We start from the raw sequence: 60,753 nt of genomic DNA on the forward strand, positions 1-60,753 counted from the left end.
AATGTAACAATGATTGCTACATCTTTGAAGTCAGTTGATTGCTTGCCTTTCATTGCTTTAACCAAGGCATTTTTAAGAACAGGACCAGTGAGCCTTGTGTCCTTTTGGAATCTTCTCCTTAGGAATGTAGATTTTGACTTTTTAGAGTATCTTAATGACATGGCTCATTTACCTCCTTGCAAACCAAAAATCAAGGTCATGTCATTGGTTATAAAGGTCAAGTTCTTTTTACCAATTGTGAATACTTTTGTTTTTTCATTGTAACATTGGATTATTGCAACTACATCATCATCAGATTTACTTGGATCTATCCTTCTAGTGGTTAGAGCTTGGATCAAATACCAGAATGGGGTCTTTTGAAGCTCTACAAGTTGGTTTGAATTGAATTGAAGTGTTTGAAAAAAGGAAACAACAGATGAGAGGTTGGAGTTGAATGCTGTAGTGAGCTCTCTTTCTTTGGAGTTTAACAGGTTTTTTCCCCCTTGAGCTTGAGCTTGAGCTTGTTGCAGTTGGTGTACTTATCTTGATGCTAGTTGCTTCATCACCGTGGACTTGTGTGTTTTGGCAAGGAGTTTGTGGTGTTTTACTGCTGGTTTTTTTATCTTAGATCATAAGAAGGCCGAGAGAGTTTCTGTTTCTTGGTTGGCGTTTCCGGTGTTTTGCTGTTGGTTTTTGATCTTAGAACATAAGAAGATTGAGAGAGTTTCTGTTTCTTGCTTGGCGTTTCCGGTGTTTTGTTACTGGTTTTTGATCTTAGATCATAAGAAGACTGAGAGAGTTTCTATTTCTTACTTGGTGTTTCCGGTGTTTTGCTATTTTTACATTTTGCCATTTCTAGACAATGATGAAAACATAAAGATGTCAACATTAAATCCCAGATAAAATTAAACATGCCAAAGAAAATTGGACATGCTAGAGAAAATTACACATAAGGGAGAAAACTAAGGTGGCTAGGAAAAATTATAAATGTTAGACAAAATCAGACACTAAAAATTAATTGTCAGAGTACTAATTGTTTTCCTGTGGAATACATCTAGCCACAGAAAAATTTCCATTGCCAGAGAAAATCAACAAAGCATCGTAAACATGGTAGAGAAATTTTCAATAATTGTTAAAATTACATATAGAAGTAAAATATAGCCAGAGAAAATTGAAAAAAGAAACATATATCTAACATGCACAGAAAATGAATGACAGAGAAGAGTAAACATGGCAAGTCAAAGAAAATTTCCATTCCACAATTAGCAAGATAAAATAAACAAAGTAATGTAAACATGCCACTGAAAATTATACCACATTGAAACCAAGAATTGAACAAAATAAACGTACCAGAGAAAATTACACATTCCGAAGAAAATTACACATTCTTGAGAAAATTTTCATTCCAGAGAAATTTTGAAGTCCATAATATTAAAATGCCAGAAAAATTTACATATACAACCAGAGAAAATTAAACATGATAGAGACACACAAGGGAGAAAAGTGATGTGGTCAGAGAAAATTATAACTTAGACACAGACAAGAGAGTAATAGACATTCCAGAGAAAAATACGTATTCCAGAGAAATTTACAAAGCAGAGAAATTTATAGACAAAATCACAGAAACATGTTCAAGAATAAGACCAAAACACAGAGAAATAATTTTTTTTCAAAATAAACATGTCAGAGAAAATTCAAAGAAGAAACATACATTCTAGGCCATAATATTAAAATGCCAAAGAAATTTATATACACAACCAGAGAAAATTAAACATGATAGAGACACACAAGGGAGGAAAGTGATGTAGTCAGAGAAAATTATAAATGCCAGAGAAACTTAGACAGAGACCAGAGAGTAATAGACATTCCAGAGAAAGATAGACATTTCAATTAAAAATACATATTACAGAGAAATTTACAGAGCAGAGAAATTTATAGATAAAATCACAGAAACATGTTCAAGGAAAAACACAGAGAAATAGTATTTTTCAAAATAAACATGCCAGAGAAATTTGAAAGAAGAAACATACATCAAGCAAAAATCAGAGAAATTCAAATGTCAGAGAAATTTACAGATAAAATCACACCAACATGTTCATAAATAAGTTCAAAACACACAGAAATAAATTTTTTCAAATTCATGTAGCTTTTTATTACGAAATTGAAACCCTAATTTATAGAAGGTTAATATAAAATGTAATTAATTGTATTTTCAGAGAAAATCTAGTTGTGTTGCAGAAAAACTTACCAGAGTTAGGATAAAACTTTAATGACGAGCTGATATGTCCTGAGATGAAAATGCGACGTGACGAAGATGAACTGAGATGACGATGAACAGTGAAAACGGGGTCATAGAAATTTGTGAGGAAGGAATGGGTATGATTTTTGCAGAAGATAACGAAGTTCTAATGTCGATGGTGAAGATGATATTGAAACCCTAGTTCTGTTGTTCTCTTGTTCGTGAAGATGGTCGGATGCTTGGAATGGAACTCAGTCGTCGGAATCAGTTTCGTCTCTGTGTTGATTTTGTGAAGGGTATTTTGGTCCATGAAATAATTAAAAATGCGCGTCATGTTGTTCAGGGACCTAATGCATCACTTTTTTTTTTTTGTGTGTCATTTATCCTCTAAATTACTATCATTAGGGACCTTAAAAAAAATTCCCCTTGAATATGCTATTGTTCAATTTTAAGGACAAAATTGTCAATTTGATAAAAGATAAACTAACTTGACAAAAATAAATGTCAAAAAAATATTATTTGAACTTTTAAAAATAATTTCTACCCACCAAAAATAAAATTATATAAAATTGATAAATTTTTAGACATTTATTTATTTTATTTTATTACCAAATTAATATTTATTATGTGTTTACATAATGATCATGTAATTTGCCCTTAAAAATTCCTAAGTTATAGAAACCGTTAGTATAATTTACCTTTAAAAATATGTAATGAACTGAAGTGTAGGCTTCATTTGGGAAGTGGGTTGATTTTTTAGCTTTTTAGTTTTTTTGGCTATTTTAGCCTACAGCTAAAAAGCCTGGTTTGAGAAAAACTTTCGGCTTTTTTATGAGATAAAGAATGTAATGATTATACATTAGATGTGATGTTTTGTCTTATTAAATTAAAAAGCTTATTTTATTTTTTGTGACTATCTTAATCAAAAAAATCACAAAACCTTCTCCCCAAACATAGGCTTGTAATTTTCTCGAATTGATTCATGATTCAGGAAGGTTAAGAATGCAGATACCAAATACAAATATTCAGAAAGGGTAAATTTTAGAATCCACCCCTTATGAGATATCGGTGTTGCATTTTGTGTTTGACGTACATGCACATTGTCTTATTGCTCGGGATTAGATCAATGAAAATATGGAAAAGGAAAAAGAACAAATCAAAATGAAAAATGTTAGGAACCACCTTTATGGAGATTGAAAATATGAAAAAGGAAAAAGAACAAATCCAAATGAAGAATATATTTGTGTAGTGAATATTGAATTGATGAAATGTGGAGTTCACATATGAAATGAATTTGAGCCATTAATTTCTTTTTTTAAATAAATTCTGAATTGATAAAGGTGAATTTGTAATATTATTGAATCAAAATTTATTAACCATATCCAAATTGTCATCAAACACCACTTATTATATTTTTAATCTATGGTGTTTACATACATAAATTTCTTATGAGATTTAATAAAAAAAAAATACAATTACTTTCATATTTTTACCTTAATTATATTAATTTTTTTAGTAAAATTAAATGGGTTAAATTAACACAAATAGTGAGTAGATATTAAAATATATAAAAATAAACTTACATTTTAGTTTAAAAAAAGATGATAATATTTTTTTTTATTCATACAACTAATAAATTATAGATTAAAAAAATTTAATTATTATGTAAATTAAAATTTCAAAGGATATTAATATAATATAATTATATCGACTAACTATTTTTTTTTTTTTTTTTTATCAAATTTGGAATGGTGTGTGTAATTTTATCTAAAAGAAATTACCAATTATAATATTTTCAACGAAATTATAAAAAAAAAGTAGCTAAAAATATTTACATAAATAAATAAAAAATATATCAAGATAAAATACAATTTCATCAATCATTTGATTATATCATTTAGGTAGGGTTGAGAATTTGGCACGGAACTCAAATACACGTAATTAAAGCATTATGATTGATCCTTTTTGACACAAATTTGATTATGACACAACACAATAATACGAATAGTAAATGGATTGTGTTAAGATTGAACACACATAACTCAAATATAATATGTTCAACCCGTATAATAATTTATGTCAACATGTTGATATGAACCCACTATTAATCCGAAAATAACCCAAATACTACTTTAATCTAGTAGTCAATGGTTTATGCTTAGCCATTAAATTAAATTTCGGTATTTCAAAAAAACACTTGCTTTGTTTTTAAAGATTTGTTGAATATTTGGATATTAATGTTCAGAATTCATATTAGGGTTAAGAATGATGGATTTGGGTGTCAACAGTTGACTCACATTCAGAAGCAAACTCTTCAATCTAGTCATGGCTCCAACTTAAGCCATAAATTCCCCACACAGGTTTGTAGCCAGCTCTTATGGGGTTTTCATTTTAGGTTTAAGTGTTGATTACTAACTAACCAACCACTCCAAGTAGGCAAGTAATGCAATAGTTATATCATTCACTCAAAAGACTCCCCACAGCATATTACTAGATTTCAATATTCAACCAAAGACACAATCTCATGATCAAGAGACAGGAAATTTATCAAACTCATATATTCATTGGTGTAGTAAAACTATACGCATCTTTAATATATTGCATTCATATGTTTCATCAACAAATAGTAATAATTTTATGTAGACCAGTAACGTAAAACCACAATAGTTTGCATTATAGTATCAACTTGTCATGTCGTAGTCGTCTTCCTGCAAATATGGATTGTAGCTCCCTGATGCTTCCATCTTTCCAATCAAGTGGTCGATTCCTGCAATCATTAATGAACAGGTAATTAAAAGTTATTTACCAAACTTGAGTTATTTGAAAACTTGTTTCTCACATTTATGTTGCTTTTAACTCATTTTCTAAGCCCATGTTACTTCTATTTTCAAAACACGGTTTTATGAAATAACTTAGGTTTGAGAAATAAGTTAAAACCACCTAGCATTAAAAAAATAAGATACCAAACCATATTTCTTAAACAATAGAAATAGTACCAAAAATAATAAGGTTCTCCATCATGCAAGATGATATCCTTGTTGTACTTGCACTCAATGTAACAAGAGTTACTGAAGGTCAAAAAAGTTAAATCAGAAGCATAATAAATCTCACGTTGTAAAGCAGCAAAAGGTGTGGATAAAAATATAGGTTGTGTTTAGTAGACTTTTAGAATTATGAATTGAGAATAGAGTTGTATTTTGAGTTTGTGAGTTTTGGAATTATGATTTGAATGTGGAAAATTTATTTGGTTATAAATTTTGAATAGAGTTTGAAATGAGTGATGTGACATATAATATTGAAAAGTGAGTGTTTTGAAAAGTAGATGTAGAATTAATTTTCCAAAGCTATAACCAAACAACACACTCAAACTAAATGAGTAGAATTAATCTTCAAAAACTCTACCAAACAGAGCCTAGAATCTCACTTTAGTCTATGATTTTCCAATTGAAATAGTCAACTAGCAATGTGGCCCTTCTGTCCATTTTCTGTTAAATAGGCTAACAGAATTTCCAATCTAAGGTTCACATAAGTAGCTTGAGGGCAAACATAGAATTTCAACGAGTGAGGGACATGAAATTTTCACAAGGCTGACAGAGAGAGGCCTACTCGTCTACCCTCACCCTATGGATAGCCCGCACCCATCTTCTCCCCCTTATCCCAGAAATTCAATCCCTTCCCTACTATCCACAGCCACACCAACATCCCTTTCTCCACCACCACGAACTTCCCACTTCCCCTCTGTCCCAATCCCAACCTAAGCCACCGCCATTGGCCCAGCTTCAATCTCACATTGCCCAAACCACTGACCAAAAAGAACCCCCGCACCATAGCCCAATGTTTTGATTTTCAGGCATGACAAGCAGGCCAATGATTATTGTTCGTTGTCAACACTAACGGGTTGCAATCGGCACCAACTACTCTGATTTCTGCCCCCCCCCCCCCCCCCCCCCCCCCCCCTAGCTCTACAGTTATGCCATTGGGGTCATTGATAAGCAATCCTAGACACTGAAGTAGTTCCTATTTTGTCCATCATAGAGGAGAGGAGGAGTAGAGAGGGGAAATGGTGGGATGGGTTGTTGGGGTGGATTGGGAGGTTCATATTAGGGAAATGGGGGTGGCATTGGGTGTGGAGTTGAATGAGACAGTGCGTTGGAATGCAAAAGGGATAAATTGTAACCATTTGTGAAATACAGAGACAAAATTACATTTTTACCCTTTAAAATGCACATGAGGGTCATGTGCCATTTTATGTCACACTATTTAATGGAAAAACGTACGGAAGGACTAAATTGCTAGTTAACCAGAAGTGAAAGAGATTGACTGTTTCAATTGAAAACCGAAATACTAAAGTGGGATCCAGTGTAAAGTGCAACGGTGCAAAGTGTAATTTACCAATGAAAGTAATATTGAAACGAGCAAAAAAGATTTTTAATTCTCCTACCGTTCTTTTCTGAACCTATCTAAAAGCTCTCTAAATATCTCCACATGGAAGTATTACAGAACTTTGTCAGCACATTTCAATTTATAGTTCTAGTAACTCTCCCATTAATGATCACATCAAATTGTGCTTCTATAGCCTAAAACCTTTCAAACAGTAAAAACTATACAAGCCGGGAGAGTACGTAATCTGAGTATGCAAAACAAACACATTTGACATGAACCTTTGGCATGTTAATATGTATGACAACAAATTAAATAAAAAGGGACAAATTCAATTTACGAGACAGGATATGAAGACGGAAAGATATATATAAATGAAAATTTGAGTAAAGAAGTGCTGCAGACAACAAACGTGCCACAGCCAGAACTAGATTTCATTCAAGAATAATGTGCTGCAATGATAAAACAAAAATAAATACATAAGAGAGAAACAAAGAACAAAAGAAGTGCATAGCCAGAAATAGTAATTGTGATATAGCTTGTTAAGTTGACTTGTAAAGAAAGTCAATGCAATTAGAATGTGTTGAGTGTCTGTGCATGTGTGTTAGTAAGTTAGTAACTGATCACAAGTAAAAAGGATGAATCAAAATTGAACAAACTGTAATATAATCACAAACATGGAACTTAAAAAAAAAAGAAACAGAAAAAAGAGTTAAAAAAGAACTTTGAACATGAATAAAACATTTTCTTAATTACTCCAACTACTATATGCATCAACTTATATAAATAACAGTTCAGAGCATGAGGTCCATCAGAATCAATCTGTGTTGCATGATTGGCCAGTAAAAAGAAATCAAATGCTCGAAGGATATACATACTTGGGTTCGATAACATGCTATCATAGAAAGAAATTTGTCCCAAACTCCTTTCTGGTTTTGAACTGCCATTTGATGGAAACATAGGCTCTCCTTTATTGGACTTCGAACCTAAAGAACGCATCCCAGAGCTTATTTCAGGGTTTTGGAAGCACAAATCCTCAGCCCTTGGAGCTGGGTTATGTTGAGACTCGAAATCCTCTGACTTTGTCTTCTTTTCATCAGGTGATTCAACCTCTGTCTCCACTTCTGATTCTGCATTGTTTGGTGCTGCAACATGCTGCTTCCTTTTTGATCTAGCACGCCTGTTCTGAAACCAATGATAGACATTTGACTCGGAAATTTGGCCGTGTTGAGACAAATCAGAGGTTATGTCTTTGATCTTCTGCTTGCTTGGTGTTCCATTACCTTGGTCAAATAAACGTTCAAGAATTTGAAGTTGTACAGGTGTTGGAGTCCACCGTTGTCTGCCACTAATCTTGTGGCCAACATATGTCATTAAGGGGTCACAATATAGATTCCCCAACCTGGCTCCTGAGAGAGCAAGAACAAGATTTTTATAGTAAGTTAAAAAAAATCTTAATATTTACCAAAAGAAAATCAGTCATATTATGAAAAAAGAGGAGAAAAAAACACCATGTTAAGAGTTTCCTCCCATCTTTAGGATCTTTATGTTAAGAATAATGTTAACAAACACAACTTCTATTCAAAATTTCTATACAAGATGTGTGACTCATTGTGGTCTTCCCATTTCAGATAAAAGACGCTTCATAATTTCAAAAATGCCACTGCCACTGCACATTATTTTGGATGGGATTTGTGTATGAAAATTCTGTTTGAGCACCATTTTCCTTACGGTAAGGGAGAAAAGCGGGAGGAAGGATCTATAGCATTTTCTTCATTTGGTAGAAAGGAAAGAAGGGAAAAAGCAATTTTCCTCCAGCCGTGATGAAGGTTAAGCCCCTCTCTTCCTCTTCTTCTTCTTTTTTTTTGATATACACGGGTTCTTTCTTTCTTTTTAATGTTTTTGACATTCAAACATCATTGTTCCTTTGATATGCACGGGTGCAAATAAATTAAACCTTTCTATCACCTTTGCTTTCCTTCCTAATCAATCAAACAAATAGAAGGAGATAAAGGCAACTTCCTTTCTCCAAGGATGCCTAGCTTTCCTCCCTTCCAATTTTTTAATCCCTTGTAATTGTAACAATCAAAGCATAAATACACAAATATCAACCAATTAACTTCTCTAACCAAAACCTAAAGAACAAATACAAGGTGAAATCAACTAAAATGAGTTTAAAAAAAATACAATAAACAATAATACCCACTAAGGATTATATAACCAAAATATATAGTTTTTTCAGAAAAAGAAAATCCAAATAATTGGCATGAGAAAACTAATATAAGCAATCGACAACAAATTAGCTTATCATCATTCAAATAATAAAAAATAAAAAATAAATAGAATATGTAGAAAATAACATGATACAAATTAAAAATACAAAAGATTTACAATGACCTTCCTGAGATTTGGAGAAAATACGCCAAACTCCATAATTTTGGTATAATTACATTGGATTTCCTTGATATTTTAATTCAAGGAACACTAAACTCATTTTTCATCAATAATTTGTTAGTTGTATGGATGAAAAAAATAGTGTTATCATCTCTATTACACTGAAATGTATATTTACTCTTATTGTCCTTGTGTCTTTCTTTGCACTATTTGCATTAATTTTGGATCATTTAGCATTACTAAAAAGGGTTGGTGTAATTTAGCATTACTCAGTGTAATTTACCCAATACAAAAAGTCCAACCCTAGTCATTCAAACCCAACCCAACCCACATGCAAAATCAAGTAATTGAAATTCAAATATTACTAGAGTTTTTAGGTTTTGACCCTTGTTCTTTGTACTTGTTTTGTGTTTGAATAAAATTATACCTTACCTTTAAAAAAAATAAACATAGTGGCTAAAAAAAACCTAAAATAATAAAAATTGTACAATACTTGACGGAGAGGGGAACAAAGAAGGCTTGAAACCCGCCAAGAGGAATCACTGGATACAAAATGGCCCAATCAAATAAATTCACAATATTTAACTATAATCACCAAAGGATTGTGAACAAAAAGAAGTAAGGCTTAATCAAACATAATTCCCAACACCATCACCAAAATCTCACTTTGATCCAAACAAATTTTCACCCCATTTTTTGCTAATTGTTTGAAGATGTGTATTATTAATCAACGATTGACATCATTCCAAACAAATTTCAAGAACTAGTGAAAACAATTGCGCAATAAAAAATAAATAAAAATATATGGAATTATTAGGAAATTATTAAAATGGAAAGGAAAGGAATGAAAAGAGGTAACTGACAGGAACAAATTAGGTAAGAATTCAAATTCTTTGACCAATAAAAAGATATATTTTAAAAAAATGAGAATATTTTATATTACATAATAAAAGAAAAGGTAAAAATTCCAAATAATTTATTCAATTCATAATTTTTTTTAATTATTGAAAAATAAAAGTAGGGTTATGTTATGTTGTTCATATTATTGTAGAGAAATGGAAAAGCAGGAGGAACACGAACAGCACAGAATTATAGTTATCCTTGAGACATTTTTAAGAGAGACACAGAGAGAGAGAGAGAGAGAGAGGTACCAGTGAGATCGGAGTGAGAAGAGAGGGATTTGTGCATTTGGACGAGCTGGTCACAAATGGCTGCGTAAGCAGCGATTTGCTTGCGGAGAATCTCCAATTGCTCGTCAGTCATCACCTTCACAAATACCCCATTGTTGTTGTTGGTGGTGGTGTTGCTGCTGCTATTGATCACTTCATCTTGACGTTGTTGTTGGTTTTGTTGCTTTTCCCAATCCATAATCTTGCTTTTTTGCTTCGTTTCACAGCTCTCTCTCTCTCTCTCTCTCTCTCTGTCTCTCTATCTGTGTGTGCGTGATAAGTAAACAGAGTCTGTCTCTCTGTCAGAGTACAAGAGTAACGAGAAAGTAAAGAAATGGAGACGGTAATAAAGACGCGGACAAAACCGGATCATAAATCACAATAATAATATCTTGGCCATAAAGCGCCGGTCCGTATGTGCCAAAAAAAAATGATGGGAAATGTTTGGGGTCTTTTGGAGATGGCTCCACACTCATAGGCTCCGTTAAACGGGATTTTTTTTGATTATTTTAATTATAAAAGACAAAATAAATTATTTTAGTCACAAAAAAATAAAATATCATATTTAATTCATAATCATTATATTTTTCTCTCACAAAAAAAGTTAAAAAAATTAAAAAGCCAAAAAATCCTTCCCAAATCAAACTTTTTAACCCAAATTAAAATAACTAAAAAAACTAAAAAGCTAAAAAGTCAACCCACTTCACAAACGGAGGCTTAAACTGATTTTAGCCTCTTAGGTATGTGTAAGACTCATTTATATGTATACGTGGAGCTCACATTAGGAGTAGTTTAACGAGGTTAAAAGTTTTTTTTATTTTTATTTTTTAAAAAATATATATAAAAAAATAGAGAGGTGATATGTTTTTAAAAAAATTAAATAGTTAGTTTTGGGATTTTTAATCTAATTGTCAAAATGACCCTTTTGGCCAGAATAAAGTTATACGCCTCTATTGACATATTAATTAATGTATTATTAGATGATATGGGATAATTTTAAAATTTTTGAATGTTTATAGTTTATACAATGTGTAAGGTCCATAGTTTTGAGTGATAATATCAAATAGTGCATGTACTATCACTGTTTTGGCAATTAGGAAAAAAAAGTCAATTTATTAGATTTTTTTTAAAAAAAAAATCGTATAAAAAAGTAGAGAGCTGATATGACTCAAATAATCCAATAAGTTGATTTTTTTTTTTTATAATTATCAAAACAGACCTTAATAAATAAATTTGATAACAGCAATGTTATATTTACTTAAATTCTTATTAGTAATAATTTTGTTAAAAATATACATGTTTAAATATCAGTAGACTTTAAATATCATTAGTTTAAGCTTCGTTTGAAACTTGATTATTTTAAGTAAATTTTTGACTTTTTAGAAAAATAATTATAAAAAATAAAGAGAATAGTTAGCTTTTAATATCTTTTTGATTATTTTTTCACTTTCCAAACAACCCCTAGCTCTCGTTTGGAATAAACTAATTTAGCATAAATTTTTTACTATTTTTGCTTGGCTAAAAAAATTGTGTTTTGAATAAATTTTGATTTTTTTTATAGTTAATTTGATGGATGTGAGAGAAAAAGTAAAATATTTATGGTTTAAATGTGATATTTTTATCTTATTGATAATTAGTTTGTTTGTCTTTTTTGACTAATTTAATCAAGATAGCTTATGTCAAAGCCAACTTCCCAAATGAGGTCTTAACTTTCGTTTGGCATTGACTAATATAGCTAATTTTTTTGTGTTGAGACTTTTTTAGCCTGGCTGTTTTAGCCTCGTTTGATTTGGATTTGTTGACTTTTATGAGAAAAAAAGTGTAATGATATGTGTTAGATGTGATATTTTATCTTATTAACTTATTTAACCTATTTTGTCATTTCATGTTTTTTTAGTCCCAAAATAATAAGTAAACCAGGACTTAGTATACATAGAATTATACCTTTAATATTTGAGTTAGAAATCTCAAAAATGAAAATTTTTAAAAAAAATATGTAGATAAAACTATTTATTTTATAGTAATTTGATAATTTTTAGGTAAATTATAAATATATTTGCTGAGATTTGTATAAAATACAAATTGTTTCCCATAGTTTTGAAAATTACAAATATTACCTTATCATAGTTTTTATTTAATATAATTAATAGAAAAAATAAATTTTCTAAATACTCTCTGTATAACAATAAAATTATCTAAATTTTTAATAAAAGTATATTTCTGATATCATTAAAAAAGTTAATTGATTTGATAATTTCTTAATAAAATAGACCATTTCTTATGTAATTAAAAATTTAAAGGGACGAAATATAATATCTAAAGCCACAACAGACAATTTATATTTTAAACAAACCTCAAGAAGTGTATTTATATTTTATTCTTTTTTTTTTTTTTTTAGATTCTTAGCTTTACTCATTTTATAATTAACCACCACTTATATTTTAAAGGGCAAATTACCTACACTTCCCCTGAGCTTTAACTAAATTACAAATTTTTCCTGAAATTTTAGAAATTACATGCCCTTTGAGGTTTATATTCGCATAACAATTTAAACCCTACCATTAACTAAACGTTAAGAATGGATAGGTGACATCACTAAAATATAAATTGATAGATGATATTGCCGCTGCTAAGATCCCTTTGATAAATCAACAAAATTTACAAAAGAATTACATTAGATGAAAAAAAAAAAATTAAGTTTTTGAAACCATGTTTGATTTATTGTTTAGAAAAAAAAAAATTCAGAATTTAAAAATAAAATAAAAAATAATTTAATAAAAATAAATATGAAAAAATATATTTAATTTGTAAAAGTTATATCTAACTAAAATTATATAAAAATAATATTTATTTCTTATTTCTTATTTCTTAACCAAATTAATTTTTATTTTTTAAAAAAAAATTAAAAATAAATTTCTAAAAAATCAAACCAAATATATTGTAAGAATTTTTTGACAAGTCATTTCTTGTGTTTTTAACTTATTTAATTATTTGTTAATTTTATAATATTTTTACCATCAAATACCACAACATATAAGAGTCTTAGAGACCAATTTTTTTTATCTCTAAAAGTGAAAATTTTGTTACAAAAGACATTTAGAGACTAATTTCTATTGTTATAAGGATGATAGCTAAAAAGTCGTCCTAAAAAGTCAAAAATAAGACTTTTAACGATAAAATTTTGAAAATTTCAATAATAAATAAACTTTTAGAAACAAAATAATTTGGTCTCAAAATGGTTTATTTTTTTAGATAAAAAATTTGGTACCAAAAAAATAATAATTAATCACTAATGTTGAATTTTCGTTATTAAAAATATAATAACGACACTTTTTGCAACAAAAATATTTGGTCCCCTAAAAATAATTTTTTTCCTAAATTTTGGTCTCTAAACCTTAATTTTTTGTAGTGTGATAAGTGTTTTTCTATTTAAATTTTGTATTTCTTAACTTATTTAAAAATGATAATTTACCTAAACCTTAGGGAGAATTTGTAATTTACCTAAACCTTAGGGAGAATTTGTAATTTAGCTAAACCTTAGGGAGGAATCTGTAATTTAGCTAAACCTTAAGGCGGTGTAGGTAATTTGCCCTTATTTGTCAAAATGGCATTTTAGTCAATTTATGATATCCATTAACGGCGTTAATTGTATTTTTTAAGACCTCATGGAGAATATATAATTGCGTTAAACCTCAAGAGAGGTGTAGGTAATTTGCCCTATTTTAAAATTATTAAATTTAAAAATAAGGGTCTGTTCTATTGTATTTTTTTTGTTTGTTTGTGTTTTTTAAAATAAAAATAAAAAATTTTGAACACACTTTTTTTTTAAGGGGTTTTTTTAAGGTCCCTAGTATTAACATTTTATAGCATAAAGGACACCAAATATTTTCATAATGTCTAAGGTCCCTCAAGTTGATTCAGAGAAAATTGGTCCAGAGAAAATTGGTCTAGAGAAAATTGATCTAGAGAAATTTCATCCAGAGAAATTCTGAATTTCTCTGGATTCAACCCAGAGAAAATTCAAATTTCTCTAGGTTCAGTTTGACCAATTTTCTCTATTTCTCTGACCTTCCAGAGAATTTTTCAGATAAAATTTATACAATGGTCAAAATCCCAAAGAATTTCTCTGGATAGAAATTTTTTGACAAACTAATTACTACCAAATCCGTGAAATGAAAAAATTCATTCTGCACTCTCCTTATGATAATTTATATATAAATGAGTCAAAAACATAAACAAAAAGTCACATTACCCATGATAATAGAGAACTCCCTTCAACCAAAACTGAATCTGAAAGCAAAATACTTGATCCAAATCTTCATATCATCTGATGCAACATAAGTCCTTGATTAGCCAGCACCAACAAGAGAAGATGGAATAGTTGCTGAAAAAATGTAGTCAAAACCAGAAGGAGAATAAAAATGTAGAACAAGGGATGAGAAAATCCTTCAATTGTGAATAGATATATAGATATATAACTATGACTGCCAATTAGGTGGAAGGGAAGAAAAGGGAAGGAAAGGGAGAAGGTATGGAGGAAGCTGCTGTGAGGAGGAAGGGAAAGAAAATGGAAGGAAATGGAGAAGATATGGAGGAAGCTGCTGTGAAAATTGAAAAGGAAAGGGAGAAGGTTGGTCTAGAGAAAATGAATGAAGAATTTCTCTAGATCACTCTAAGCCAGAGAAATTCTTTCAAAATCAATGAAATTCCTAAAGAAACATTTCCAGAGAAATTCTCTTTAACCCAGAGAAATTCCTTTCTAACTCAGAAAAATTCACAAAAACTCAAAAATTTTCAAAAAAATCACAAAAACCCAGAGAAATTTCCCTTGCATGATTTCCTCAAAAACTCACTTCAGATTGATGTCCATGGGATTTGAATGATGGATAGGCAGACAAAACACAGGTGTGAAAACTATGAACTGCAAGTCGGCACAGAGAAAATTCATATGTCCAGAGAAAATTCACAGTCCAGAGAAAATTCATCAACGTCCAAGGGGCATCACGATCTCAGAGAACACACTTCAAATTTGCAAAGCATAAATGTTACAGACAATTTCATCAATGTCCAAGGGGCATCACGATCTCAGAGAACTCAATTCCAAGAGTTGCATCTGAGTTATTCCCTGTGCCCATTGTGGCGATGTGAAAATCCATGTTGTTTAGTACTTCAACCTTACCTGTTTCGACACTAGTTTGAAGTTTCAAAGGCAACTCTAGGTTCCAGAGAACCTCACCCATAGTCGGCCTCTCTACACTATGTTTGGCTAAGCAATTCATGGCAATTCCCAAAAACTTCACAAATGACTCTTGATGTTGTTCCTTTCATACTTGTGTCTACAATCTGGTCCGCGGTACCATTATGGAGGTGAGATGATACCCACTCTACTAAGTTTACATCTTCCTCTTCTGCTACGGGATTCATTACCGACTTCGCAGAAAGCACTTCTAGCAGTACCACACCAAATGAGTAAACATCTGCCCTGTGATTCGAAAGTCTCTGTAGCACTTGGAGCACAAGTTCATCGTCGCCGCTGCGCCGAAGAAGCCACACCCATTGGCGTGAGATCACAAACAGCGCATTCGAACCATCTTCTATGATGGTGAAATGCGATCCTCGCCATGGCAAATACATGGCTTGTTGTCTGATGTACAGAGGCGATGTGGTGCCCAAAGACGTGAATGCTGCGGCGGCAACCATCTGAGGAAGATGTTACCTGCCAGAGCTCTATTGCCTAACGAAGAACAGCTCGATTACTCCATCGCGATTGAGTACGACACCCTCCTGTGCCCTACCAGGTCCCCAAGGTCGATCCATTGGACGTCGATTCCATCTCCATTTGCACCACTTCAATCGTTTCCGTTTCCGAATGCGTACCAGTTGTCCCTGTTGCTGTCCCGACCTTCGATAGTTTCGAGACAAAGAGTCAAATTTCTCTGATACATATTTAGGGACCTTAGACATCAAAAAATAATTCTGTGGATCTCTTCCATTACGAAAAGTAAGAGAGGGACCTTTGGCCAATTTTCCCTTTTTTTAATTGTGAAAATAGTTTTTTTCTTTTTTAAATTTGAAAATGACTTTTTGATATTTCTTAAAATGTGAGTTGTTTTTTTAATTTTTAAAAATGTATATAATTTTAGAAACAATTCACCAAATAAATTTTATATTTGGGTAAATTATACTAATCATCCGTAAATTCAACATAATTGTGTGAGGGTTCAAGAATGTTGTCGAAAAATTCGAAGGCTCGCCAGAAAATTCAAAAATCTTGGAAGATCACTGGAAAACTTGAATTCTCTAGAAATGGTGAGAGGTTTAGATTCTTTAACGATCGCAACTAGAAACACAATAGTAAAGAAATGATAGAGATAAGAGATTGGGTGAAAAATAAGGCAAAGTAATTAAAGAGAGAATAATGGTAAGGCTCACCTATGGATCTCCCATTTTCACTCTCAAGGTAGATAATGAAGAGGGAAAATTAGTTATCTCCCAAGAATTGTCTCTCCAAAAATTCATCCCTTGTAAAGTTATTGGTGGGTACTATTTATAGACACCTCATGATGTAGGATGGAGCTCATGTGCAAGGCACATAGGGAATATTTTCTCTAACTACCTAGTCTGAGGAGATGACCTCTCCGAGGATAAGGAAAACCCCGAAGAGGAGATCAATCTATCGGTGAGCCCTTCTTCTTAGCTACACCTAATCAATGATCTCCAATCATCCCAAAGGGTCAGGGGTAGTCCCAGAGGATGCCTTGCCATAGAAGGGTCGGGGGTAGTTCAAGATAACGCCTTACCGCAAATATTGTCGAGTCTCATAGACCTTCTAGATTGTGCCACCTCGACTCGAGTATAGGCTAGTTTAACTGAATAGTGAATTTATCTCCACTCACCGTCCTCAGGATCGAGTCCTTTGTTCGGACTCCATTACGTCTATGGTTCTGGTATGTAGATCCCGGAAAGCTCCGTGCCTACAAGTATTCTAAGACTTATTAATGTAGCAGCTTTTAGATTGCGACCGAATCCGTTTGAAGCAAGCACTTCAGATCGATATTTATATTTGTATATATCCGTTTGAAGCAAGCACTTCAGACCGAATCCGTTAGCAGCTTCAGACTTTTTTTAATATATTTGTAAATAATTTTTCAAATGACCACTTAATTGTAATTTCTCTTAAAATTATAATTTTCCCATGTTGTCATAAATCGATATTTATTTTGTTTAACCCTTTTTGGACTATCCTATGACCTGAACAACCACAAAAAAAAACAAAAAACAAAAAACAAAACAAAACAAAACAAAAAAAATAAAAATAAAAAAAAATAGAGTAACTTACATTAATTATACTCATTTTTTTAAAGAAAGATTAAAAAGACTCAATTAATACAGATAGTATAAAAATAAAAATATATACAAGATATAACATATATTTTATGTGAGAGATGATAATGTTATTTTTTTTATCTATATAAATAATGAATTCTTGATGAAAATAGCTTACGTGTTGTATGAATTAAAATTTTAAGAAAACCAAATATAATTATTTCAAACTTGTGAGACTTATTGTATTTTTATCTGACTTCAATTGAAGTGAGTGTAATTTACCCAAACAAACACGGTGGTTCACAATCTTCTACTGATCTGGGATTGTCCAGCAGACTGATCCAATAAATTGCCAAATTGATAAAAATAAAATAAAATAAAAATTAAGAAAATAGTTAATGTATCAAATAATAAACTCAATATACACTCAAAAGGAACCCCAAACCAACCCATATCCTATATCACAACCATCCCCAATGAAAAAAGATACGCCATATTTTGTTGACACTCACCTACAATAACTAACACTGCCTGTGAGGAAAGAGATCCCACATCGCGAGCTGAAATTTTCAGCACTTTCTGCACCCTCTACCATGGTCCCTCTGACCATCAGAATGGCCACAACACAGAAGAAGAGGCTTATCTATACACCGTTATGACTCTGCATATCCTTCACTATTTCTTCAATCAGATATCCAGTAATCTGGGATTCCATCTCTTTCCCTACAGCATCAATGTCATCGTTCATCAACCCTGACCATGTGGTGAACCCTAGATCTTCGGCCACCATATCATCAAGCCAGTAATGAAATTTATCTGTTGGAGGGTATAGATGTGCATGAACAATCTCCCATGCACGATCCAATAACTTCTGTCCACGTGGAGGACGTAGTGCAGGACCAATAGCCTTTCTGAATCTAGACATGGTCACAGGTGGTCCAAGTACAACTGAGAGTGCTTCATTTAACAAATCAAGCAACAACTTGTGATCTCTTCTGGACCCTTCATTATCCTTGGTCATTTTCTTGTAAGACTCTTCTACTGCTTCAAAGATGTCATTGGTTATAGGCTTTGCTAGTGGGTCCCATCTTGATAAAACGTTGTCAGATGAATCATCGTACAGACCTGAAGCAACAAGCAAGTCTTGGATGTAAGCTTCTGCTTCATCCTCTAACCCTGCCATTTCAGTTTCCAAGGGCTGCTCTTCGGTGACTGTCTCCTTGGGGCCATCAGCATCAAGTTCATTCAGTTGCCTCCGCAGCTCTGCATGATCATTAAGCATAAGATGTCACCAAATCTCTCAAAAGCAGCTGCAGTTTCGTAATTAAGTGCCACAAACAAAATTATCTTTGATAAACTCAAGATTTATTTCTCAGGACACCAAATAAAGTATCACGATAATTTCCAGGGTCAAAAACAGGAATGGAGGCACCATTCAAAACCATATTTTACTCCAACATAGGCCCAACCATATGTGATTATCTTCCTCCTTTTTCTTCTTCTTCTTCTTCTTTGAATTAACCCCTATTCAACCCCCAAACATCATAGTTCCTTAACCTTAGCACCCTAGCTTACAAAAAATATACATCACAAATCCAGTTACTGATCTCGAATACTGCTCAAAGCACTAGAAAAACCCATAAACAGTGCTAAAAATTATGTACTTTCATGCTTAAACCCTCACCTTTATTACCCCAATCAACCCCTTGAAGCCCCTATTATTATTTTACCAAGCTTTCAACCATGAAACCCAATTACAAAGCAGCCACAAAAGCCTACTTTTCTGCTGCATCATATCAGTTTTGGTCTCATTATCTATTCCAGGACAGGCTTAAGTTTTAAGAATGAGAACTGAATTTCTTTCACACTTGTGTATTATTCAAGTACAGTTCAGTTTAACATTGCCTTGCCATGTAGGTTGTACAAAACACTAGTTAAAAACATCATGAATATTCGGATGATCCATATGATAGGTGGTAATTTAAAGAAATATGCATTATGGCTTTGCAATATTCAAGTAAGCCTACACGCATGTGCCAAAGCCATCATTGGACAAATGAACAAAGTGCAATTGAAAATTAATAGTCAAGCAATAAAAATCAGCAATGCAGGACCAAAGTTCATAACCAGAAGACTATTCCAAACTTTTCATTAAAAAGCTACAGAAACATAATTTATTCGCATACCATTTAGATTAGAGCTGATCTCTCTGAAAACCTGAGGCAGCATGACATCTTCTAGCGGAGATAGATCTGATGTTGATGTTGAACTAAAATGATCTGCTGCCCTCCATAACTCCTCGTAAACACTGCTGCACACAGATGCAGGGCTTGGTGGAACCTCAGTAAAGTTCTCCTGAAACAACAAGATATAATGTGATTAAAGAATAACCACAGGTCAACAACCAATGAAACGCAGTCAATTCACAATTTTGTTATTGTCTCTATATAAAACAATCCTTACATGCCTCTCTCTAAAGTTCAACATAACTGTTGGTCCACTCATGATATCTTCCATGGGATCACATTCATACATATGTGGCTCCTCTGCTGATAGAATCTTTCTGCCAAACAGACTCCCTCTAAGAGAGAAATTGTATTTCAAGCTGGAAACTTTTTCTTTCAAATTGGACCTTTCCTTCTTCCTTTTTCTTACATCCACTGTTACTCTTTCAACAACTTCATGCTTCCTCCTGATTTGTGCCCCAGTTAAGATGTGGCGGTCCTCTAGAAGTAGCTTCCCAAATGATGTTCCTGATGATGCTGGGGCTGACATAGATCTAATGAGGCTCCTAGGAGACAAATCTCTATGATGCATTGCGTCACCATCGTTCCCTTGTCTAAAAGATCTGGTTTGCATTTCTGGTTCATCTTCTACAATGTCCCAGCAGTTCAACTTACCTCCAGCCTTCAAGTTACCTACCGATTGTTCCAGCCTGCCCCTTCTATTATCTAGCATGGAAGAGTTTGAGCTACCACAAGCAACTGTGGGAATATGCAGATTTGTTTCCCCCTTGAGAACGTTCCTCAGCCTCTCTGCTAAGAGTCTCCTAGTATCTTTGTTGATAAACTCAGGAGAACCTGGTCCATCATACTGAATCTCACTTCTGTAAGATCTTGTAGATTCTGATCTAGGCAAATTCATTCCAAGATCCCTAGTAACACTATCTCTGACCTGTTTCGCTATACATTGAGCTAATTGTTTTGGATCTGATGGGTTTTCACTATAAGGGTTCTCATTTCCACCTCTTCTAACCATGGTTCCCCTTTTAATTTCCCCTTGAAGCTCGCATTTTAGCCTTGCCTTTACCTCCTCAAGAAAATCTTCTATACCACCTCTCTCTTCTGAAATGCCTGAGGAACTAACCCACGACTCTTCATTGTCACTGATCTGCTCAGGGCCAGGCCTCAGGATCACTATCCTTGTTGGAGCAGAAGATATATCCAGCTTCTGGTCGGAATTAATCAGAGATGGCTGCTCAAAATCTCTAATTAGGGTTCGGTTCCTTGAAGAATATGATTCCTTCTGCTCAGATGGAAAAAGTTCCTTCCTAAATCCATGATGTTGCAACCCACTTTCACATGGGCTTGCTTTTACTGCATGACCCATAAAATCTATAGGCTTCTCACTTGCTGTAATTCTTCTTGAATTTGAATAGAGAGCAACCTTTTCCTTGTTGAGGGCTTCTTGAGCAAGCCACTGGCTAGGAATTCTGTCAAGTTCAACAACCTTTGAGCATTCCCTGATCCTTACTGCTTGACATGCTACAAATTCTTTCTTAAACTTCAGTAGTTCCTCCTCTTGAGGATGTTCTCGTGACCTTGGCTTTTTCAACTTCATGTGAACATGGTGACTATCAGGATCATTGTCCTTGTTATGTTGAAAGGAATTAAACTCCATCTGTCTAGAAGAATTTGAGTTACAATGGACATGGCCACCTGAGCCTTTTTTATTCTGATCCTTCTTATGCAAATTGGTTCCTGGCTTTTGATTCTTTTTTCCATCCTGCCGAGCTACAGATTTTGTATCTAATGATAACATATCCATTCCCATCAGACGGGCCACAACACTCGGTACATTTCGTCCGGTGTTTGGTCCTTTGGACATTTCTTCACTGATCAACATCTTCATTGAAGCCTCAGTTGGATAAGAGTTCTCGCACCACTCATGTTTGACTTCATAAGAGTACTGAAAAATTCATATATAGAAATAAGAATCAAGAAAGACACCTGCACAGAGAGAGAGAGAGAGAGAGAGAGACACACACACACACACACACACACACACACACAACACACACATGGAGAATGATAGAACAGAAAACATTGACTATTGGAACTTGGAACTGATATTAAGGAGCACTCCTATATCGTGCTACAAGGATGAGTAACGAGTACAAAGCATTTGTTCAGTGTAGAAAAAATAAAAAAAGCAAACAAGACAAAAGTTCAATAATAACAAAATATAACAAACTGTTTTATACAAAGATTTGGATTTAAATAATGTCGCTGACAAAAAATATATACATGGGAGAAGATTAAACGTATCAAAACAGAAAGAATTTGAGTTCATTGAGAAAAAGGTTTCTTAATCTACCAACCAAAATAGACAGCGACAACAGAAATTAACCTCTTCAAAGATGATAAATATCATCAAAATCGTGACAATTATTGATAGAAAAAAAAATTCCAAACCTGATGCGATCTATCCAGAGAGTACTATAAAAACTCAGGAATTGTTATTTTAGTATTTTTCTACTAATATAACAACATTCAATTTTACTTTAACAATAACCATTTTGGTTTGAACCCTTAATTTCTTGTTTGGAAATTTCATCCAAGTCCAATTTGCACTACACAATGGTAATTGTAAAAGTTTCAACCCCAAGTTTTATTTTATTTTATTTTTGGTGAGCCATCAAAGTGTTTGTAAAACCTCAAAACAAACTTCCTTCCAACAAGAGCTGTTGCCCAGTTCTTGTGAGCCTACACTAATAAGAATCAGGTCAAGCAATCTCCCAAAATGAACACCATGAGCTAGAGCAACAATAAATCCCTTCTTTCTGAAGAATGCAGAGAGTAAACTGCAGTTTGAACACTTCAAATACAGTTTACATCAAAAGCTAACATCCTATCCTCTCTTAGTCACAAAATAACGACAAGAAATAGTAAACCGTTCAAAGGTTCCATCCCATAAACATAGTATAAAGCTCATATAAAATAAGGTAAGTGATGATATTATTACCGGGATATTGTCTCCAACAGCGCAATAGCTTTGCGAAGTTTCTACTGGAAGCTCCAGGCTGTTTTGAGGAGCCTCTAAGCCTGTATAGTTGTATCAGCATCATTAATTTAAAAAGCACAAAAGAGATTCAAATGGAAAAATGTATTTCAACTTATTCTCTCTTGCCATAACCAGGTGAGATGAGGTTTTCTTGTGGTGGTAATCATTTTCTTATGAGTGCTTCAAAGTGCATCATCTAATATGACAATATTGTGAGTCAAATTAGTAGTTAAATCGTGGTTCTCCTCCCTGAGAAGCAAAGAGATTTGCACATCTTTTTTATTCGAAGAGTCTATAATCACCTTGATATGTCACAAGTGCCTTCCCTCATAAACTAATTGTAATTGGCATAGGTCAAACTCAAGCTGACATCATTCTGATACCTATAACACTTAACCAAGGTAAAACCATAACTATTGCTCTATAATCACTGTCAAAATCAATTAGCTACCTTTCATGGTTTCTAGAAATTCAGAATTGAGAAGTAGTCAATTGACTGAATTTATCAAAGTACATTAACAAAAGTTTTCAAGTGCCCACAATTGAACATGTAGCCAGCTTGAATTGAACCCACAGGTTCTTTCCTATCATACCCTTCTCTCTAATGCTGTAAAAAAATATAATACTTACCACCACCGTGTTTCTGTTGTGTGAGAACTTTCCTTGCCATGCAGCCCTGATTGAACTCAAAAAGGTGTGATACACTTCCCATGCACCCTGTGGGTCCACGGTTCACCCCAAAGCCACAATATCCTTAGTACTACATCTATATGTTTACCCCATGAAATCCAGAGTTACTGTTTGTCATCAAGTATGATAGCGCCACAAACTTGTTTTACAGCTGCAAACCACAAATAATTTTTTTTAGTAAATCCGCAAGTCATGCAATTCTCAAAGGGTGCGAGAGGTTTTACCATGGGTTTTCTCACACTACAAAACAATCAAATGTAATCCGAAAGGTCCAACAAATCATTACTTGACATCTTCTATATTACTGAGGGAAAGACAATTACAGATGGTTATATCAAACTGATTGATATAATCAGGATAACCAAGTAGGGTGAATTTCCTGAATCATATACTAATATTCCATCATTTAGTTCTCAAATAACATAAAGTCAAGTAATTAATACCAAATCGCTTAAAAATTATAGCTACTTAGAAAGAAAAAGAAGAGAGAGAAACATAAACAAAACAATCTAGTACCCCAACTTAATTGAACAAGTGAACATCTAATTTTATATCACTTACAAAAGAAATAGTATAAGTTGACTTCAACTGGACATCAAAAATGAAAAATAAATATTATGAAGAAGAAAGACCTACTCATACAGCAAATCAAATATTTTAATCAGAGACCAGTCCAGATGTGAATTTCCAAATAAACAACAGCCAAGCACATAGAAGAATAGAAGAGTTAAAATATTCATGCTTATATGTAACAGATATATGTCAAATTTCACATTCTAGATGAACAAGAATCACAGAATAACACAATTTGATTAACCATTTTCATATATCCAAAACCAAACACAAACGATTAAAACACTACTAATTTTATCTCTAAAAGTTTGAAACTAAGAAATTGACAAACTTAAATTCACCAAAAAAGAAAAACACACAACCTTTAGCCAATTGAAACTGTGTGTATCAATTTGGAAAGGCTTAAGCACCAAATTCACACAAAAGAATTCATCAACAGCAATCAAATCTCTGCCGACAAAATACAAAACATGAAAAAATTACCACATGAATTTGAACTTACCGTTGAAAAGTGCCACAACGTGACGAAATCGTAATCAATGAGAAAGGTCAAACACATCAACAATGGCTCATCATCAACCGCATTGAAGATGGAGTATTGAAAAATGGCATTCGAATTACATAAAAGTGGAAATTGAAATCTGGGTTTGAACCTTAGAAGAATAAATAACAACAACAACAACAATGGTAATGGTAATGGTGATTGATGAAGAAAAGTTGGGGTTTTGGAGAGAGAGTCCATGGCTAGAAATCACTCACAAACCAGAAAGCGAAAGGGTTGTTGCGCTTAGTTTAACCGTGAGAGAGGGACGGGTTGGGATCGAGTACTGCGTGGACCACTGGATGCTTGTAGATGTGGTTTTGGTTTTTTTTTTTTTTTTTTTTTGGTTTCAAGAAAATTCTTCCACTCATCCGCAGGTCCGGTGTGGTCTTCATCAATCAGCTTCACAGATATAATTGTGGAATTAATTCTTTTGACTTTTTACATGTTAAAGGGTTTTAATTGGCTGAGAGATGGTGGTCCATGTGCCTTTATAATTATGTATACTTTACAGCAAGTTTTGACAGGATAGGATGTTACTGATGAAATTGGGTTAGAAAATTGTTTAGGAGCTCTAGTAGCTCTAAAAATACTGTAGTCTCAACTGATGTAATGTTTTATTTTTTTGTTTTTGTTTTTTTTTTAATTTTCAGCACTGTCAGCTCATTAGAGCTGGCTTAGTGATTCTTTTTTAGTGGGATGTTGCACCACTGATTGGATTATGTTTGACAGTTCTGATACTGAGCACTAAAAGACCGGCTCTAAAAAGAGCTCTAAGCAGGTGGTATTTGGGGTTATTTGGGGTGTTTTAAATAAGTGTATTTTTTGTCTTTTTAGATTAAAAAATTAAATTAAAAATATGGATGTTTGGGTTAACTTTTTGACTTTTTATGAAAAAATATGTAATAAAAAATTATAAAAATTGACTTGTAAGGAAAAATTCAAATTGGAAATTGTGCAACCGTAATTGTTGACTTTTGATGAATAGTATTAATTTTTTGACTTTTTGAATAATTTTTTGACTTTTTAACTTTTTTATAAGTTTTCAACGTGTGAGAATGAAACACATTTGCATATATAGTGCGTGTGTTCACACACTGTTAAAAAAAAAAAAAAAAAAAATTCCCGCTCAAATGTAAAAGAGAAGCTTAGATCTAGATTATGTTCTAATTTGAGGCTGCATTCCAGCTCTAGATATCTCCTCCACCGTCCCTCGCCTCCACCGTCCGGCGTTTGCCCTCTCCTCCGCCGTCCCTCTTGTCAACCATCTGGCGTTTGTCCTTTCCTCCACCATTCGGCGTTTGCTGTTTCCTTCGGCATTTGCAGATCTGTCCGCCGTTCGTCTCCTCCACCGTCAGACGTCTTCTCCTTCCTCTATCGTCCGGCGTCTTCGTCGGACTTGGACTTCGACGTTCCTTCTGGTCAGTTTCTGTCTCTGTTTGTTGTCCTTCTCTCTCTATACTTATACTTACATATATATATATATATAATAGGATTTTAAGAATGATTTTTGTAGTTGTATTCTGTTTGAAGAGCTATTCTGTAATGAAATACATAGATTCAGTCACTAATTCACTTGGTCAAAAAAGAGTACTTTAATCATCCTTCACTCTTTATGACCTACAGTTATCTCCCTTGCACCTCAACCCGAAGGTATAATAAAAAAGAATGTTCAAATTAATGATCACAATCCTTAGAAGAAGGAAAAAAAAAAAAAAGAAGAGCATTTTGTGTAGTGGGTATTTCATTGTCTTTCACTATAATTTTTCTACAAGTTATAGTTTTCTGACTCTGAGCTTTAAATATTGATTCCATTAGTGTTTGTTTTATATTGCTCAGTTCCTTTCCATGATTTAAGACTTAAATGAAACTATCACCAAAATGCTGGTAGTGTTATCTATTGCTCAGTTCTGTTTTCTCGTTATATATATATATATATATATGTGTGTGTGTGTGTGTGTCTATTTAAATCCACATAACAGATTAACAACTGCATTATTTACAGATTAATTTTTGAACAAATTAATAACAGAGCAATAACTGATTATTGTATTAGTCTATTAATCTATTAAATCATTATTTACAGATTAATTTTTGAGCAAATTAATAACAGAGTAATAACAGATTATTGTACTAGTCTATTAATCTATTAAATTATTTGATTTTAGTTTAATTTATGAATGAGCAGAAATGGAGGTTGATTCAAATAGAGGGTACACATGCATCAAAACGACCTACACTAGCTTTGGAGATGATTTCAATGCAAAAAGTCTATGAGAACTCAGCAATCCATAAGTGAAATTTATGGAGCCGTACCGTCTTCTTTTGTTGACTTGAATGTACAAATAGACCGAAATCACTCTTGTTTTCGTTAGTTGGAAACATGTAATTTTAATGCATTTTATGTGATTTGGATCTAGACTTCATTTTGTACTGGGAGTAATTTAATGCATTTTTGTTTGTTAGTTGATGGAGCTTAATTTATGTAATTTTAATGCATTTTGGTGCTTTTCATTCTATTGTTTTTCATGGTACACTGGCTTTGTGTGTTACTAATGGTTAAGCAAAAGGACCTATGAAACTGTGAAGAAATTTGAAGAATTTTGGTGTTCAAAATTTGTTGACAGATTGTGTTCAAATTGTGTTAAAATTTGTTGAAGAAATTTGTGTTCAAAATTTGTGGGTTACCAATGGTATATATTGTTAACGGGGTGGTGGAAATTTGAAGAATTTTGTTTCAAAATTTGTTGACAGATTGTGTTCAAATTGTGTTCAAATCTGTTAACAGATTGTGCTCAACTTGTGTTCAAATCTGTTGAAGAAATCTGTCAACAAATTTGTGTTCAAAATCTGTCAACAACCTGTGTTCAAATAGACAAACAGAAACAGAATCTGTGTTCAAAATCTGTGAACAATCTGTGTTCAAATAGACAAACAGATAAACAGAATTGGTGTTCAAAATTTGTCAACAATCTGTTCCAATAAGATAACTTAGAAAGTTTCAATTAGATAACTATGTAAATTATGCCAATCAACTTCAAAAAGAAAAAAACAATCCACATGATTACATCTTCATACTTCTAAAAAAAACACTGCAATATATCATAAATGTTCATACATATCATCTATTTCTACTTCTAGCTTGCCTAAAAATTATTACATTTTCATAATTAATACAACACCAATTACAACCAACATGAAGATTCCATAAATACAACATTAACTACGATTTATGTCTGTTTGCAATTTTTGCATCTGCGCGTTCTGAAATTGAAGTTGTTCGCTTTGAAATCGAAGTTCGCTTATACTTCGAAGTTGTTCGGTGACAGTTGGTGTACGGGGAGGAAATAATTCTCCTCGTATAATCCTGTTGACCAAGTCCACGCTCCTCCGTACGACGTCGCTTTGTCACCTGAAAACACAAACGTGAGCTAGCCGGCGGGTGTGTGCCGGAAACCTCTCCGATGCCTAAGTCAGAAAACTTGACAAATAGACAAAGCTCTAAGTTCTCAGAAAGATTGTGTTCAATTACCTCCTCCAAGGTGATGCTTGTAGGCTTTTATAAGTTTCCCGTGGCACAATCCTGGTAGGACTTGTATTTCTCCATGCAGAGTCCTTCTAGGATTCATACTCCAAAGGATAATGCTTATCCTTTTACACCCTCCCCCACTGCTTAAACCAAGTGGGACGGTTTTCTCCATAGCCGAACTACCACACGACCGAAATAACACTGGCTATGCTGAGCCACAGAGAAGGCCGAACTATCCTTAGCTCGGTCTTCTCTTCTAACTCATTACTTCGGCTGCCCTTGTTCAACCTTGGTGCGTTTAGATCAAACTTCCAAGTAGCAAGTTCTGACTGACCTAACCAGAGTATGTCACGACCGGACTAACTTCGAAGCCGGTCTTCCCAGAACATATTGCGACCGGACTAACTCTGAGACCGGCCTAACTCCGAGTTGCCTCTGGACCGGAGTAGCTTTACTCCTCCTTGGGCCGAAGCAACTATCTTTTCTTGAGCCGGAATAAACTCACCTCCTTGGGCCGAAGTAACTTTGTCTCCCCAAGGCCGGAGTAACCTTGCCCTCTAGGCCGGAGTATTCAGTACGGCCTTTTTACCTAGTCCTCTGCGTTTTGGGCCTCAAAACCCAACTCGAAGCTCGGCCCAATTTTCCCAAAAATTACCCTCTCAATTGCCCCTTAATTCCATCTGTGCAACATGATTGGGATTACCAGCCTTTTGGCCGAGCTAGAGTTTGTTACGCTTTTTCAGCCGAGCTAAAAAACCCTTTTAGCCTTTCCAGCCGAACTAAGTTTACCTCGGGTATCACTATGTCCGGTCAAAACGTCTCTTCAATCACAGCGACTGTAACGCTCCCCATTCCAGTGACACGTGGCAAACTCTAATAAGCTGTGGCCAACTGTCATGCCGCCCTTCAGAATTTTTGTACTGTTCCCGCTTCTTTTTGCCGCCTTTTTCTCTCCCTTCTTTCACAAAACAACATTTTTACTCTTTCTCGAATTACTTCACCTTCCATTGTTCATTTTCTCTTCTCCTCTGTTTCCTGAGTTTTTTGAGCTTCATTACTGTGTTCGTGCTTCCGTTGCTGCTACTGCTCCATCTTCAGCTTCTTCTTCTCCAATCTGGTAAGCAAGCCTACCCTTCTCGCTTTTTTTATTTGTTTTTCCATCTGTTTTTGTTTTGTATGCTTTTTGCAAACATTTTTCTTCATTTGTCTGCTTTGCTTTCGTACTTTTATGAAGAAACCAGTATAACCCATGAGTATATGTCTTATACCCTAGAGAAAACTCGATTTTGATCCAGAATCACGTCCCAACCGAACTAGGATACTGTTTGTGTTATGTATGTAGATAGATTCAGAGAATGACCGAACTAGAACTTGTAGGAATATCAGTAGTTTCTTCTGAACCACTCTAGCCAGGCTAAGATCACCGAATAAACGAGCACATACCGAACTAGGTACTTCGGTCCATATCCGAGCTAAGCTTTTGGGGCCCAGCCGGCTTTCTTGGTTCTTAAACCGAACTCAGAAAGCCGCCCCTAGGGACTCAACCGAAGTAACTTTCCTCATACTGCAACCGACTTAGGCCTTGGGGCTGAACCAGCTCTCTTAGTCTTTTAGACCGAACTCAGAAAGCTGCCCCTAGACGTTAAACCGATCTACCGAGCAAACTGCTCAAGCCGAGGTGCCAAACCCTTAGATGAACCGAAATAGAACCAGCCAATTGAGGCCGAAGTAGGGTTCTTATACCTTGCTTTTAAATTGTAGCACGGTCCACTGATCAGTGCTTTAACCCCCTGTTTTTTACTTTGCAGACTTAGGTTGCCCAGGCACTCCTGCGTGTGCTCAACCGAGCTTCTGAGCACGATTTTTGCGCCGAGATAACTTATTCATAACTTATACAACAAATGGGTAAGTATAGGTATTTAGTTGAGACCCCTGGTAGGATGGCCGAATTCAGGAAGGATTATAACATTCCGGATGACGTCCATTTGATTTTGGCCGAAAAAGACATCACACCCTGGGATAACGAAGGCTTCGTCCCCTTTACTCTTCAATCCATAATAGAAACCGGACTACGGTTTCCCGTACAACCGTTGATCTGCGAATTCCTTAGGCAAACTAGGTTATGCCCCACCCAACTGTCCACCAATACATACCGAATCATTATGGGAATAGCCGCACTAAACCACCAAACCGGTTTAAACCTCGGCCTTGCCGAAATATTCCATCAATATTCCATCGGCTCGAAAGATGCTGGATGGGTCTATTACCTTAGGATCCGCCGCCGCCGAGAGAAGATTGTCAAGTACACACCGGACAAAGACCTTAATGATGATGACTTCTTCTGGGTCTCTGGGAATTTTGAGGATTTTCAAGCCCAAATTCCTGGCCGACCTATAAATTGGAAAATGGGAGAGCCTGGTAATTTAACTTCGGTCTTGTTCTTTGTTTGTTATCTCGATTTTCTAATCTATTGACCGAACTAACACTTCTTCTTTTTTGCAGATTTCGCCCACCTGCATTCTCTATACAGCTATCCCAACCTTGCGGTTTTGCGAGCCGCACTACGGATTAAAGAACGAGGTTGGGCCAAGCTTCTGAATTTTGAACCGACCTACCGGTATAGTGGTCGCCGAAAAGCAAGAGTGACTGACTTCCTTCTTGAAGAAGCACCTGAACCGGACCCATCCTTGCCCGAGATAAGACTTGTTCCACTAACCGCAGAAGAAGAGATGGCGAAAAGGAGCAGAGTTAGGGCCCTTCTCACCGAAACAACTAGGCCCGAAGTAACCCCTCCCAGTCAATCGCAGCCTGCTGTTGTGGCCCTCCCTTCTCAGCAGCCATCCTCCTCCCGCCGAACCAAACGTGCCCGAACTTCCGAAACCGAACAGGTTTTGGTCGATGAAGAACCTGCTATTCAGCCGAGCTTACCACCAAGCCCCCAACCGGTGTCTTCCGACCGAACCATCGACTGCTGGGCACCGAAACTAACTTTCAACGACCGAGAAATTCTAGACACAGACTCGGTTGTTGCTGAGAAAGACCACCTGTTGGCCATCAATCTGGCCAAGAGCGTGTGTCTGCCCAAAGATATGGAGCATCACCAAAAACAGTTGACCACCGAGCTGAAGTCCATCCGGTCTGCTACTAAATCTATGATTCTGGTTAGTAACTTCGGTCGCTTTTCTGTTTATTTTTCTTTTTCTTTTCAACTTTTTCTTCGGCTTAAAGGGAAGTTGTTGCTTTGTCAGGCCATTCAGAAAAACCAAATCACCCACAGGAAAGTGCTAGAGCTGAGGAAAGTGACTAGGCAAGCAGCGGCAGAAGCAGAGGCGAAGTCGGCCGAACTGGAAGAGGCCAGAAAGGAAATGGCCGAACTCCGAGGCGAGGTCGGCCGACTGACCGGAATGGTTAGTTCGGCCGAAGCTGAAAAACAAAAGACTGCCATTGCTCTGAAGGACAAGTACTTGCGTGAGCTGGTGAAGCTCGAAAGAAAGAAGGATGCCGAAATAAAGGAGAAGGTGAAGGAGGCTGACAAACAAGGCTTCAAGAGGGCAGAGGATGCTTACGCCAAACAATGCGATGCTGCCAAGGAGCTGTTCTTCAAGTGCGGCTGGAGGGGGGCCGTTGAGACGCTCGGTCATGATCCTCAGACCGAGGTTTTCAACCCTCCAGCCTACTTTATACCGAACTCCCTGATGGAGTATGCCAAGGCCATGCAACAGCAGTTCCTTGAGGGCTCTGACGATGAAGATTCTGATGAAGACACTGCCCCTGAGGATACTTCGGTTGTGAATGCAGGTCAGGTAGTTCGGTTGGAGCCCATGGTGGAAGATCTAACTATTGATCAACCAAGTGAAACCGTGGCTCCGGCCGAAACCATTCTACCTTCAGAAAACGTCCCTGCGCCAGCAACCGGTCTTCAGGTTGACGCCGATGCTGCCTTTGACGCCGAGATTGAAGATCTTTTTTCTTGACTCTGTACTTTTTCTTTTGTTATTTCGTCTTTGTAACCGGGCTATGCCCCTCTTGTACTTACCTTTTTAATGAATGGAAATTTGGCGCAACTCTTACTCCGGTCTTTGTGTGTATGCTTGCATTTGTAATGTCTTCTATTACACTAATTTCTACTTCGGTTTTGGCTTTTAAACTACGCTTACCAGCCAACCACTCCTTAGCCGATACGCTTACTTCGGCTGAGGAGTACAAGAGTTGGTTTATTCCAGCCAACCATTCTTCAGCCATACACTTACTTCGGCTGAAGAGTAACAAGAGTTGGTTTATTCCAGCCAACCACTCTTCAGCCTTGCACTTACTTCGGCTGAAGAGTAACAAGAGTTGGTTTATTCCAGCCAACCACACTTCAGCCTTGCACTTACTTCGGCTGAAGAGTATCAAGAATTGGTTTATTCCAGCCAACCACTCTTCAGCCATACACTTACTTCGGCTGAAGAGTAACAAGAGTTGGTTTATTCCAGCCAACCACTCTTCAGCCGTACACTTACTTCGGCTGAAGAGTAACAAGAGTTGGTTTATTCCAGCCAACCACTCTTCAGCCATACACTTACTTCGGCTGAAGAGTAACAAGAGTTGGTTTATTCCAGCCAACCACTCTTCAGCCATACACTTACTTCGGCTGAAGAGTAACAAGAGTTGGTTTATTCCAGCCAACCACTCTTCAGCCATACCCTTACTTCGGCTGAAGAGTAACAAGTGTTGGTTTATTCCAGCCAACTATTGAAGTTAGTTTTTCCAGCTAACTTCTAGTATTTGGTTATTCCGACCAAATGTCCTGCAGCCTGGATCCTTATCCTGGGCTTAGGAAGGGTGTTGGTTTAATCCAGCCAACCTCTAAGTTAGTTTTTCCAACTAACTTAGAATAAAGTTTGGTTATTCCGACCAAACGTCCTGCAGCCTGGATCCTTTATCCTGGGCTTAGGAGGGGTGTTGGTTTATTCCAGCCAACCTCTAAGTTAGTTTTTCCAGCTAACTTAGAGTAAAATGCTTGCTATGTACCTAATCTTCACTAAAGCTAACTTTTACAGAGAACAACTCATGCTGAAAAGAATCGCTTGTTTTATTGAAGAAAGAAAAAATTACACGTGCTAGAAAGAAAAAAACTAAAAGTAAAATAACTTGAGGTTGGCCGTGTTCCATGGCCTAGGGATTGCTTTGTCGTCCTCGTCTTGGCGGTATGCCCCTTTGTCTGTTAACCAAACCACTTTGTGAGGACCTTCCCAGTTTGGCCGTAACTTGCCATCTCCTGGTCCTCCACTGCTTTCCGGTCCGCCGATTTGCCGACATCTGTGAATAGCTCATTACTCTCCGGTTCTTCCACCGAATGAACATATCCTTTGGCAGCGCGGCTGCCATTCGCCGTGACGAAGCATTGCTTTGACATGATCTGATCTCCATAGACTTCTTCAATTATGCCGGTGTTGTTGGGGAACCGCATTACTTGGTGGTAGGATGACGCCACTGATCGCATGGCATGCAGCCATGTTCTGCCCAAGATGATGTTGTAAGTGGAGGGGACCTTCAATACCCAGAACTCCACTTGTTTTGTCACGGTTCCTGCTCTGACTGGAAGAATGATTTTGCCGACGGGCCATTCTGGCATGGAGTTGAACCCAATTAGGGGAGATACGGCAGGTGCCAAGTCTTTGTCTTGTAGCTTCAATTGCTTGAATGTCTCGTAGTACATGATGTCACATGAACTACCCTGGTCAATCAGAATCCGCTTGACGTCAAAATCCTTGACTCGGAGAGTGACGACCAGGGCATCATTGTGGGGGCAGTAAATTCGTTCCAAGTCTTTGTCAGAAAAAGTCATGACGTTTGTTGCCTCCGTCTTCCCCTTTTTGATGGCTGGTTGGGCACTTAGTACTTCTCTAAAGTGTTCTGCCTTTTTGATCGATCCCCTGAGCTCGCATACACGCTCAGGTTCAAAGACTCCATGTATGACATTGATGACGCCTTGAGGCGGGGCGTCTATTGGCATTCCATTGGGGTGGTTATTATGGTCCTGGGGGGCTGGCTGCGTCCCTCCTTCAATGTACTTATCCAAGTGTCCTGCTGCCACCAATTCCTCCAAGTGCTGTCTCAGTGGCGTGCAATTCTCAGTTCGGTGCCCCTTTTCTTGGTGGAAGGTGCACCGTGATCTGTCGTCGTAGTCTTTCTGGGCTTCTCCTAGCTTGGCTGGCCACTTGACGAAAGGCTCATCTCTTATTTCGCTCAAGATCCGATATATTGGTTTCTTGAACACCGTTGTTATGGCAGTGCGGATTCTCAACCATTTTTTATCTGGGTCTTCTCTGTTATCTCGTCTGCCACGTCCGTTCTTGTTATTTCGGTCAACCGTGTTGACCTTGGCAGGGGTTTTCTTTTCTGGTGCTGCGGTCGTACTTGATTTTGCTTTAGCACGCGCGCCATCCTCTTCTACCCTGATGTGCTGATGCACTCTTTCCATCAGGGCCTCCATGGTGAGGGGTGGCGTCATGGTGATCGAGTCCCTTAGTCGATTCCCTACTGGTAGGCCTCTTTTATACTGCGCAATGGCTAGATTGGTGGGGCAGTCTCCAATCTGGTTGAATGTCTCCCAGTAGCGACTGTTGTAAGATCTGAGGGTCTCTTTTTCACCCATGTCGATGGAGAGTAACTGGTCTATCTCCACCGGTGTTTTAGTATTTGTCCGAAACCTTGTTACGAACGCTTCTGCCAATTGGGCCCAGGAGGCTATGCTGCCCTCTGGGAGCTTTTCGAACCAAGTCAAGCCTAGGTCGCCCAGACTTGACGGGAAGAGTATGCACATTAAGGCCTCGTTTCGTCTGTACACAGCCATGACTTGGCGAAAGTGGCTCAGGTGTGAATACGGGTCCGTCTTCCCTTCATATGTATTGAACTTCGGCTGAAGGAAGCCTGATGGTAGGGGTGCGTTTTCGATCGCTGGGACAAACGGCGAGGTCTGTAGTCTTGCCAATGCCTTGTCCGTTGGTTCGTAGGCCGGTCGCGGTATTGGCATTCCAACCTCGACGCTTCCGTGCGTCCGAGGAGCCAACCGTTGTAAGGCCGAAACTCGGTGTGGATCTCTTGCCCTGGCATCCTCCTTGCATCGTGCTTTTTCTTCTAGCACGGCTCGTAAGTCGGATGACCTGGGTAGCTCGGTTTGTCTGGATCTGGTTTGGTGTGAATGTGAAGGCCAATACGTGCTTCCTTCAGTGTATGATCTTTCGGATCTCGTCCTCTCAGACCTGGAGTGACGAGTCCTTGAAGATAAGGAGTGAGTGTCGCCTGTCCTGAGGCTTCTGCTCTCTCCTTGGGAGGGTGTAGTATTCCTACTACGACTCTCTGAGTGGCGAGGGGGCTTCTTGTGCTTGCGCCCCTCTCCTGTCGCCACATCTTTAGTCTTCATCTGGCGTTTTAAAGCCTCCATGTCCGCCGCCATCCTTCGAATTAGTTCATCCTGTTCCTTTACGCGATCTTCCAGGGCTTGAGGATCAGTCCTCCTCCTTTGCCTGTCGGGACTTTGAGAGTGACGAGGGCTGCCATTCCGCCTTCCCCTGCCGCTCCTCCTGGAATTATGTTGTTGGGGCTCCAAGTCCGCCATGGGAGGGACAGCAGGTAGTCCTTCACGCCTTGCGCCCTCTTCTGGAGTTAGTCCGTCGACGGCGGACTGCGGCAAGTCTTCAATGTGTGCCATTGAATGAGAAAAGGAGAAGCTTAGTCAAGAGGTTTTTGTTCTTGTCTGTTCTTCCCACAGACGGCGCCAATTGTACGGGGAGGAAATAATTCTCCTCGTATAATCCTGTTGACCAAGTCCACGCTCCTCCGTACGACGTCGCTTTGTCACCTGAAAACACAAACGTGAGCTAGCCGGCGGGTGTGTGCCGGAAACCTCTCCGATGCCTAAGTCAGAAAACTTGACAAATAGACAAAGCTCTAAGTTCTCAGAAAGATTGTGTTCAATTACCTCCTCCAAGGTGATGCTTGTAGGCTTTTATAAGTTTCCCGTGGCACAATCCTGGTAGGACTTGTATTTCTCCATGCAGAGTCCTTCTAGGATTCATACTCCAAAGGATAATGCTTATCCTTTTACACCCTCCCCCACTGCTTAAACCAAGTGGGACGGTTTTCTCCATAGCCGAACTACCACACGACCGAAATAACACTGGCTATGCTGAGCCACAGAGAAGGCCGAACTATCCTTAGCTCGGTCTTCTCTTCTAACTCATTACTTCGGCTGCCCTTGTTCAACCTTGGTGCGTTTAGATCAAACTTCTAAGTAGCAAGTTCTGACTGACCTAACCAGAGTATGTCATGACCGGACTAACTTCGAAGCCGGTCTTCCCAGAACATATTGCGACCGGACTAACTCTGGGACCGGCCTAACTCCGAGTTGCCTCTGGACCGGAGTAGCTTTACTCCTCCTTGGGCCGAAGCAACTATCTTTTCTTGAGCCGGAATAAACTCACCTCCTTGGGCCGAAGTAACTTTGTCTCCCCAAGGCCGGAGTAACCTTGCCCTCTAGGCCGGAGTATTCAGTACGGCCTTTTTACCTAGTCCTCTGCGTTTTGGGCCTCAAAACCCAACTCGAAGCTCGACATTAACTACGATTTATGTCTGTTTGCAATTTTTGCATCTGCGCGTTCTGAAATTGAAGTTGTTCGCTTTGAAATCGAAGTTCGCTTATACTTCGAAGTTGTTCGGTGACAGTTGGTATATTGGCCATTTGTACTTGTCCTTCATTTCTACATTGTGAATTTGTAGGCAAGCACCATCCAATAACAAAATCAACAACAACAAATTGCTTCTCAAATTATACATGAAATGTGATCTATAGTAAACCTCAACAATATAAATTCTATGTTTATGGCATACAATAAAAATTCTATGACAAATTATATTTTCTTTTTTTAATTTGTGATAGATTCTACAACAATAGACTTCAATTTTGTTTTTTTTTCTTCTATAACAACATATACGAAATGTGCCCTCAATAAATCATATATGAAATAGGATATTGTTACAAGTGCCCCAAGAAAACTAGTTAACAAAGCTTAAAATGATTGTACATATTTTATAATACATACTTCTATAATATTAAATAATTTTTAAAAAAATGTACAACCATTTCAAGCTGCTTAAGAAGTGCTCTTAGGGTACCAGTTAACAAAATCTTAAGAAATATGCTTTCATACCACAGGAATTCAGATAAAAATGAAAAGGGATTTATTTGAGAAAAGAAAAAAAAAAAAAAAAAGAGTTAAAATGTAATGCAATACTTTGAACAGTCTCACCCATTATACCTTATCATCATTTAGTCCAGAATCCTCAAATGCAGAGAAAGCATCTGCAGACAATACCTCTGCCACTGCAAAATTTGAATATTAGCTATAAAAATATAATATAAACAAAATAAAGCTTCAACTCACCGTATATCTTAGTCAAAGAGAGGGCACATGGTAAAACAATTTCTATCTTAGTGAGCAAGCACAAACCAGGTTTTAGTAAACGTTTCTTAACAAACAACAAATATAAACAGAATTGAAAGAGTGACTGTGCAAAGTGAAAAAAATAAAGAGAGAAAAGAGCGTAAACAATAACTAAGTAAACAAAAATATCTGGCCAAGAAAAAAAGCAACCCAAGAAAAAAACAAAGTTAGATATAAGACAATTCAGAAACAAATACCTTGTAACTATAGTATCCAGCAGTGTATCCACCTGATAACAAAGAACATTCACACAACAGAGGAGCAATAAGCCACAAAAAAATAAAAAAAAAATAAAAAAATTGAACAATTTTCTCACAAATTTTAAACTCTACAACAACAACACACTTCAATTTTCTTTTTTTTTTCCCTTACAAAAAACCCTTAAAAAAAAATCCCAAATTCTATAACAACAACAACAAATTTAACTTATCTTTTTTTTGTTTTAGGATTTTTTTGTACAACAACAACTAATTTCAATTTGTAGTTATATACCTGTAGGTTGGAGTCGCTGGTTCGGGTCGAAGACAGAATCGGGCTGGTCGGAGAGAGAGAGTCGAGAGAAGACAGATCTGTGGACAAAGGACAGAGCATCGACAGAAGAGAGTCCGACGGGACTAAGCGGCGAGAAGCGAGTCAGGCGAGAGACTCGATCGTCGGAGAGAGAGACTCGACTCGATCGTTGGATGATGGGAGGCTCGGTCGGTGACAGCCTCGGTCAGGTCGAAGAGAGAGGAGAGAGGAGAGAATGAAGGAGCAAATAGAGAGAGAGAGAGAGAGTGAAAAGTCAAAAAATTATACTCAAAATGATTTTGAAATTTGAAACGAATGAGAAAGAAAGAGAAAAGGGCGAGTTAGCCATAGGGGCCAACAGTGGTTGCCGCGTCGGCGCCATGTCATTAGAGCTACTTTAGAGCAAGAAGTTTAGTGGTCTGAAACATTATTGTTATGTTTGAGAGGACAAAATATTAAAGAATCTAAGTAAACATTCAAATTTATTCTGAATATATTTGTATAATAGAGATTAAATTGAGAAAATGTAAGATCTATATATGAAATGGATCTGATTTATTATTATTATTTTTTGAATAAATTTTACATTAATAAGAATGAGTTCGTAATATTGTTAATTTGAGACAATTGGATCTCCTTTGAATAATGGGTTTATTTTATTTTAATTTTATGTTACAAATTATATTGTCATTTATTTATTTTTAGATACATATAAATATAATTTGATAAAAGAATTATTTATATTGAATTAACTTAATTTTTTATAAATATATTTTATAATCCACGTGCCTTTGAAATTATATATATGCTTTACAGCAAGTTTTGATAGGATGTTATTAATGAGGTTGGATTATGTTTGAGAGGACAAAATATTAAAGAATCTAAAGTAGAGATCTGATATTATTCTGAATATGTTTGTATAATAGAGATTAAATTGAGAAAGTGTGAGATCTATATATGAAATAAATATGATTTATTATTATTTTTTTTTAATAAATTCTAAGTTAATAAGCATGAGTTTGTAATATTGTTAATTTGAGAGAATTGGGGTCTCTCCTTCTAAAATCACATATTTTGAATAATGGGTTTATTTTATTTTGATTTTATATTATAAATTACATTTGTCATTTATTTATTTTTACATATATATATATAATTTGATGACGAATCAATTTAATTTTTTTATAAATATATTTTACTCAATATGTATCATAAAAAATGAACAATTTAAATTATTAAAATAAATTTCAAAATTAATACTATTTTTTTAAAATAGAAAAATTATCTCTATTAACCGCATAACAATGACTGACGAGCCTCGCACAAAAGCAACCTTAGAGCATCTCCAGCAGTATAGCCATTTTGTGCTGTCAACCATAGAAGCGAGCTTAGAAGGGTAAAAGATGGCTCCAGCAGACTCGTTCAAGCATCACTAAGATGGTTGTGAGCTACAGTATCTCGCCAAGACAAGCGAGGTACTTTTCATAAACCTTTTAATTTTTTATTTGTTTTTAGCTCCTAAATTTTGTTTTTGGCGGTAAAATTTTTCCCTTATTTTGGCGCTAAAAGTTGTATCAGTACCTCTCCAACAAATCCATAGAGGAAGCATTCTAAATCTCACAAACTCTCTCATCCTCTCTATCTTTTTCTCAAACTTTTTGCTCAAGGGAGGTAATAAATTTTGTCATTTTTGTTTGTTTGTCTATGTATTTGTATTGCACACCATATGTTTGTTGTAATTTCTGTTAGAATATAGATTGTAAATTGTACCCAGTTTATGCTTTTTCTTTGCTTGTTTCATATGCTTTCATATAGATTGTCATTTTTGTTTGTTTCATATGCTTTCTATTGACATAAATTCCATAGACAGAACACTTTAAACATAAATTCTCTTATGTTTGGTGCATGTCCAACCTAAATTCTCTTATGTTTGGTGCATGCACAACCTAAATTCTCTTATGTCATGAATTCCATATTACATAAATTCTCTTAAACTTAAATTCACTTTAAATGCTTTCCATAGACAGAACACTTTAAACATAAATTCCATATGTTTGGTGCATGTGCAACCTAAAATGTCCTTAATTTGTTTTTCTCTATGCTGATAAAAAAATATTTTATTTTCTATTTGGTACTTAGTTAGTTGATATTTTCTTACCCTTCTTAACTATTGATGATTTATTATTTATTATTTTTTAAAAATCTGTGGTTAATAGCAAATGTAGAAAGAATTAACAAAGTTTTTAAAACAAGTATAGAGTAGTGTTTGTATCTATAACTACCAAAGTCAGTTGACAGAAAAGTTGAACTGCTAATCTCTGTGTGTGTAGTTGGACAATCTGAGGAAACAAATTCATATATTTAGACAAATTTTAATGAATAAACCTGACTGGACTTCGAAATGTGATATTTGGAAATTGATCCATTGTGGGACCATGTTCATTGGAAACTTGGGCCTTGTTTGGTTTGTATTTGAGAAACATGTTTTGAGATAAAAAGTACGAAAATTTGTTTGGTTTGGTTTTTTTTCAAAAGATGTTTTAAAAAATTATTTTGAGAGAGAGTTTTGGAAAAAGTGATTGATTTGATGTGTATGAGAAAGAGAGATTTGTTTGGAAAATTTCTAAACCAAACAAGTTTTGGAAAAATTTATTTTGTTTGATTACTTTTGAAAACTTATTTGTAGAGAATTTTTTCCAAAATTTTTTGAGAAACACAAACCAAACAAGGCTTGAAGTTTCTGAATAGTTGCTAGATAAATATTTTATACTGTAAGGGTTGTATTAGTATAATTTTGGTTTCCTAAATTGGAATGGAATGAAGCCATGAAAGAATCAGATTCATGTTTCTGGTGTATATTTGGTCAAATTGAAGGGTATTTTTAAACTATTACATAACAGTAATAACACTTCACTAGTTATTAACATTTATAGTGCTTGATGAAACATAACTTTTAACATGAATTAATCTCAACATTTATAAAGATGGATTGAAGTTAAACCTTGAAAGCATTGTGAGAACTACGTGTAAATCTGTTGACTGGAGAGAATCAAATAGTTTGACCATTGTAAATCCATTGACTGGAGTGGAAATTTGAATTGGAATAAAATATTGCCCAAGAATAAGTGGAAATTTGAAGGAGAATACATATAAACTTGGCAAAATAGTTAAGAATTTCGGATGAAACTTAATTTAGCTTGATTGAGTTGCAAAAGAAAATCTCTATTTATGGTCAATAATAGTACTTTTAGTAGCTGTTGGTTAAACTGTCTTGAAGGTAATAGTTATACCTTACATTTTTGCTAGGGAATTGCCGAGAGATGTTGCTTTCTTTCAAATTTGTGGGCCTTGTCAACTTGCTTGCTTTCTAGTGCTTTTGTGTGAACTATTAAGCTCAACATTGGTTTCTGTCCATACAATTTAATGGAATGATATGTTATGTGAGACACAAGTCTGCTACAGTTTGTTAACATTTTTAAGATATATGAATCTTCTAGCTTTTGATGGTGTTTTTGGGTTGTTTTGCTGCTACAGGTCTGCTACATATTTTTGAACTAGTTTTGTTGCTGTTTTTGTGGTGTTTTTGCTACTATTTTGTTGGTATTTTTGCTGCTATTTTGTGCTGTATTTTCTCTACATTGCTAATTATATATATATATATATATATAAGGCATATAATTAAAGTGAAAACCATATAATTAAAAGGCATATAGAATTAAAATGATAACCATATAATTGAAAGGCATATAGAATTATAAAATTACACACAAATTAAAAGCATATACTGATTACATTCAAAACTAATAGCATACTACATAAAATGAAACTTCAAATTCAAAGCTTTTACAACTCGTTGTGTAATTGCCACAAGTGTTTGACAAGGTCTGATTGGAGATGAGAATGTGTTTGTCTGTCTCTAATGTTATGATGACATTGAATGAATTTCATAAGTTCAGTAGTTCTCTCCTGTAACACTGTTACATGGGGACTATCATCGATTTGATCATAATTGAAGTCTTTTACTCCATTGTCATCCCGTTCATCCTCAATGATCATATTATGTAGAATTATGCATGTCTTCATAATATATTTAAGCATTTTAGTATTCCAAAAACGTGTCGGTCGACGCACAATTGCAAATCGTGCTTGAAGCACTCCAAATGCACGTTGTACATCTTTTCTTGTCGCCTCTTGAGTTGCAGCAAAAAAAATTTTCTTATTTCCTTGAGGAGAAGGAATTGTTTTCACAAATGTTGACCATTGTGGATAAATACCATCTTCGAGATAGTATCCCATTGTATATTCATTACCATTGATGGTGTAATTGACTGTAGGAGCATGCCCTTGAGCAAGTTCAGTAAATACAAAAGACCTTTCTAGCACGTTGATATCATTATAAGACCCAGGTAATCCAAAAAACGCATGCCAAATCCAAAGATCATATGATACAACAGCTTCCAAAATAATTGTTGGTTCATGAATGTGACCAGTATACATACCTTTCAACGCAGTCGGACAATTTTTCCATTTCCAATGCATACAATTAATGCTCCCCAGCATTCCAGGAAATCCACGACTTTCACCAACCGCTAGTAGTTTAGCGATGTTGTTGCTATTTGGTGACCTCAAATACTCATTAGAAAAAATATCAACAATTGCTTTAACAAAATATTTTAAGCTTTCTATTGTAGTGATTTCTCCAATTCTCACATATTCGTCCATAAAATCAGCGGCTACTCCATAAGCAAGCATCTTAAGTGCAACAGTTATCTTCTGAAGAGAAGACAAACCAAGCTTTCCAGCACAATTTCTTTTTTGGAGAAAGTATGGATCTTGCGCTTCTACTGCAGCTTGAATTCGAAGAAAAAGTGAACGCTTCATCCGAAACCTCCTTCGAAATAGCTCAAGAAGATATACAAGTGATTCAGCAAAATTGTCAAGAAAAAGCCTTTCATGACCTTGAATATAATCACGATGAGTGACTTTACGACCTCGAACAGAACCACGATGTGAGCTTGATCCTATCTCACTATCTAGTAGTTTTTCATCCGTAGTAACAGCTTTGAGCATCTCCAAATCATCATCAGATTCAGAGAAGTCAAAGTCATTTACAAGCATATCATAAAGAGAATTGGAAGCCATAGAGAGAGATATAGAAGTTTGGATGAAGTAGAAAATTGAGTTGATGGTAAGATCAAATGATAGGGAATGTCTTATTTATAATGGAAAAGTATAAAAATATGACTGTTGTAAAAATATGACCGTTGTAAAAATTTTAAAAAATATGACCGTTGAAAAAATATGACCATTTGAAAAATACGATAGTAGAAAAATGTAACTTTCACAAAAATATAATTATATTTAGAAGAATGAAAAAAATAACAATTTGAAAGAAGTTAGTTTTTTTTTTTTTTTTAGATTGGAAAGAAGGTAGTTAAAGTATAAGAATATTTTAATAGAAGATAGCTAAAGTAGATAGCCTTGTTGGAGTGTATATTAAAAAAATGACTAGCTAAAATAGTAAAGTGAAATTTTGAATAGCTATTTTAACTATCCTTGCTGGAGATGCTCTTATTTCCTCGTTTAGTTTCATTATCCCATTATTTGAAGGTTGGAGGTTTAAACCTTCCTAACTCCAATTTACCAATGATGTGCACTACTCTTAATTATTCATTAATTTTAATAAACAATTAGTTAAGACTCCTGTAACATCATATATATTTTGGGTTGTTTTGAAAAGTAAGTTAAATGTGAATTTTTTTGACTTTTTTTTTAATTTTTTTTTGAAAAAATATGTAAAAAAATAAAGAGGTGATGTGACTGAAAGAAATTAAAACCTAAAAAATTAACTTTTAACCTCTTACCAAAATCACACCATTAAAAATGAATTTAGGGATTATTTAGAAATGCACTAAATAATACTTATTTGATAAGTGAACTTATTTAGGTCACATTACTCCTCTGTTTCTCTACACACTTTTTTTATAAAAAATAAAAAATTACACTAAATAAACAAACTCAAACAACTCCTTATAATTATATTTTAGACATCGGGACATTTGAGAGATTTCATCAGTAAAAAATAAAAATAATAAATAAAAGAAAATTTTACTATACACACTCCTTGCCATATACACTTACAAATTATGTCATTTTTTTTTATTATGACCAATTTTTTTCATTAGTTATATCCTTATTTTAGTTATTGTAGGGATATATTCTCTGAGTACCAACATGTGGCCAAGGTGACGCCGACGTGTCAGCCGAGGTGCCACGTGTCCCGGTCGTGATGCTGCCGAGGTTACCTCCGAAGATATCGGAATCCGAGATAAGCGGATAAAGCACAAGAGTCCTAGAATGAAGAAGTATCTCAACTTAGATAAGGATAAAGCTCTAAGAGAATTTATCTTTATCCGTTGGAGAGTCCAGGATGAGCATTGAGCTAAAAGTCCATGGAAGCTAGGCTTCTATTGGGACTAGGATTGAGTTGGCTATAAAAGCGAGGCACCTCCATGGGTCTATGGTACGCAATTTGTATTTTGAATAGTGAGTTAAGCACTTGATTTATCTTTGAGAGATAACTGACTTGATCGTCGGAGTGCCCCCGGGTGGACAAACCACCGCCGGAATCTTCTCTTTTTGTTGCAGGTCAATCAGGCGCCATCTATTCTGACAGTGCTCTCTAACTGAATACTAAGTTGGCAGCTTGGTCGGAAATTGACACACACAATTTGGTGCCGTCTGTGGGAAAAAAAAGAGAATAGATGGCCAATGACGGGCAAAAGGGTAAGGTTGGGGACGAAACCCCTACTGGGAATGGTAAGCACATTGATCTTAATATGGAGGAAGATGGTCGCAATGAGGAGACTCAGAACCAGAATCATGGCAAGAAAGACGTCGGCTAGGATGACGACGTGCCAAAGAAACCAGATCGAAACGGATACTACAACGAGGACGACCTCCAGGTATGGAAGGATAGATGCCTGCGGAGGGACGAAGAGGTGAAAGAGATGGCTAACAAGTTGGCAGACCTGTAATTGGTCGTCAATTTTATGATGCAAAATAACGTCATGCAGCCACCTTTCTCGCTGCAGGACACGCCGATTCCAGCGGCCAATGCCCATAAGAGAGGACAGAAACCAATCCTAATAGCCCCTTAGCACACCAGAAGCGAAAAACACTCTCACCGGCCTTCCAGGGAGGTCGGACGAGGAGAGTCGAGGAGAGAAGAGTCACGAAGGACACATCGCACTAAAGAAACAGACCCTAGAGAACATCGGCATGTTCAAAGGCAGAAGCTGTGCTTCGACACAACTCACGGAGAAAGGTCAAAAAAGGCCCACAACGAAGCTGAGAGTAGTATGCCGAAAAGACTGAAGTCGGGAGATAGCCAAGCTCTTGGACGGAACAAAGAAGACTTGAGAGATTACCTCAAGAGGAAACAACAGAATGCCGATGCCAAGGTAACTTCTCCTGTTAAGCCAAGAACACCATTCTCGGTGGAATTGGACAAGTTTGAGGCTCCAAAGAGATTCAGTATGCAAAGGTTCCAAATATACAATGGTAAGTTAGACCCCAACTTCCACGTTGGATTATACCTGAAGTCAATGGCATTATAAAGTGGGAACGAGCCGCTACTCTGCAGGGTGTTCCCCTCATCTTTCGGGGAGATTGCATCAGATTGGTTTCACAAACTACCAAAGGAAAGTGTGAAGACCTGGGAAAGCCTGGCCGAGATGTTTGTGGCCAGGTTCGTGACAAACAAGCTACAGCCATTAAGGATGGACGCATTGATGGCTTTAAGAATCAGTAAGGATGAAGGCCTTAGGGCCTATGCAAAAAGGTACTATGAGGTGTTCAACCGAATACCCGAGTGCAACCAAGAGGTGGCGGTCGTATCTTTCAAGAACAGCTTAAAAGATGACTGCCCACTACGAAATTCTTTGGCAAAGACATTGCCAAAAAGCATGGAAGAGCTCATGGCCAGAATTGAGAAGTATGCCAGAGCCGAGGAAGACACGTCAAGAGCTGATGAGACAAAGCAAGAAAAATGTAACGGCTCGCCGAAGCGCGGCCGAGGTAACAACGGGTCCAACAAGCAAGAGGTAAGACTGAGGGCTGCACAAGCAGTCACAACTGTGTTCCGGATCCCAATCCACAAAGTCCTGGACAAAATCTGATCCCAGCCCTATTTTAGAGCACCAGCTAGGGTGCTAGGAGAATTTATGGAAAGAAGCCTTGATAAGCATTGTGCTTACCATAACGAAGACGGGCATATGACTCAAGGTTGCAGAGTCCTGAAAGCACACCTGGAAGACCTGGTAAGGCAAGGCCATTTAAGTGACCTTGTAGATGAGGCCAGGACAAGGGAAGAACACGCAAGACTGTCTCAGGCACTAGCAGCTCCACCTCCCCCAGCACAGCAACCACAGGCAGGAGGACCTCGGGTAATTAATGTAATTCACTCAAAGGTCAACAAAAACGAAATAAAAAAGGAGACCCAGAGGGTAAAACACTTGCAACACGTGTACCAGGTCTGGGAAAAACGACATTGGGCCAAGGTATACCAAGGACCAACAGTGTCCTTTACTGAAGCCGACCTTAAGATGGTCCAACATCCCCACAATGATGCCTTGGTAGTATCCCTCCAAGTCGGGGAGTGCCAAGTGAAGTGCATCCTAATTGACCAAGGCAGCTCTTGTGACATCATGTACGTCAGGTGTTACAAGGAGCTTGGCCTTCACCCAGACGATATGGAGCAATCCAATGGCCCAATGGTCGGGTTCAATGGAACGCCAACGTGGCCACTAGAAACAACGAGCTTGGAGGTGCAGGCTGGAACCAGGATGATAAAGACAGAGTTCATCGTAATTGACACGCCCTCTCCTTACAATGTTATCCTGAAAAGGCCATGGTTACATGCAATGAGGGTTGTTCCCTCAACATTGCATCAACTATTGCGGTTCCTAACAGAGCATGGGATAGAAGAAGCCAGAGGAGATCAGCTGCGGGCAAAAAATTGCTCCATGCCAGCAATGAAATCTACCTGCAGCATACGAGAACCAGAGAGGGCAGAGATCGAAAACGAAGATGTGGAAGTCCTAGAGGACGTCGGCAAGGAGCCAGCCGAGAAAAGTGAAGAAGCACTAAAGAAAATCCTCGTCCAGGAAGGGGATGAAGAACGCTTCTTCTCTCTCTGCTCGGGCTTAGCCGAAGAAGAGGAAAAAGAGTTGGAGGCTTTCCTGAGGGCAAACATTGAAGTGTTTGCCTGGACGCCTTACGAAATGCCTGGCATTGACCCCGAGGTCACATGCCATAAACTAAACGTTAACAGGTCGACCAAACCTATAATCCAACGAGCAAGAAGACCAACATTGATGCACGTCAAAGCAGTGGAGGAAGAAATAAACAGACTTCTCGAGGTCAGGGCCATTCGAGAGGTAAACTACCCCACATGGCTATCGAACACAGTAGTGGTGAAAAAAAAGAATGGTAAATGGAGGGTCTGCGTAGACTTTACCAGCCTAAACAAGGCCTGTCCCAAAGACAGTTTTCCTTTACCCAAGATTGACCAGCTGGTGGACGCCACTTCAGGGCATGTAAGGATGAGCTTCCTAGATGCCTACCGGGGGTACCACCAGATAGCCATGTACCCCCCAGATGAAGAGAAGACTGCGTTTATCACCCCAAAAGGGCTGTATTGCTACAAAGTGATGCCTTTTGGGTTGAAAAACGCAGGAGCAACTTACCAAAGATTGGTAACCAAGATGTTCAGACACCTGATTGGTCGAACGGTGGAAGTTTACATCGACGGCATGGTCGTGAAGACCAAGGAACCTAAAGGTCATCTAGCCGACCTAAAAATAATATTTGAAATCCTTAAAACATATCGGCTCCGACTCAATGCATCGAAGTGTGCATTTGGAGTTAGATCTGGTAAGTTCTTAGGATACCTGGTGACCAAAATGGGCATTGAGGCTAGTCCAGATCAGATCAAGGCCATCCTGGAATTGAAGAGCCCGACGTCGGCAAAACAGGCACAAATGCTAACTGGAAGGGCCGCAGCCCTGAATAGGTTCATAAGTAGAAGCTCAGATAAGTGCAAACTTTTCTTCAACTTAGTAAAGAAAGCCACAGACTTCTTATAGACTGAGGAGTGCGAAGTTGCCTTGGCCGACTTAAAGAAGTATTTGACCACAGCTCCAGTTCTTTCAAATTTAGAACCTGGAGAGGAGCTGTTCCTGTACTTGGCAGTTTCAGAACATGCGGTAAGTGTAGTGGTAATCCGAGAAGAAAAAGGGAAACAAAATGCTGTTTACTATGTAAGCAAAACCCTGGCTGATACAAAAACCAGGTATCTACCACTAGAAAAGTTGGCACTAGCATTAGTAATGGCTTTAAAGAAACTGAACCATTATTTTCAAGCCCACAAAATTGTGGTTCTAGCTGAGCACCCTTTGAAGTCCCTCTTGCAACAGGGAGAACTGACAGGAAGAATAGCCAGATGGGCAGTGGTCTTGGGCCAATATGACCTAGAGTACAGACCCAGAATAGCAATCAAAGGCCAAGTCTTGGCTGACTTTGTGGCCGAGTTCATGCCAAGAGCCATGGTACATCGGGCTCCGTTGAGCCGAAGTGAACGATGTCCAAACAAGCAAGGAGGAGCCTAGCCGAAGACAACAGAACAAAGGAAGGAAGAAAAACTCAGGCCCTGCAGCATTTACATCGGCGACTCCTTTCGACTGTTTGTCGATGGGAGTTCAAACCGACAAGGAGCGGGGACAAGAGTAGTACTAGTATCTCCAGATGGGCAGATATTGGAACAATCCATTCATTTGGGGTTCAAGGCCTCAAACAATGAAGCAGAGATTGTAGGACTGAAGCTGGCAGTAGCAGCAAAAGGAGATGAGGTGATAGTCTTCTGTGACTCCTAGCTTATAGTCAACCAGACAACGAGCGAGTTTGCAGCCCGAGATGATAAGATGTCGGCTTACTCAAAGGAGGTTAACAGGTTGGTGGCCTTGTTTCAGAATTTCCAACTACATCAGGTTAGCCGAGAAGATAACAGCCACGCGGATGCACTGGCCAACTTAGCTAGTGCAATACAACTTGGAAAGGCAAGGACAATAATGATCGACTACTTGTCGGGCCCAAGCATCGAACCACTGACCACAGAGCGAGAAGCAATGTGCGTGGGCATGGAACCAAGCTGGATGGACGCAATTGTAACATTACTGAAAGAAGGAAAGCTGCCAGATGACCACAAAGAGGCACACAAGATCAGATTGAAGTCGGTAAGATTCAGTCTGATAGCGGAAGGACATCTCTATAGAAGATCCTTCACTGGACCCCTTTTAAGGTGTGTACATCCTTCACAAGTTGAAGATTTTTTATATGAAATACATGAAGGAATTTGTGGAAGCCACGCTGGGGGCAGATCACTAGCTCATAGGGCCATCATCCAGGGATATTGGTGGCCCTACATGCAGAAGAATGCAGAGGCCTATGTCAAGAAGTGTGAAAAGTGCCAAAGGTTTGCGCCACTGATACACCAACCAGCAGCAGACCTGAACCCAGTATCCAGTCCTTGGTCGTTTTCCCAATAGGGATGGATCTCGTTGGAAAACTACCCCAAGCAACTGGGCAAAGAAAGTACTTGCTGGTAGCAACATATTACTTCACCAAATGGATAGAAGCTAAGCCCCTGGCCAAGATTCGAGATGTGGACTTGAAGAACTTCATATGAAGAAACATAATCACAAGATTTGGGATCCCAAGAGCAATAGTTGTCAACAATGGAACACAATTCGACAGTAAGCTAATCAAGAGCTTCTATGCAAAATTCAAGATCAAAAATTATTTTTCAACCCCAAGCTTTCCTCAAAGCAATGGACAAGCAGAAGCATCCAACAAAGTTGTCCTAGATGGGATAAAGAAGAGGCTGCAGGCAGCGAAAGGAAAGTGGGTGGATGAACTGCCAAGTGTACTCTGGGCATATCGAATTACGCCGAGAAGATCAACTGGGGAATCCCCATTTGCCATGGCCTACGGCACAGAGGCAGTCATTCCACTGGAAGTTGGCATCCTAGGGATCAGAACTCAGGGAGTAGAGAATGGGAATAATGATATATTATTAGCCCGAGATCTAGATCTACTAGAAGAAAGAAGGGAGAGAGCTACAATTCAACTAGCGGCTTACCAGTAGCAGCTTGCCAGGGTTTATAATAAGAAGGATAACCCAAGGGATTTTCAAATCGGTGACCTCGTCTTGAGAAAAGTCATCAACAACAAGAAGGATCCCAGAGAGGGCAAGCTTGGCCCAAATTGGGAAGGGCCCTATAGAATCATCTCGGTATTGGGCAATGAGGCATATCGGCTTGAAGATAATGAAGGCAGAGAGTTGCCAAGACCTTGGAATACTTGCAATTTGAAATTTATCTATCATTAGACTTTTTTATTCTTTGTTATTTACTGAAGCAAATAAATAAAGTTTTAGCTTGACTTTTTACAATTATACGATACTTGCTGATGCATGCATAATGAGAACCCAAGTGGAACTTAAATTCACATTAGGGGGCAAAGAGTTGGAAAATAGAATACACAAACCAAAATTAGTCTAACACTTGTTGAAATTTGTGAAAAATTTACAAGTTGAAGTTAGGCCGAGATCATGTTTAACACTTGTTGAAATTTGTGAAAAATTTACAAGTTGAAGTTAAACTGAGGTTATGTCTAACACTTGTTAAAATTTGTGAAAAATTTACAAGTTGAAGTTAGGCCGAGATCATGTTTAACACTTGTTGAAATTTGTAAAAAATTTACAAGTTGAAGTTAAACTGAGGTTATGTCTAACACTTGTTGAAATTTGTGAAAAATTTACAAGTTGAAGTTAGGCCGAGATCATGTTTAACACTTGTTGAAATTTGTAAAAAATTTACAAGTTAAAGTTAAACTAAGATTATGTTTAACACTTGTTGAAATTTGTGAAAAATTTACAAGTTGAAGTTAAACTGAAGTTATGTCTAACACTTGTTGAAATTTGTGAAAAATTTACAAGTTGAAGTTAAACTGAAGTTATGTTTAACACTTGTTGAAATTTGTGAAAAATTTACAAGTTGAAGTTAGGCTGAGATCATGTTTAACACTTGTTGAAATTTGTAAAAAATTTACAAGTTGAAGTTAAACTGAGGTTATGTCTAACACTTGTTGAAATTTGTGAAAAATTTACAAGTTGAAGTTAGGCCGAGATCATGTTAAACACTTGTTGAAATTTGTGAAAAATTTACAAGTTGAAGTTAAACTAAGATTATGTCTAACACTTGTTGAAATTTGTGAAAAATTTACAAGTTGAAGTTAGACCGCGATCATGCTTAACACACTTGCTGAAATTTGTGAAAAATTTACAAGTTGAGGTTAAGGATGTATTAAACTGAGTACTTATGTACTTGCCGATGTAAAGCATTGGTGGATATAGCCGAGGAATTTCACCCCGAGAAAATTACACAGTTGAAGTGTGCATTGAAGATATGCAAAATATTCTAAGAATTGAATCATACAAAGTAGTAAAGAGAGGACAGAGATACATGCATTCAGAAAAAGAAGCTGTATTAACATTCAAAAGAAGTCATGTCGGCCAAAGCTTACAATTGTCCTAAAATAAGAAAAACAAAAGTACAAAGCATAAAGGAAAGGGACATCAAAATTAAGACTCCTCAGCAACAGTAGATGGTTGGGTTTGAAGTTTAGAAGACTGTTGGGAAGACATCTCGGCAGCCCTCTCAGCCGCAAGCTCGGCATCTATTTCCTGCAGGGTTTGATCAAGGCTCTTGTCGGCAATAGGCACGTCCGATATCGCCTTTTGAGGTGCAGCATCTATGGGAACCTCCTCACCCTCCTCATCTTGAGTCAAGTCCAGGACTTGCTCATTTTGAGAATGGGACTTAGCCCCAGCAGCGTCTTTTGGCTTCCTAACCAAAACCTCCTCCTCAGATTCAAAGTCGTCGTCGGATTGGCTTGGAGTCGGGGGGAATGGCAGAGGCAGGACGTCGATATTCCTGAGTGGGGAGTCATCGGGGATTTCGAGGTTTTTAAGTAAAGACATCCAACCAAGGGTGAAACCCTTGTTGCATGCCTGCTTTACTTGTTTCTCGTAATCCGTCGTGACATCGGTCACCCCCTCACTGTATCCCTTCCCGTCGGCGGCCTTGACTTCGGCCTCTTTTGTGGCCAGGGCTTCTTAAAGTTCCTTCTCGGCCTGGGTCATCTTTTCCTTGGCCTCGAGAACTTTGTTGATGACCTCAGCGGATTCTGCTTTTTCCTCGGCATCATCCTTAGCTTTGATAGCAGCCTCGGCTTGATCCTCCAAGGTCTTCATCTTTGATTGCAAGTTTTTATTAGTCTTCTGTAGACTAGCAGCCTTCCTCTTCTTGTCAGCCAGCTCCTTTTAAATTCTCAAAAGCTTGCATTGAGAAAGAATGAGCATGCCGGATGGCCTGAAAGTGAACAGAGCAGAAGTTATTAGAAAATTTTCTAAGTACAAAAAAAAAGATACCAAGTATGAAGACTTACTTGAACAGAGTACTGGAGCATCAGGGCAAAATTTTCATACTCGCTTATATCGGTGTTTCGGTTGAGTTCACCGGAAAGAAGCAGAGCGGTACTAAGGGCGACGCCGACATTAACATCATCGGTGCTATCGCCAACTCTGACTGGCCTGTCCTCCAATGTGATCTGGGGGGCCCAGGGGGAATCATGCTTCAAAGATCCCGAGGTGGTTACAGAGAATGACCTCGGCCTCTTTGATCTAGCAGACTCAGATGGTTGGGTTTCGACAAGCCTCTTTTCAGCAGCAGAATTGGACTTATCACTCTCAGCCAATTTGGAGATTGACAAGGTGTCCTCAGTGTCAATCTGAGTCACCTTTGCCTTTGGCTGAGCCTTCTTAATTCTTTTTTTCGGCTTTTGTTGAGATGATGCTGGTGCAGCATCAACAGTAGCCGGGATATTCGCTAAGAGGTCCTTTGCGACTGCTTTTTTGTGACCCATCTCAGCAGCAAAAACGGTTTGTCGCCGACGTTGGCGCTGGGATATTGGGATCAGATATGGAGCTGAAGTTGACGGCTGCTCTGCTGGATCAGAAGTAGATCCTTGACCTGGCCGAGATGTGGATGCGGCTTGAGGAGTTGTGGCGGAAGGAGGAGACAGACTCTTCTTCTTCTTCTTCTTTGGAACGTCGAGGAGCACCGACTTGTAGGTCGGGATAAAATTGAGCAGTAAAGGGGTTCTTCTCTTGTGGACTAACAGATCTAGTAGTTTCTTTAAGTCTTTGCTGGGAAAGAAAGACTGGCAGAAGCCCTTTGGCGGCTGAGGAAGAACTGCAAAGAGAATGACACAGACATTAGAACAAGGTATTGAAGATTTCAGAAGAAGAAAAAACAAGTAAGTATAAACACAGGGCTTTTACCACTACCCTCTACAAAAACTGTTCAAGGAAGAGGATAGAGGTGGAGGTCCTCATCTAGAGCGAACTCCCAGTTCCCCGAGGTAATGAAGTAATCATCCCCAGCTCCCTTGTTGGAGTCTGGGAGGTCGGCAACAATTTTATACTCTGTGGACGTCGGCTTGAGGTAGTATATATAACCTTTCTCTTTCAGTGAAAGGCCGCGCATAGTATAACAATATTGGATGTTGGCTAAGGTAACCCTAACATTCTCTTGTCAGGCTAAGGCTATTATGCCATTGATGACTCGGTAGGAATTAATGGTGAGCTGCATCGGGTTCAACTTATAGTAATGGAGGACTTCTTGAAAAAGGATGTTGAGTGGGAGCCAAAGTCCACACTCGATAAAAGCTACAACAGGGAAGGGCATGTAACCAGTTATAGGCATGATGGAATCATCCTTCCCAGCCAACCTCAGATGAACGTCGGTCGAGATGTCAAACTCCTACGTAAAGTGCTCTAATTTTGTTGGGGTGTCTACCCTATGCTTCCACATTCCCATGACGTCGGCTAGAGGGGAAGGTGTATAAATTGGAAATTGCTATGTAAGGGCTCAAAATACCTCGGCAAAGCCTAAAGTTCACACTCGGGTAAGAATTTGTGAAGATCAGAGGGGGATTTGTTCCAGTTTTCCCTAAGATTTGTGGGCTCTATAAACAAATCCCAAAACCTAGATCTTGGCAAACGAGGATTGGAGGAACGAATCTGGAAAAAACACGGCAAAACAAAAACAGGAATACGATTCAGAGTCAAGAATATTGATGGGTTATCAAGAAACACAAGGAAAAAATTTTCATAGGTGTGTCAGGCCAAGAACAGTGGCAACAATCAACAAGTGTGTGAACAATGTGTATTCAAGAAACGAATGGGGCAAAAAACAGAATCATGAAACAAACATGTGGTGGAAAACAAGATACAGATTAAAATATCAAAGATATGAACAAGATTGCAGTAGCAGAGCAGTAGAGTTCAGAAAAGCAAAACCAAAAACTGAAACGAGAAGTTAAATTGCGAGGAAATAGTAACTCACCGAAGAGGGGAAGCCGGTGTTGAGATCACCGAAGTCAGACGAACGGCGACAGCGGAAAAGATTAGCAAGAGCCTCGCCGGAAGAGGTGAAACAGCGGTGACAGCAGAGCTTCAGAGCTTGGAACAATGGAGGATTAGAGAAAGTAAGAGAGAGAAGGAGTTTAAACAAAGACGATGTAAAGTGAAAAGACGAAAGGAGAAAGAAGTTTTGTCAAAACTCGAAACAGCGGCAAAAAGGTAATTAATGCGCCTAAAACAACGAATGCGTCAGACGGCGCACGCAGGCGTGAGATGATTTACAAATGCATATCAAGTACGATCCAATAAGGGGAAGACGCATGGCTAAAACGGTTGAGTTATTATTCATAACAGCTCATACGCGTGAAGGAGCTCTTGAAATTCTTGTTCTTTAAAAAAGACATGTCGGCCTGTATGATGATCTCGGCTAAAGAAACTTTAAGCCGACGTACTGGAAGGAAGTTCTGGTATAGGTTCCATCACCTCAGATTACCGAGGTAATAGAACTTAGGGGCCAGTTGTAGGGATATATTCTCTGAGTACCAACACGTGGCCAAGATGACGCCGACGTGTCAGCCGAGGTGCCACGTGTCCCGGTCGTGATGCTGAGGTTATCTCGGCTAGGCCGAGGTTACCTCCGAAGATATTGAAATCCGAGATAAGCTGATAAGACACAAGAGTCTTAGAATGAAGAAGGATCTCAGCTTAGATAAGGATAAAGCTCTCAGAGAGTTTATCTTTATCCGTTGGAGAGTCCAGGATGAGCATTGAGCTAAAAGTCCATGGAAGCTAGGCTTCTATTGGGACTAGGATTGAGTTAGCTATAAAAGAAAGGCACCCCCATGGGTCTAAGGTACGCAATTTGTATTTTGAATAGTGAGTTAAGCACTTGATTTATCTTTGAGAGATAACTGACTTGATCGTCGGAGTGCCCCCGGGTGGACAAACCACCGTCGGAATCTTCTCTTTATGTTGCAGGTCAATCAGGCGCCATCTATTCTGACAGTGCTCTCCAGTAGGAATGGCAACGGGGTAGGGTGGGGCCGGGGATCACCCTCCCCGTCCTCGATCCCCGAAACTACAAAAATCCCTGTCCTCGGCCCCGATCCCCGACGGGGAACCCACCACTCCCCCCACCCCCACCTCCAACGGGGATCGGGTTTCCCCGACCCCGGAAAATTCCCGTACTCATCATCATCAACATCATTCAGCAACATCATCCAAAAAAAAAAAAAAATTCATCAACAAAGACATGGCAGCAACATCATCAAAAAAAAAAAAAAAATTCATCAACATCATCAAGGCAGCAACATCAACAAAAAAAAAAAAAAAAAAAGATACAGATGATCTGTTGTTACAGATCATGTATAAACACAACAGATCTATAAAAAAAATTAAAAAAAAAAAAAGATCTATTACAGATCTGTTACCGATCATGTATAAACACAAAGATAAAGATCGAAGATCGGCACAATGGGTGGAAGAAGAGGACGTCGGAGAAGCTGCTGCCAACACCATCGGTGACGGTGAGATCAGAGGGAACGACGTCGACGTCGGAGGTCTCGGAGGAGAAGGAGGTGGCCCTCGTCGGAGGAGGAGGAGGAGGAGGAAGAGGAGTTGGCGCTCCTCGTCGGAGGAGGAGGAGGAGGGTCTGAATCTGTAGACACCTATCTATCTGCCATTGATCTTCAATCTACACAGGGGAGAGAGAAAGAGGGAGAGAGGCTGAGAGTGTGATGTGAGTGAGAGAGAGGACCTAAACAAATAATATAATATATATATATATATATTATAATAATCCTAAACAAATAATATAATATATATAGTACCCTAAACAAATAATATGATATATATATATACTATAATTACTCAGTGGGAATCAGTCGGGGATTAGTCGGGCCGGGGCCGAGGTTGGAGAACTGATCCCCGTCCCCGGCCTGAAAATCATCGGGGATTTAATTTTTAATATCATCCCCGGCCCTATGGGGATAATTTTTTGGGAAAAACCGTTCCGATCGGGGTCGGGGGATCGGGTCCCCATCGGGCCGGGTTTAAATTGCCATCCCTACTCTCCAGCTGAATACTAAGTTGACAGTGTGGTCGGAAATTGACACACACAATTATAACTCATAAGATTTTTAATTATATCTTACGTATTGCTTGATTATGATTTGTTTTTTTATAAAAATTATAACTCAAAAATATAAATTTATATCAATTTTTTTTCTTTTACTATAAGAGACTGGGTGTGTACTAGGCTTTCCCAATAATGAATTATGACAGACAAAGGGACCACCTACGACCAATCCCTTGCAAGTTAGATGAAAGACAGTGAATTACACACCAAATTCTCACAAACACGCCTCATTGAAACATTGATTTATGTAAATTTATAAAAATTAATAATTTAAATATGTTTATGATATAGTGACATTCATACTACTAACTATAGTTGACAAACGAACTACATTACTTACGTTAAAAATTTATTTAAGATCAACTTGTCAAGTAAATAAATTAAATTTAAATATATTTGAAAAATTATTAAATTACTTATCAAATTTGAATAACATAATACTCAGCTTGATAAGTTTATATGTACTATAAAAATTAAACTACTCAAAATTGACTTGTGTTGATTTGTGAAAAACTCGTTTAAGATCAACTCGTTGAGTAAATAAATCAAATTTAAATATTTTTTTAAATTTATTAAAATTTAAATAAGTTAATCTTGAACTCCACTCAAATTATTTATGACCGTATATTACTCCTTTGCAGGGGCATTTTAAACTTGTAGAAAAGAAAGTCATCCTTAGCGAATGATGTCGAAAGAGTATGCATGTGCTTGGAAAGCCTAAAAAAAAAAGGTGATATTTGATTGAGTTTAGAGGGGTGTTTAGAATGATTTAATTAAATATATTTTTTAATTTTTTATAAAAAATATATATATATAAAAAAAATATAGAAATAATTTGACTCAAAAAAAACAAAAATAAAAATACTAAAATACGGGATGCACCTTTTATTATTATTGAGTGGAGTAACACTACCAACTAACAAATTTTGTTAAATTTTTTAAATAAATGTTAATAACTTTACTTATTCACTTAAATTATTTCTATTATATTATTATTGTGAATATTGTTTCAATTATAAAATACAAATATTTAAAAAAAATTATAGAATATAATATATATACTATATAATCATTAACTCACGTGTTGTGTAATAATAATATTTTCAAAATTGAAATAGAAGTCACTTTGTGCCTGCTTGGAAGAAATTATTTACAGCTTATTTCAGCTTTCAGCTTAATTTAAGCTATTTTGATGTGTTTGGTTTAGCTTATAGTTTATAGCTTATAACTTATAGCTTTGTGAAAGTCAGAAATCAGCTTATTCTTTGAGTGGGGCAGGAGATACTTTAAGAATATGCTGGAAATCAGCTTAAGCTGAAAGTTATAAGCTATAAGCTGTTTAGGCATAAGCTATAAGCACTTTCCCACAGTTCTACCAAACAGGGCTTTTAATAGTATGTGTATGTTGCTTTAGTAAGTAAGAAAATATTGAAAAAAACATTAGATAAATTAAAATGTTAGTTTTCGGAATTTATGTAAAGTGTCACTCTAATCCATTGTAATTTTAATTTGAGCAAATTGAACTCCATAGTTTTAGTGTTGTTACAATATTCTCTAGCCATTATGCATCATGAACATTTTGGATGAAAAAAATAACAAGTGTAAAATTAGATGGACTAAAGTGTAATTAAAAAAAAACTATACGGATCACCATTTTAGTTTAATAATTTTTTTAATTGTGAGAAAATTGCTAAAAATTCCACGTGTGTTGCACGTTGTTTTTTTTTCAAAATTCTAACTTTGAGTGACGAAGGAATTTGTAACGCCCTCAAAATAATAACATTAAACCCATCAATATAAACATACATTTATATACAAAAGATCCACATTTCCTCAATTCATCAGAGTACTTCATTACAAAAGTATTACACGTTAACAACAAAAGTAAATGCCCTACGGGCTTACAGCTTTCCCGAGTTAACACTTGGTTACAAAAGAGAGTATTGACTCGGTTACACATTAAGCCCTTGGCTTGAATTTTACATGTAATACATCAAAAGGAAAATAAGGCAACAAAAGTATGCTTGCCCCTAGCCTCCCAAGCTATGTCCTCAGAGGTGGCATGCTACCTGTACCTGAAATGATGTTCCCATATAGGGTGAGCCACAGCCCAGCAGAGATATACTAAACCAATTATAAACAATGCCTAAAAGATTAGCAACTGAAAGATGGTCGATACTTACACCTCCATTTACATCTTACTTCAATTCCATGACAACCAAGCCTATGTTACAATTCACTTTTCATTTCTTATTCAACTTTGAGTTTAAAAAAAAAACAGGGCTTAGTACTCTGGCCAAAACATTTTGATGAGATTATAGTTCATCACTAGAACATTTTCAAAATTCACGGTGGATGCACATTTTGGTGTTGTATTAATAACACATAAACTACTTCCATACTTCACAAACGATGATGATATACATTTTAGCGCTATATCAAATCAAACAAACTTTTCAATAAATAAGCATATGAGCTACATCACTACTACAACAGATAAGCATATAAGCTACATCAATACTACAATCCGATAAGCATATGAGCTACATCAATACTACAATCCGATAAGCATATGAGCTATATCAACATTCCAATAGATAAGCATATTACACATCAACAGATAAGCATATTAGCTGTATCCACACTTCACTAGACAAGCATATGAGTTGTATCTACACTTCACAAAGATAAGCATATGAGCTGTATCTTCACTTCTCTAGACAAGCATATGAGCTGTGTCTACGGAGTTCATCCCCCATCTCCTCCCAATCCTATCCGGTTTAGAGGTACATCCCCCATCTTCCCCTAAACCGCGAAGTACATCCCCCATCTCTTCCTCTATGCACAATGCATATAAACATAAAAGTTCTATACACAATCAATCAATACATAAAATTAATGTATGCTACCAACCGTCTACACCTCCTTGCATATAAACACATTGGTCATATACACAATCACTCAATACATAAAGTTAATGTATTCTATCAACCGTCATACTCTATGACACATCCGATTGATTAGTTTTAGTTTGCCTAATCATCATGCATTGTCTACAACAATCAACACTACCCTCCACCGGTAGCCCAAAGCAATTGTTTCTAAACAGGAAATAAATGCACAAATGGATAATATATCAACATTCCAATTAGGTGAGCAACAAATGATTTGTCTACACTCTTTAATCCCATACATTCCCAATTTCAACATTCTCAATTTAATTCCTCGCTTTCTTCAATTAATTATATGCATTAATTAATTAAACCAATTAGGGCAAATTACCATAATTTACAAAACAACTCTAAGGTTCCATTTCCATCAATGTCCCAACATTAATCTTATTTCTCTATGCCTAACATGCATATAGGTTTATATATTTAAAACCCCAACTTTTGTAAAATTATACAAAGGCCCAAACTTTCTCAAAAATTACCCAACAACCACCAACATAACAAAATGCTAAAATTTAAAGACAAAGCTCATAAGATGGAGTAGGTTATCCCTACCTCGAGTGATGGGGCTCAACGAAGGAAGTGAAGAAACGAAAATGCTCCAAATCTCAAAATTTTCAGATTAAAAGATAGCCCTCGACGATCAACACAACTTTTGTAAAGGCCCAAGGTGAGAAAACAACTCCTACTAGATCATTCCCAAGAGAGAAGTTAGGGTTTTAGTGAGAGGAACTCTCAAAATAGCTTTTTGGAAAAGTAAGTGTCACGACCCAAACCCGGCCCTATGGGTTTAGCACCGTAACCGGCCAGTAATCCGAGATTACCAAAGGCCTGCAGAACAGTAATACAGTAAGACAGAGTACAGGGCCTGGCGGAAGCCAATACAGTAAATCAATAGTGTCCATTGAGCTGTAACATTCTGTATGCAAAAGGACTTTTCACACATTTATACATAAACAGTGCAGAACAGTATACACAATATTTACAATCATTCAACTAGGGACTCAACCCTACAGAA

The 60,753-nt window shown here is 37.0% G+C and overlaps 3 protein-coding genes and 1 long non-coding RNA gene across 6 annotated transcripts; 1 reads left to right on the forward strand and 3 right to left on the reverse strand.

The window, feature by feature from the left end:
• Nucleotides 1-4,761: 4,761 nt before the first annotated feature.
• Nucleotides 4,762-14,483, reverse strand: LOC114266739 (WUSCHEL-related homeobox 8). Of its 3 annotated transcripts, none has more exons than XM_082867055.1 (4): nt 14,414-14,483; nt 10,144-10,460; nt 7,477-8,007; nt 4,762-4,985 (listed from the first exon to the last, which is right to left on the reverse strand). In XM_082867055.1, the coding sequence occupies exons 2-4, from the start codon at nt 10,358-10,360 to the stop codon at nt 4,900-4,902; spliced, it is 834 nt and encodes a 277-aa protein (XP_082723181.1). In that variant the 5' UTR covers nt 10,361-10,460; nt 14,414-14,483; the 3' UTR covers nt 4,762-4,899. The 3 variants fall into 3 exon arrangements, with proteins under 3 accessions (XP_082723181.1, XP_028063461.2, XP_082723180.1); XM_028207660.2 differs by lacking the exon at nt 14,414-14,483 and adding an exon at nt 5,215-5,286 and having other exon boundaries at nt 10,144-10,585; XM_082867054.1 differs by lacking the exon at nt 14,414-14,483 and having other exon boundaries at nt 10,144-10,635.
• A 3,341-nt stretch (nt 14,484-17,824) lies between these two features.
• On the reverse strand, nt 17,825-25,003 carry LOC114287264 (uncharacterized). The gene is made up of 6 exons (XM_082867051.1): nt 24,536-25,003; nt 23,401-23,611; nt 22,732-22,811; nt 19,951-21,675; nt 19,674-19,842; nt 17,825-18,750 (listed from the first exon to the last, which is right to left on the reverse strand). The coding sequence occupies exons 2-6, from the start codon at nt 23,480-23,482 to the stop codon at nt 18,131-18,133; spliced, it is 2,676 nt and encodes an 891-aa protein (XP_082723177.1). The 5' UTR covers nt 23,483-23,611; nt 24,536-25,003; the 3' UTR covers nt 17,825-18,130.
• Nucleotides 25,004-25,691: 688 nt separating this feature from the next.
• On the forward strand, nt 25,692-27,039 carry LOC145789736 (uncharacterized). The gene is made up of 2 exons (XR_014328005.1): nt 25,692-25,995; nt 26,763-27,039. It is a non-coding gene; the product is annotated as an uncharacterized LOC145789736 (long non-coding RNA).
• Nucleotides 27,040-37,399: 10,360 nt separating this feature from the next.
• Nucleotides 37,400-43,243, reverse strand: LOC114287260 (uncharacterized). The gene is made up of 4 exons (XM_082923899.1): nt 42,034-43,243; nt 37,789-37,820; nt 37,532-37,616; nt 37,400-37,470 (listed from the first exon to the last, which is right to left on the reverse strand). The coding sequence occupies exons 1-4, from the start codon at nt 43,241-43,243 to the stop codon at nt 37,400-37,402; spliced, it is 1,398 nt and encodes a 465-aa protein (XP_082780025.1).
• Between the last annotated feature and the right edge of the window lie 17,510 nt (nt 43,244-60,753).

The sequence above is a fragment of the Camellia sinensis genome, chromosome 4 (assembly GCF_055761805.1).
Source record: "Camellia sinensis isolate YWXY chromosome 4, ASM5576180v1, whole genome shotgun sequence".
In the NCBI taxonomy this organism is placed as follows: domain Eukaryota; kingdom Viridiplantae; phylum Streptophyta; class Magnoliopsida; order Ericales; family Theaceae; genus Camellia; species Camellia sinensis.

Bases quoted from the DNA above. Each gene is read 5' to 3' on its own strand.
- LOC114266739 (XM_028207660.2), bottom strand. From the start codon at position 10,360: ATGGATTGGGAAAAGCAACAAAACCAACAACAACGTCAAGATGAAGTG. The intron at 8,008-10,143 runs GTACCTCTCTCT...TTGCTCTCTCAG, and splicing joins TTCTCACTCCGATCTCACTG to GAGCCAGGTTGGGGAATCTA. The intron at 4,986-5,214 runs GTACTATTTCTA...TAATGATTGCAG, and splicing joins GGAGAACCTTATTATTTTTG to GAATCGACCACTTGATTGGA.
- LOC114287264 (XM_082867051.1), bottom strand. From the start codon at position 23,482: ATGGGAAGTGTATCACACCTTTTTGAGTTCAATCAGGGCTGCATGGCA. The intron at 19,843-19,950 runs GTAAGGATTGTT...TTGTTGTTTCAG, and splicing joins TGAACTTTAGAGAGAGGCAT to GAGAACTTTACTGAGGTTCC. The intron at 18,751-19,673 runs GTATGCGAATAA...ATGATCATGCAG, and splicing joins GATCAGCTCTAATCTAAATG to AGCTGCGGAGGCAACTGAAT.
- LOC114287260 (XM_082923899.1), bottom strand. From the start codon at position 43,243: ATGGCTTCCAATTCTCTTTATGATATGCTTGTAAATGACTTTGACTTC. The intron at 37,617-37,788 runs GTATTTGTTTCT...TTGTTTGTTAAG, and splicing joins CTGGATACTATAGTTACAAG to AAACGTTTACTAAAACCTGG. The intron at 37,471-37,531 runs GTGAGTTGAAGC...CAAATTTTGCAG, and splicing joins CTCTTTGACTAAGATATACG to TGGCAGAGGTATTGTCTGCA.